Consider the following 71,234-nt stretch of genomic DNA (forward strand, 5'->3'; position numbering starts at 1 on the left):
GACCCGACTAATTAAACGACCCGACAATTACTGTCAGAATAAAATTTTGTGGAATATACCAACCAGCCGACTAAACAACAAAAAATGATCAACAATTATTATCAGATTAAAATTTTGTGAAAAATACCGACCAGCCGACTAATCAACAAAAAATACTCAAAAAAAAGTTGAGCCCCGACCATAGGCCGGGGTGATACCTAGTAAGTCTATATAAACAGGTGTAGTTGGGTATGGGGACTCAAATATGTAAACCCTTCTTTGTGTATCCAACAGCTCTAGGTGGTCTAGATTCATGAATTTTAATTATTTTTCTTAATATTAGCAAGTTGGCCTAGAAAGCTTGCATTAGTTCCGATGAACTACGGGTTTAAGTGATAAAACTAAATATTCTAAAAGATGTAATTCTTTTTTCCATCGCGATAAATTAAAAGACACCAGCTCTTGGATTTGGAAAAAGCTTTTACGTAGGAATAGAAGTAGTTAAACAACATTCTATCTGGGTTGTTAGATGTGGCATTAGAGTTATAATTTGGATTGATCGTAGGGTTTTTTTGGCTTAACACACCACCCACTCCTGTTGAGGGAGTTACTAATCATAGGGATTATTTGTACGTTAGTGATTTTTTGGTAGAGAATACGAGATAATGGAACGTTATTTTGATCTCGGTCATGGCACACGGCCAAGGAAATTTGTGATATGACTTCCATCCATAGGAGAAGACACTTTAATCTGGATCCAGATATGAAAGGGAATTCACTGTTAAAAGTGCTTATCACACCCTTGGTAATATCAGGCCTGCTAGTGCTAGTGGTGATTCTGTAAATTACGTTCCCATTGAGGTTTGGATCATACGTGGAAGCTAAACATTTCTCATAGAGTTAATCAAGGATAAATTTGCTAGGTTCAAGAATGATATAGGAATCCATTGCAGTGTTTATAACTCTGAGTAAAAGGTTATTGACCATCTTTTCATATCTTGTCCTCGTGCAGTGGCATGAAGAAATGTTGCCATGATATTCCATTTGCCGCAAGCATATATTCAAGGTACTGTTAATTTGTATACCCATATATAGGTTAACAGGGGTATTATAGACCTTTAGTTTCATTGGAAATTGAAATCCGTTGGTAAAATACTCCTACCGTCTCCAATATAAAGACGCAGAAGTAAAATTCTTTAGTCACTGTAGATAGGTATAAAAACAATTCCAATATGATTTCTTCCATATTTACCCTTATTAAAGAGCATGATGTTAATAAACTTAGTTAATGCTTTCAGTAATTTACAAGAACAACTCCACTTTTCAATATAGTGGGATAAAAATTCTTAATAAATTGAAATTTTCCATATTTCCTAGATAAATATATTGAAATTGATGAAAATAAATAAGAAAACATTAGGAAAATTTATAAAAATCAAAATTTTTCTTATTCTACGAGAATTCCACTTTTATACGGAAGACTGATGGAGTAGTAGTCAACTTAAATTTGTGTGTAATTAAGATAATGTTCCACTAATACCTTAACATTTTAATTAATGAGATAATAAAGGTAATCAAATTAATTACGATCTTCTCTCCTCCGTATCCTTCTCCCGTCCTTTGTTTTTTATCTTCTTCTTCTCCATTTCTATGATGCTGTAAATTGTAAACCCTAATCACACTATTTCAAAATAATTTGATAGATTGTGAGAAGCACCAAAACCCCACGGATACGCAATTTTATTTTTAATATGTGTAATTACCCTAATAGTTTGTGGTCCTCATTTTCCCCAAAATCGGTGAGATAAAGAAGGTGACGGTGACCGGGAAAATCATAGGACGCTGATACAAGATGATCAAGCATTCTTAGGGTAATCCAAAATCGATCTATGGTTTTTGAACAAATGATCTGAGTGGTTCTAGGTTCCAAATGACCTAAACAATCATGCGGTAAAATTTTTTGCGTGATTGTTAAGGTGGGATTTTGATTCTGAGAAAACTAATTTGATTTTTCTCGTCAATTGTATTGTCATACATGTTCTTGTCACGTGTGTTATTCTTCTTTATCTGTATAAAACTCTTATGTTATTTTCCTGTCTCCGTAAGAAAAACACAACATCAATACAATATCTTTTAGTTTCTTATTAGTCTTCACATGGTATCATTCTGTTACGATCCATTCCAAAATTAATCAACCAAAAAAAAATTCTGATATGTTTTCCTATTATCTTTTCAATATCAATCAGATCCTCAACACCAAATTTTCAATATCTTTCTTAATATTTTTACAAACCCTAATTTCATCTGGTGTTTCATCAATTGATTTGTGTTCTTGATTAATTTTTCATCAAAATTCATTTGCTATTCGTCTTCTATGCCTACACAAACCAGACAAATGTCAAATCAAACTCAGAATTTCCCTAATTCTTCCGCTACTACTGATTCTCTATATTTTACTTTACTTTTCAACAATATCTCAAATTTTGTTTCTCATAAATTAGATTCTACCAATTTTTTGCTTTGGAGAGATCAATTCGAGTCGATCTTGATATCGACTGTTTTGTATGGATATGTTAATGGAGAAGTACAAGAACCCCCTGCTACAATTATATCTTATGGAGCAATGATTAATCCTAACCATAGGTGGCCGTTATGGAGAAAGATTGATCGGTTCGTTGTAAGTTGTCTAAAAGCTACTCTCATTCCAACTATCTCAGGCGATGTTCTTGGTCTTTTATCTGCTAGCGAGATCTGGAATTTTCTTGAAACTAGTTTCATAAGCCAATGTGTAGCTAGGAAAAGTTTATTACGTAATCAGTTGAATAATCTTAAAATAGGTAATCAATATATTATTCTCTATCTTCAATCAGTTACGTCAATTGTTGATTCCCTAGCTGCTATAGGAGAAAGAGTAAGTGAGTCTGATCTTATGATGAGTATCTTGAATGGCCTAGGAAGGGATTATGACAATTTTTTCATATCTACCTACAATAGAGAAGTTCTTCATACCTTTCCTGAGACTAAGGATAGACTGTTGAATCATGAGTAACGGATTGAACAATATGATCCGTCAAGTCAATTTGATTTTCAAAATGCATCAGCTTTTTATGGTAGAAATGTTCAAAATGGTAAAGCTTTTGGTGGCAATAGGAATAAGAATAAAGGATTTAAGTCACAAAGTCAGTTCAATAATAATACTTCTCATAATGGTTCTGGTTCACATTCACATACTTCTGGTGATAACTCTGGAGATGGGAATAGAAGAAATACTATGGATTTTTCTCAGGTGGAATCCCAAATTTGTCACAAAAATGGTCACTTTGCAAGCAGATGTTTCTTTAGATATTCACCACCAAAGACAGTTGCTCCTACTGCTAATGTTGTTATTCAAGTTCAACGAGATATCTCAGTTGATCAACTCCAACAAGGCTTTTAGAGATTTCAAGTGAATGATGCTTCCATTTTTAGTGATCCAAGTACTTCTATGCATTGGTTATCTGATTCGGGGCTACAACGTATATGACTGGGGATTCTTCTAATCTACAACGTACTTCTTCATGCAACAACAAGGTGAGAGTGGTCGTAGGAAACAGTGAGTTATTACCCATATCTCTTTTACTGGTAGTACAAATTTACAAACCGCTGACACTAGGTTTACATTAAACAATGTTCTTTTAGTACCTGAACTGAAACATAATTTAATGTCAGTTGGTTAATTTACTAAATATAATTGGTGCTACTTTGTACTAGATCCTTTTGGCTATGAGATTAGAAATATGCATGACGATATTCTTTTGGTTCATGGTAATATAGTTAATAATCTATATCCTATTGCTCATTTACCAAATTCAATGTCTTCTACTTCTTTTGCTTTTACTACCTCTTTATATGCTTCAACAAATTCTTGGCATAGTCGTCTAGGTCATCCTTCCAAGAAAATTGTTAAATTTTTGCAGTCCACTAATCAAATTTCTCTTTCAAATGGTAGTTTTGATAAATAGTGTCATCCTTGCCAGTTAGGAAAAAGTTCTAAATTTCCTTTTTCTTCTTCGGAACCTCATGCTTTATCTCCTTTATCTCTCATTCATTGTGATGTTTGGGTCCCTTCACCAGTTGATTCCTTGGATGATTTTCGTTATTACCTCGTTTGTTGATGACTTCAGCATATTTCATTGGATTTATCCAATGAAACTAAAGTCAGATGAAATACAATGCTTCTCACATTTTAAAAATCTAACTGAAAATCAGTTTTCCATAAAATTTCTTCAATTTCAAACTGATGGTGCCTCTGAACAGGTTAAAGGACCATTCAAAAGTTTTATTTATTATGTTGGTATTTTTTTACGCATTTCCTGTCCCAAGACACCGAAACAAAATGGTTTAGCTGAGCGAAAGCATCGTCACATAACATAAATGGGTAATACTCTTTTGATAACAACTTCTTGTCCCAAGTCTTATTGGTGTGATACTTTTCTTACAGCTACCTATTTGGTTTATCTACTCTTATAGTGTTTGGTACTGTTTGTTTTCCATATTTTGGTCATTCTAGGCTTAATAAATTATCTCCCAAATCAGTAAAGTGCATTTTTCTTGGGTATGGTTCCTTATGTAAGGACCCTTAATCTCGTCAACACTATTAGACCAGTCAAGAGACGTGTTACCCGATAATAATCCGAATAGTTTAACAGGAACGTTAATTAATAGAAATTAATCTAAAAACGATCTACATACAAAACTGGTACTGTTAGATAGAACTCGAAAGTTATGCGAGATGGACTACTCGAACGTGTCATTCAGATATTAGACGAAGAAGATATCATCAAATTAGTAGAAAGGGTAAAATAGTTATTTCATCGATGTACTTATGCCTCCCTTGTCCAAGCAAGTGGTTGACCAAGATTTCTTACGTTTATCCAGTAGAGTTCTTTACTTTCTTCTTCTTTCCTCATTTCTCTTTTCTATTCTTTCTTTCTTTTTCTTCTTCTTTTCTCCGGCGATTCAGAGATGAAATCTCTGTCGAAGAACCTCACCGAAAATTAGTAAAACCAATTAATTGAGTGCGGTATTGATGAGTTAATAGTTTGGGTTTAGTTAGAAACTTCGATTGAGTTGAAGAGAGGCGATCTGTGAAGAAGTTAGGGTTCTGATAGATTGGTGAAGGATTGAGTTGAGTTAATAATTGAAGATCAGGATGTGAAGAATAAGGTTATAGTTGTATTTTGAAGATTGTCTATAAGAAGAAGAGTAGTTGAGGAATCTGGGATTAGGGTTCTGTTCTTGAGAATTTTGGATAAGGAGAAATTAGAAGATGAAATTAAGGTGTTAAGGGAAAGACTGGAGATTAGTTTGTCATGAATTAGGTTTAAGACTGAAGAATTACTTGAGTTTGTTGGTTAGGGCTCGGGAACTAGTGAATTGAGGTATTTCTGAAGTTAAGGTTGATAAATTGGATCTCATGAAGAACTGGGGTTTGATTTCCGTATCAAGAAGGTGATGGAATTATTATTGGTGCTGATTCAGTAGACCTATCATGAGGTAATTGTCTTCTCTAAGTTGATTCAGTAAAGTCTTTCATTTCCATTGGTTATGTATATGTGATTGTCAATGGAATTGTGTTTGCAAGGTGAGTATGAAGCGAGTTTTGGTTGTGATCTTAATATATTGACTTCATAATTTTTCGTCGGCTACAATCTCTTCGTCCTCTGTTTTTAATGTCTCATGTAAGTTCTCTGCTTCAGAAATTTGCAGCTCCAGGTGGCCACTCCACCACGGAAGCACCACCACCTAATTTGTGCGGGTAACTCTTACATACCTTGTAGCAGTACCACTGCACCAGTAACAATATTATGCTATAATCCTTTTATTTGTTTTGCCAAAATAAAAAATTATAGAATATAAGATTTAATTTCGAAAAATGTTACCAGTTCCAGGGCTAGTTTACATTTTAATTTTTCAGCAAAATATTTCATTTGCTTTCAAAAGATTCAAAGGAACCTACTGTGAAAATTTTAATGTTCAGAGGAAATCTGGCGACAAGATGAAACCAGCAGCAGCCGAAAAAAGAAACTACTACAGGGAAGCATAGAGAAGATTGTAGGAGTGAAATATCGCAGATTCATTATGTATGCGAAGTAAAGGTAATGAAATATGAGCGAAGATCATCGCATATAGTAAAATGGAGATGACGTATTTGTTGATGTCAGCATAATCACGAGTAAAGTGTGAAGATCTGTGCGAAGTGTAGAGTGTGCGATCATGAATGAACGTACATGAGCGATTGCAACGCACAGTGATTCCGAAAATAAAGGATCTATCAGCTGTTATCCACTATGTAAGTATCCTATATAAAGGGAAGGGCTGTCATGTAATGGGGATCACTTAACGTGTGTTAGACAAGAAATATTTAACCAAAGTCCAAATATTTACGTTTTGATATGAAACTCGGAAAGCTAGTTTCCAACTTTTGGAATAGTTTTTCCTTCCCAATCGGGAATCCGAGTCCCTTTCTTAATCCACTCCATTCCGAGCCCTATAAATAAACATAGTAAAGATTTAGATTGATGAATCAATTCAAAAGGAAAAAGATGAAGCAAACACAGAAGAGCGGACGTGATCATCAAGGGATGAAGTACGGAATGAATCTTATTGGGAAAAAGATGAAGCAAACACAGAAGAGCGGATGCGATCAGCAAGGGAGGAAGTACGTGATGGATCTTGAATTTTTTGAATTTTGCAAGAAGAAACTAGAACGTCCTATAGAGCGGTTATCATCAATGGATCTTGAATTTGGCAGAAACAAAGATGAGAAACTAATAACGCATAGCCAGAAACCCGAAAAACTCTTTGACGGAAAATACTTGTTGGTTTGTGAAATTGGCAGAGGCGCATTCGGGATTGTCTACTACTGTATAGATAAAAACACTAAACGAGCTTTTGCCTGTAAATATATTCCAAAAAAACCTAAACATCCAAGTGCTGTTCATGAGATATCAATCATGGCTAATATCCGTCATCCAAATGTTGTTACTCTAAAAGAGAGTCGTGTAGACGAGGAATCAACACAGATTGTAATGGAGCTGTGCGAAGGAGGTGATCTTTTGAATCGAATGGTCGAAAGAGGTCTTTCTACTCCATGGGTGGTCAAAAAAAGTCTTTTTAGTGAACCAATAGCTGCGCATGTTTTGAAATCCATTATGCAAGTGGTCAAGGAGTTTCACGAACACGGAATTATGCTTAGAGACTTAAATCCGAGAAATTTCGTATTCGTTGATAACAGAGACTCTTCTGCTCTTAAAGCCATTGATTTTGGACTTTCGATTGGTTTTAAACCGGGCCAGAGATTTTCATATAGACCTGCATGTACTCATTTTCTGGCCCCTGAGGTTTTGATACAGAATTACGGACCAGAAGCTGATATATGGAGTGCAGGAGTGATTATGTATATCATGTTAGGTGGGCGATATCCATTTTTTGCAAAAGATGAGAAGAGTCTTGAGGCCCAAATTAAATATGGGTTCGTAGATAGGATAACGAATCCATGGCCAAGGGTTTCCGACAGCGCCAAGAATCTTATTAGAAATATGTTAGAGGTTGATGCTAGTAAGCGTTTCACTGCTCAGCAAGTTCTTAATCATCCATGGTTACTGGTGAATGCGAAGAAAAATCCAACTAGCTGATTTAAGCTCTGTAGCCATGAAGGAACAGTGAAGTTAAAAGAACGGAATCAGATGCGTAATTTCATAGATTCGTAGTATCGCTTTTAATATGGACTAGTTTAGTTTGTTTTTTTTCTATTTTTTTTTTTGTTTGTAAAGAATTTGGTGTTGATGAATTTTGAACCCGGTTCACTAGTATCACCGGCCAATGATGTTTTCGTGAACTATGCTTTTAACTTTTGATGTTATCAAGCTCTCTAGCAAACCCCATGCATGTTGGTTTACCCAGTATCACCACCGTAATGTTAAAAGCATAGCTTCTTCTCGGACGCAACTTGCCAACTTTTCTTAGCTCTCGTGTCATTTGACTTACGAATAATCGTCTAGTGACCTCCACATCTACCTTATTGCAGTAATGGCATAGGCCCAACCAACATTGTATAGGCCGTGGAGAGAGTCGAGAGACTACGTGCCTTTTGTCCACATTAAAGCCTATAGGACAAGGTAACCCCCGCTTACTTGTCCTTGTGTGGTTGTGTGGCCATCATAAATTTAGTCAAAATTTTTAAGCTAGACCGATTCAAACTTAGGCTCACACTATCATTAATATAGTTAACCATATATTAATCCTCAGTTGTGCTCGTGTGGTAACAAGAAATTCTGATTTTAGAAGGGAGAAAAACTTCCATTCTTTTGCATCCATGTAACGCAGTGTCCTGATTGGAACTAAAGCCATCATTGACAACAAATACTCTACGTGTTTTTGATGGCCATTGAGATTAAGGTTTAAGCTTTGGTTAGTGTTGCATATCTGAATACAGTATTCTGTGATTCTATACTGCATTTATAAGCTTATTAATTTTCTTGCTTATAGTGTTCTAGCCAGAAGGAGGATGCATGACTTCTGCCCTATTGCAGTAATGGCGCCATAGGCCCAACCAACATCTAGACAAGTTGCTTATTCTCCACATTAAAGGACAAGGTTACCCCCTGTCCTTGCATAGATGTGTGTGTGGTAGTCATCAATTTTAGTCTGAGGTTAGATGTTCAAAGTTGGACTGACACTAAGGTAAGTAGTCAACCATATAATGTGATATCTGATCACATGATTTCGGTATAAGATTTCAGTTAATCATGTATTCATGTGTGAAAAGAGTATTCTGTGATTGTTTAGTACCAAATGGTACGTAATCCATGCATCAAGAATATGAATATCTAAATGCAAATTGCAACTGCTTACCAAACAAGCATACATTAAAATAACTAATTAAGTAGCATATTATTTGAAATCGAATCTTAATTGCTTCTTAGGAATAATAAGATGATTAACTAATACTAAACCAACAATCAGACCTTATCTTCTTGTTTTTAGTACTAGTATTTATTTTGCTTTGACCGTTCATGGTGGCTCGGAGTCTTTGGGCCTACCTGATCAAATCAAGGCGACAAAGTTTACTTGTCGTTGGGACGAAAAATTGGAGGAGAAAAGGAGATAGATGCTGCTTGTCTCCAACTTTAGGTTATGCACTACTTTGGATTCTGCATTATCGTTTGTGTTGTATCAGTTATCACTTATCACAAGTTTACCACCATCGCCGGATGAGCCATGTATGGATAAACGAGGTAGTTGCTCTCACTCGTAACCTAATTAGCAACCAAGAGCAGAACTGCTAGTTTTTGTAAGTCATTTTGAGTTTAATTTTTAACTTACAGGGTGTTTGGGTATAAATCTACTTTTCCAAAAATATGAGCCAAAAGCAGAAAAAAAATTGAAATTATCTTGCTTCACAATAAGTTAACTTTTTTTATTTTTTTACAGGTTTTAAATTTCTAAGAGAAGTATTTTATGTTTGTGTTCCACTATTTGTGTTGTTGTTCCAACAAAGTCTAGAGCAAAATAAATTTGGTGAAATACGAGTCAATATGACCTTTCAAGATATGTCAATTTTTTCCACACAAAATGCCCATTTTATTTGAGGACTATTTCAATTTTCTAGAATAAATTTTATTTAGTTTGATCCATTTTGACGGTTGACACAAATAATTGTGATTTGAGTTGAATGAATGTCGTGAGCCCGTGGGTAATATAGACTTGGTCCACATGAAGTGGGGCCACCCTCACATGAATATATTGACTTCATAATGTCGATTTATTACATAAGCGGTATTTAATAACAATTGCGTCATAATCACATGGTTCTTGATTAATAATTTATATGTCTATTTATTACTTGAAATGCAACATCCATAATCCATGAGGGGATAGGTCGATGTGCATTAATGTGTACCACAAGAGCTGAGTTTCAGTGTATTCTTTTTACACCATCCCATGTTATCCAAAGGTGGCGAAGAGTTACTAATTATATAAAATATGATAATATATGTGTAATTATGTATTTTTTTATAGCAGTCATCTAGCATTAAACTGACACATCTATTCTCGTAAGATATCTCAAGGAAGAAAGACAAATGTTATTCGACACGATTTTGCGAGATGGTATCCTGCAAAAGCAGCTTCTAAAACGTTGGATGAGTAAACAAACGGTTAGATTTGCATTCAGTTTAAGACCCACACCTTTCAGTTCGAGACCCACCATTTTCCCTAAAAGATCTGAGGTTTCTGGATCTGGATTTTAATTGTGGGACATATTGATCTAACGACTTAGAAACCGTTTTTGCGAGAAGGTACCGCTCAGGAAAAAATTCAGGATAGTTCTTCGGCAACTCTATCACTGGGATTGATAATGTGTAAAATCGATTTATACTCTCTTTCGGCCAGGATATACTTCAGGGTTATTCCTCGGTAGATATATAGTTTCGGTTGCAAATGAGGTGCACAAAATGATGATTTGGATGACGTACACAAATTAGAATATAGATAGTGGATCATGTTTGGTTTGACATAGGTGTCCAGTCCTGCACCTAAATGCACCTTCAGTTAAGCTCAAGTATCTAGTTCATGTCTGACTACATGTTCCAAAACATAGATTGGGAATAGTTTCTTAAACCACTAGAATGTTTCACTTAAAAAATATTAAACCTAATACCTAATTATACAACTTTTATGCTTAATTTTAACTTTAATAATCATTTTAATATTAAACTATTATTTTGTTAAGAAAGCTTCTTCTCTTTTCACGGGTGGCGATTATTAATTTGTTATGTGACTTTACACACAAACCTGCCTATTATTTTGAAACGGAGGGAGTAACGATTTTAGTTCTCTATTTTAGCAATTTGCTATTCCCGGCGCTAGTTAGTAATTCGGGTATAAGAAACGTTCGGAACGGGATACGTACAAGTATTATACGAATTTATAATATTCAAATTTGGCCAAAAAATTCGGTCAACGGTTCATGATTCGTCAGTAATACGAAACGACATACATAATTGTATAATTCGTTTTAGAGATATAAATTCAGCAAACAAAATTCGACATATATTAATTTGTTAATTTCTGTTATAGTATCTCTCTTTAGATACTATAATTTAATAATTGATATGAATTATACATGTGATATGTGCATTACAGTCAGCAAATAACATGTACCTTGGTGATATTGGAATTAAATTGGTGTATGTAAAATTTCAAAAGTCAAAAATATAATAAAGAATGATAAATTAGTGATGACGTGACAAAGTATTATACATGTTGTATGATTCGTTAATTCGTAAATATGCATATAATTCGTTTTAAGCTGGAAGTTCGCGAATCCAAGTCCAAATTCCAATTATACGACAGACACGTACAAATTTGGTCGATATGGACAGGTTTGCGAATTATACTCGAATAAAGATAGTATGCCTATAATCCATTTATTTCTTTTGCTGAATAAAACATATTCCCTCTGTCCAAGTTATATAGGTGAAAAATCCAAATATCTTAGATTAAGAAAAATACTAGGATTATAAAAAAATCACCTCTTTTCTTGTGTTTACTTTTTGTTATATTAATTCTCAATATCAGAGACATCAAATTAATTGTGATGACATCCACGTGTTATTAAGATGGATAAATTACTTTCCGCCTGCATAATTTGGACGGAGGGAGTGAAACATAAACACTCTGAAAGATTTCGAAGAAAAAAAAGACATGCATATCATTTACGGAATACAAATCAATAAAAACAATTTTTTTGTTCCGGAATACATTTATTAGTTGGACAATAGATATTCAAACGATTTCTAAATATACAAATGTTAGTATTTCCAAAACAAAATCTTTTTATTTCTAATTTATCGGATTAATTGTTTCTGTTTCTAGAATCCAAACATCCAAATTTATCGGGATATTCCTAGATCATCATCACATTCACATCATTCCCCCATTTGAGCCAAACAATTTGAAATTTTTTTTTTGGTCGGTAAAGAATTTGATGCTGACGAATTTCGAACTCATATCATCTGTCACCCGATACTACTATGATGGCACCTGCCGATTTGAGATATTTCGGAGCATTCTTTAGATTTTTACTATTAACAAACCACTCATACCATTAATTGAAAAGGGAATCTAATGTCTTATCCACTTCACACTTTTTCTTTCTTTCTTCTTCGTAAACCAAACCGTGTCAAACAAAAACAGAGAGAAACAAATAAATAAAAATCACATCTTTATATAAAAAAATCATAGAAAAATGCAAAACCAATAAACAAAAAACAGAGGAAAAGATAAGTTTAGTACAGCAGCACAAGAAGAAGAAGAAAACTCAGGGTTCACACCCACCATTCCATGTTCTTCCATGATTACCCTTTCTCTATATCTTGACTCTTGTGGGTATGCTGGTGTAAAGTGATACAATTAGGCACAAGTCAAGCCCAATACAGAGTATCCACCAGAGTACTTTTCTGTTTTTCAGTTTCCAAGAAAAAGCTTAACTTTCTAGAAGAACCCTTTCCCATTTCTATCAGAATTTGGCTGAAAATTTCAAGAAAAGAAGAGGTAAATCATTAAATTAACTTGCTTATTGAGTAAGTATTTGATTAATTTATTTATTGTTGGATTTGTGTTGATGTTGTTGTTGTTGTTTGTATTTGGTCAAAGAAAGAGTAATTTCAATAAAATACTTTTCTATGGATGACAACCAAACTTTGATGAAAAAAGGGTTTTGGTTTTACATCTGATCTGGTTTTGGTTTCTACTACTACTTCTTCACAAAGGGTTCTCAAAGAAAATTTCTCATTTTCTTTTTGTTTTCTGTAGAGAGAAAGAAGAAGAAGATTCAAGCAGAGGGCTCTGTTTTGAGCTGTTCTAATGGGGAATTGCTGGCCTATTAGAATCAAAGCTGTTAGTCCATCTCATGGAGGTATGCTTGTATGAAATTTTCAGTGGATCTTGCGTGATTTCTGATTGTTTGTTGTTTAATTTGAGTCTGGTATCTGGGATTTGGAAATTTAATTGATTTTTTTTTTTTTTTTGATTTAGGATTGAATTCAAAGTATGTAAGTAGAGATGGGAATGAACTGAGCAGCTCAAGTAGTAAAACATCATTTGCTTCGGTTCCGCCGACTCCGCGAAGCGAAGGCGAGATCTTACAATCATCTAATTTGAAAAATTTCAGTTTTAATGATCTGAAAACTGCTACAAGGAATTTCAGGCCTGATAGTGTGTTAGGTGAAGGTGGATTTGGGTCTGTTTTTAAAGGATGGATTGATGAGAATACATTTACAGCTACTAAGCCGGGGACTGGAATTGTTATTGCTGTTAAGAGGTTGAACCAAGAAGGGCTTCAAGGTCATAGAGAATGGCTGGTGAGTACTACTTAATCCGCTATTTTCGGAGTTGATAATTTGTTTATACTTGAATTGTTGTTAGATTGGTGTGTACAATTTGTTAGAATTATACATTGAGTAGGTATAATTAGACTGATCAAGTAAGCTGATTCGGGTTGTCTTCGGTTATTGCTTCTCAATTTGATCTCAGACATGTTATGATCTCTTATTTGGATATGTTGCAACTCTTAATACATTGGATTTTTGGATGTTGGATTTGCTTATTTAGTGAAATGATTTGATTCTGTAGGCAGAAGTGAACTACTTGGGGCAACTATACCACCCTAATCTTGTCAAGCTGATTGGATACTGTGCGGAAGATGAACACCGACTTTTAGTGTACGAGTTCATGCCTCGTGGAAGCTTAGAGAATCATCTATTCAGGAGTGAGTTCCCTGTGAATTGATTGTTGTGTTGTTTTATTGGTTCGTTCTGCGACCTTACCTTGTGATTAATGGATTTGAGATGTTGTTTGCGCAGGAGGATCCTACTTCCAACCACTTTCATGGAATCTGCGAATGAAGGTTGCTCTCGGAGCAGCAAAAGGCCTTGCGTTTCTTCACAGTGCAGAAACACAAGTCATCTATAGAGACTTTAAAACTTCAAATATCCTGCTTGATTCGGTATGTGAATCTTCCTTCACAATACAGCTTCAACCGCACATCTGCGGTGATTGTTTTAGAGTTTTGAGTCGTCTAACGATATACATTGTAATGTTAAACCTCACAGGCCTATAATGCAAAGCTGTCGGATTTTGGGTTGGCAAAAGATGGTCCTACTGGTGATAAGAGTCATGTGTCTACTAGGGTCATGGGCACCTACGGATATGCCGCTCCTGAGTATCTAGCCACGGGTACTTTCGACTTCCCTTTGTCCTTTAAAACGTAAAATTGGATGTTTCTGTTCGAGCCCAAAAAAGCAGGAAAGATGTTGTCCAGATTCCTAATTTGCAAAATGGAGTTAACGAATCAATTCACTTTTGCATTGTGCTGTGTTTAATTTGATTTATACGGAATGGAATGATATTTTCGTCAAATCAGCGTGTATAGTCTTTCTAATGCTCTTGTTTTCTCTCTATTTGTGAAGGTCATCTAACTGCAAGGAGTGACATATACAGCTTCGGGGTTGTTTTCTTAGAAATGTTGTCTGGTCGAAAAGCAATAGACAAGAACCGGCCAGCTGGAGAACACAATCTGGTTGAATGGGCAAAGCCTTACCTGTCCAGCAAACGTAGGATCCTACGTATTATAGATACCCGACTCGAGGGTCAATACACTCAGGCAGAAGCGTTAAAGGCAGCTAACCTTGCTATGCAATGTCTATCTGTGGATCCCAAGTACAGACCAAGCATGGAAGAAGTCGTAGCTTCACTAGAAGGTCTTCAAGATTCTAAAGGACATGCAAGAACCAATCACGGTGATCGAAACCCCAACCGTAATCACCATACCCATACAAATGGAGGTAGGCATCATCACAAAAGAAGCACAGAAGAAGCTGCTGCTACGCGGAAGGTGGAATCTTATCCAAGACCATCTCCAAACCCTCTCTATGCTCAGTGAGTGTGGAAGAGAATAGATGAAAGCCAGAGCTTTCATATAAAATGGGTTTGACAAGATAATCAAAATTGAAGCGGCATATAGACATGTACCGTCTCTATTCGATCCCTGTATAGTTCTATATTTTGGGCAACTGTATTCGACTTGACTTGATCTTAACGTCGATTGTTTCTTTTGGAAATTTTTGTAATATTGGATATATAGACATAAAAATGAAATCCCTTTAGGCATAACACCGAAGAAGCATCATGAGCACTGCAGAGTATCTGAGACATAGAAGTGTTAGTCCTGGAAACATTTTTTTCGCTCGGCTAAGAGCAACTGCAATGGTGCGATCAAAACCAAAGAGCAAAGACAAAAAAAAGACAACCAAATTTGAGTTTAGTGTGTGGTGTCACGTTACCATACTGGAGTATATTTAGTCGAGCGGTAGTATTGCCTTCCTCTGGTGTGGAGCGAAGTTATAAAGTTCGCGAAGATTTTTGCAAAAGATCACGTTATATACACGCCTAACAAAAGATCACATTATATGCACGTCTCATCAACTGGTCGTGGATATATATCCGCCCTTTAACAAGCGTAAAGTATACCATCGCCTATTAACAAACGAACATTTTAAGTTCCCTCGACCAAATTTGGTTTTGGTCCAGATTCGAGACCAAATATAGTCTAATATTTGGTTATAATATGAATTTTACGTGTGGTTTCTGGATCAAAAATTTGATTTCTGTCGTCCATTGTGATGCTCTAAGGGGTTATACTAATGTGGCAGCACTCCAGTTTTTAAGTGAAACGATTCAAAAAAAAAAAAAAGAAAAAAAAAAACTTTGGGTCTCATAGGCAAATTTTGGATTACGAGAAATATGTTGGTCTTGGGGCTATTTCTGGGTCATTTCCGGTAAGTAATGATCTTTAGAATTCCGGGAAAGTCACATTTCGGCTGAAAATCCACTTTGTTGTGGAGACATCCACAACAAAGAATAGAGGGTTTGCCAGAACTACTCTGAAAGCAGCATTTTATTTTATTCTCTCACAAAATTGGCTTTGCTCCGTCAGTAAGAGTAAGAGTAGATCGTTCTTGTACAATCCTCCATGGCTTCTACATCTACAGCTTCAAAAACTGTCTCTGCAACACCCGTAAGAAATCCTCATATTGATTCCCATGTTCTTCTTGGTATGTCGGAACTTGACCTTCAACAACTCGCTACAGATTTAGGTCAGGTAATTGATTTTCTTACTCCTTTTTAATTTTATCTTTTATTTTGGGGGATTTTTCTCATTAGTAAATTTGAATTCTTTCTAGTTAGCCCCGAAAAAGTTTGGATTTTTTAAATTTTATCTTGTGTTTTGGGGGAACTTTTCAGCAAAAGTTTAGAGGGGAACAACTGCAACAGCTTCAAGTATAAAATTAAGGAAATTCATGATTTTAATCATTGTAAGCTAACAAAAGAAAATTCAATTTTTTGGTGGTGGTGGGTGGTGGTGTTGGTGCTGGTGGTTCGCAAATTGCCAACTATCACCACCACCACCATTGATTTTATCTTATCCAATTGCTGTTTTATTGTTCAGTTGACAGCCCTTAGTGTAATTTGTGTTGGACAGTACCTCTGGCATTTAGGAATGATCTTCAAGAAGCTGGATGGAAGGTTGGGAGATCACCGCTTCATCAGGTTGTCAAGGCTGCTGATGGCACAATTAAGGTTAGAGAATGAATGGTACTTGTCAAAAATGGTAGTATGCTTGTGCAATTGGTGCACCAATCCACCGCAGATGCCAGGCGTTCACACACCAACTGTGAATCCGCGTCGGACTTGTGCTGGTTGCACCAAAACAATACTTAGGTACTGTTATGATATGTGGTTTTGTAGGTATTGATTAAGCTGCACGTTTAACAGGCTAATTGAAATTCAAGAAAGAAAATGGTGAATGTTGATTTAATTTGTTTATTGATTAATTTATGTTTCTTTGTTGTTGGATTTGCGGAGTTGTTGTTTGTACTAGTCACAGCATGTAAAATTTCTCAAGTCAATTTTGTATAAACGCCAACAAAACTTTGAAGAAGAATAAGTTGATGAAAAACGGGTTTTGGTTTTCCATCTACTACTATTAGTCTATTACTATTACTGCTGCTAAACAAAGGATTCTCAAGAAAATCTTTAATAATTTTTTCTTTTCCCCCTCTGTTGTGAGTTTTTCTTATGGAGAATTGTTGGCATACTGAAGATTCTGAAGAAGAAAACGGTGCTGGCAATTGTAAGACCAGTGGCGATCAGATTACCTGTGATGTTCAGACAGGAGTATCTCCTCCCAACAGTCCAAAGCAACTGCCAACATATGAATCAAAAGGATTGCCAAACCCTATCAAAGCTAAGCAAGTTGACCCAGGCAGTCAGTTTAAGGTCCTCAGTATTATATGTGTCTCTATGCTTCTGGTTCTTTCCATTTTCAAAGTAGAACTTGATAATAAGACTTTTAATTTGTTGCCTGCTTTCAGATAACTGGTTGCTTTTCCTGGAAAAAAGGGAAACGTCTACAGTCCACCAAATCAGGTAAAGAATAAAGGAACACAAATTAATTTCTGTTTTTTATTATATCCTTAACACCGGCGCAACACGGGGTTGAATCCCAGTAGATCCTTCCAATTACAATACCCCGTCACACAATTAAGCCTTGTGGATTGGCCTTTGTTATCTGATTTGAATTTTAGGGATTTACCAAGTATTCTTTGATTATGTGTGTAGGATTGAATTCAAAGTATGTAAGTAGAGATGGGAATGAACTGAGTAGTTCAAGTAGTAAGACATCATTTGCTTCGGTTCTCCTGACTCCAAGAAGTGAAGACGAGATCTTACCATCTTCTAAATTGAGAAGTTTCCGTTTTAGTGATCTGAAAACTGCTAAGAGGAATTTCAGGCCTGGTAGAATGTTAGGCAAAGGTGGATCAGGGTCTGTTTTTGAAGGATGGATTGATGAGAACACATTTACAGCTACAAAGTGGGGAACAGGGATTGCTGTTGCTGTCAAGACGTTGAACCAAGAACCGCTCCTGGGTCATAGAGAATGGCTGGTGAGTGCTACTTAATCCGCTGGTTACAGAATTTATGGTTTGAACTATTGTTAGACTGGCGTGTGCAATTTGTTACAATTATACATTGAGTAGGTATGGGGGTGCATTTTGAATTCCTCAGGGGTTAATAGACTGATCAAGTAAGCTAACTCTCATGGTTTTCGGTTATTGCTTCTCAATTTACTCAGAAATGTCGTAATCTCATATTTGTTTATGTTGCAATTCTTAATTGGATTTTTCGATGTTTAAATTTGCTTATTTAGTGAAACGCTTTTGTTTCTGTAGGCAAAGGTGAACTATTTGGGGCAACTGTACCACCCTAATCTTGTCAAGGTAAACCCTATTTGAGCACCGACTTTTGGTGACCGAGTTCATGCCCCATGGGAACTTAGGGTACCATTTACCCCGGAGTAAGTTGTTTCCGAATTGATTGTTGTGTTGTTTCATTGATTCATTTTTCGACCTTACCTTGTGACTGATAGACTTGAGATATTGTTTACGCAGGAGGATCCGGCGTCCAACCACTTTCATGGAATCAGCGAATGAAGGTTGCTCTTGGAGCAGCAAAAGGCCTTGCGTTTCTCAGTGGTGCAGAAACACAAGTCATCTATAGAGACTTTAAAACTTCAAATATCCTGCTTGATACTGTATGCAGCTCTTCCTTCACAATGTAGCTTCAACTCTCACACCCATGGTGATTACTTTAGTGTTTTAGAGTCGTCTAACGATATAAATATATATTGGAATGTCAAAACTCACAGGCTTATAACACAAAGCTTTCGGATTCTGGATTGGCAAAGGATGGTCTTACTTGGGCCTCGTTCGCCTATGAACTAGCTCCCGAGTATATAGCCACAGGTACTTTTAACTTTCCCTAGGCATTTTTTAGCTGAAAATTGGATTTTTATCACAAAACAAGCACTTAGGACATTTTCTAGATTCTGAATTTGCAAGATTTTAGAGTTCACAATCATTGAGCTGTGTTTAATTTAATGTGTCCGTTCTGATATTTTACGTAAAATCGGTAGTGTATTTTCTTTTTGAGGCGCTCTTATTCTCTCTATTTGTGAAGGTCGTCTAACTGCAAGGACCAACACATACAGCTTCGGGGTTGTTTTCTTAGAAATGTTGTCTGGTTGAAAAGCAGTAGACGAGAATCTGCCAGCAGGAGAACACAATCTGATTGAATGGGCAAAGCCTTACCTGTCCAACAAATGTTGGGTTTTACGTATCATAGATACTGGACTTGAGGGTCAATACACTGAACGTTGATTCTTATCCATGGTAATCTCCAAACCCTTTCTATGCTCATTGAGCGTGGAAGAGGAAATTTTTAAGCCAGAAACTTTCTTATAAAATGGTTTGACAAGATAATCAAAATTAAAGCAGCACATAGACATGTACCGTCTTTATTCGATACTGTAAAGTTCTATATTTTGTCCTGTAGTTGGATATTACAGACATAAATATGAAATCCATTTATGCACAACACTGAAGAAGCATCATGAGCACTGCAGAGTATCTGAGAAAAAGAGTTGTTGGACCTGGAAACATTTTGTCATGGGCCTGCCCTTGGCTCCCCCATTTTCCCACCAGGCTTATAATGTTTTGCCTACCCTCTAACTGCCAGAAACACAAGTCATCTATGAAGACTTTAAAACTTCAAAATATCCTGCTTCAGTTCTTACACCCATGGTGATTATTTGATTTGTCTTGCCATTTTTATTTTTGTATGTTAAAACTGACTTATAACGCAAAGGGGAAATTAAGGGAGACCAAAAAAAAAAAAATTCTCATTCTCAGGTCCACAATTAATTTTAGGTACCGGGATACTCATAATTATATGAAGTTATTAAAAATGTATGCATGACGGATTATGCATCCGCATGACGGGTTATGCATCAGGGGTATAATTGGCAACGCAACTTGGATATAACATATCTAAAAATCCGCGCCTTGGAATTTTACAAATTTTATATCGTTAGAAATCTTTTTAAGAGAGCTACGTAACGAGTACAAACAACAATATTAAATTTTTGTTTTTCACGAAAAAATCGGAGGTGATCATCATTTTAGGCAAAATTTCGAAAACTGACTACATAACCATTATGCAGCCACCAAAAAAGATGCATAACACATTCTGCAGACGCATAACGAATTATGCAACCATTTTCTCGACTGCATAACAAATTATGCATCTGCATAACAAAGTTATGCATCTATAACAAGTTATGTAGCCATTGTTTTGGTTGATTTTAGTGCGTACATAAAAAATTGATGCATAATGCATTATGCAAACATATTTTCGGATGCATAACAAGTTATGCATCTATTTTCTCGATGCATAAAAGATTGTGCAACAAATTTCTCGATGCATAATGCATTATGCAGCCATATTTTCGGATGCATAACAGGTTATGCATCAATTTTCACGACTGCATAACATGTTATGCAGATATTATTGTAGGTGCATGACAAGTTGTGCAGTCTTTATTTTTGTTGGTTTCAATAGTGACGAAAAAGTTGATGCATAACGTGCTCTGCACCCGTTTTCTGGACTGCATAACAAGTTATGCAACAAATTTTGTAGATGCGTAACAGGTTATGCATCCATTTTCATAGCTGCATAACAACTTAAAACAACACCCAACAGACTAAAAACCAAATTTGATCTTGATATGTTATGCAGTCATAACAACGTGTCATGCATAACTAGCCACCAATTTCACAGCTCCACGTCTATATCTCGACAAAAATCAGACTCTTCAATCTCGGACAACAAGCACACCCTCATATCCATTGTTGCAGACGTAGAATAAAACATCATAGATTCAAGTCAAATCCTGGCAGCAAACCAAGCTGTCGTTGATAATGCTTCTTCTGTCAAAACCTGATGTGCTAAACCCTGTAATGTCGCACCATAAACCGCCTCCAACAATCCTTGTTCGATACAAACAATAAACACCACCAATCTGCAGCCATTCATCTCATAAAACTGACGGCAGCTATACTCTTTCTTAGCTATTTTCAAGGACCCAAACTCTATCCGATGCTGAAACAAATTGGTACCCAAGTTAGCTCACCCTACTGGCTTCTAATTAAAGCCGCATCCGCTGCAAACAACCCTTGTACTCATCCCACAAACGCACAACAAACTAGCAAGGAAACGGTGCGGTCAAGCAGCTGCTGCTGGTTATGTTCTTGTTGTTTAGCCTTGACCAAATCTTCCACAGCACTAACCAAATTTGCGAATCACTCTGCACCTTTTTCTTCTTCTTTTCTCGCTGCCAGAACTGTACCAAACCCTCACCATGGACAACATGTATCCTTCGATATCTTGCTGGTTTCAAACCCACGGAAACAACACACAACACCCACACAAACATCTGCAGCAGCATTTTTTTCTTCTCCTCTTCTTACACGACCCAGATAATCAACAATGCCCATAGCAGCAACCATTGTAACAGCTGCGAACTAGGTGGTAATAAGATGGTGGTTCAGCATTTCTGTCGAACAGTTGATATACGCTACCTGATGGTGTTGTTGTATGTTGAGAAACCATCTCCTTCAGCTCTCTAATTCTTGCAATTTCACATTCAACACAGCCCAATAACTCCACTTCTTCTAGGAATTATTAACTAGACTCATTCATCATCATTTACTGTCACAATCAACCACAGCAACAACATCTCTTGGACAGAGAAAAGAGGGGATGTAAGAAATTCTTCTTTCCTGGCTCTCTTGAGTTAAAATACAACCCAAACTTCTACATCATCTCGAGCTCCCGATTCTTCGAACACAACCACCAAAACCCATTTAATCAATCAGTCCCAGATTCCCTTTTCTTTGTTGATTTCAGTTTTGCAACTTCACAAAATTCCTTATCTGATCTTCTAAAACTTACCTCAACTGTAGATGATTCGAATCACAAACGAACCCTTGAATACACCTAATCCAGTTGACAAACGGACCCAACTTGGTTGCTGCAATTTCTAATCTCAATCGAGATTTTGGACTCCGTCGATAGATAGGAAAGAAAGCTGTAGGGAGATACAAATCTGAGAAAAAGAAGAAGAAAAAAAAAAGACCGAAACATAATTTAAGAAATTATGGATTTGAGAATAATTTTCTTCCAGAAAATGGGTGCGCGCCTGTGTTTTTCTGAACGTGGATTTCATAGTAGAAAAGTCTGGGAGAATGGGTCTCCCTGTAATTTTCACTAACGCAAAATTTTTGGATTTTGGGTTAGGAAATGGTGGTCCTACTGGTGGTATGGGTCTCGTGTCTCCTAGGCCCAAGGGAATCTATGGCAGGCCAATGACGACAACAAACAAGTCATTTTCAGAGCCAACAATAGAGGTGGGAGCCTAAGACCACCAGAAGATGAGCATCATGGATCAGAAAGATACAATTATCCATTAACAGAAACATGGATGTTCCATTTGCTCAAGTCAGTAAATGTTGACACAGCTAATAAAAAAAAATCTTGTAAAAAAGAAAGAATTACTGTGATTTAGACTTGATTAAATGCTACTTCTCCATAATACTTATGTCGAAAACATAGATACGTTACCAAAGTCATTCTAGATTTTTAGTTAGTCATGTGCCCAATAATCAGAGATGTCTACAATCTCTGGTACTGTCTTTTTGGTTGCTCAAATTATCAGGTAGGTTATCTTGGTAACTGTTGATGGTGGTTTTTAGCTTAGGATTAAAATCGTAAAACCTTAGTCAAACAGTGACGTCACATTTGAGTAATAATGTCTCCACTAGCACATTTATTGAACCATTCAACATGTCTGCGTAAAATTACCGGGGTACCTGTTATATGTATATGCCATGCTCCAAGGAAGAGCCCTCGGTACTGACTGACATCATCTCTGCACATGCCAACTGCGCATGCTAGCCAAACGTGCCAACCACGCGTTCCACATATTTTAAACTAGGTTTTCGACACGCTAAACCCTAATAGCCACATCTCCGCGCCAAAGGCATGCCAACCATGCTAGCCGCACCACCGTGCCAATGGCATTCCATGCCAGCCGCACCACCGTGCCAATGGCATGCCATGCCAGCCACATCTCCGCGCCAAAGGCATGCCAACCATGCCAGCCGCACTACCGTGGCAATGACATGCCATGCCAGCCACATCTCCGCGCCAAAGGAATGCCAACCATGCCAGCCGCACCACCGTGCCAATGGCATGCCATGCCAGCCACATCTCCGCGCCAAAGGCATGCCAACCATGCCAGCCGCACCAACGTGCCAATGGCATGCCATGCCAGCCACATCTCTGCACCAAAGGCATGCTGATGAGTGCCAAATATTGTATATATTTATCCCTTTTTGTTGGCATTTAACTCATCTTTTGCGCATTAATTCTACATTTTATCCCATATTCTGTATTTTCATTGTTTTCAAGAATAAATATTTTTATTAATTAATTTTGCATTTTTAGGTAATAAATAAAGTTCGGATGAGACGTGGAGCGAAAAGAGCAGAAAAGTAGTGAAAAGCCGGGAGAAATTACGCAAGGAAACCGCAAAGAATGGTGCGCACAACCTCATTTTCTACACACAAAAGCGCCTCCGTTCTCAGCCATCAGATCAGTTCTCAGGAGCATCCGACGGTCGCTCCTTCATAGAGCATCAAAATCTGATGTTTCTGCCGAGCACCACAGCGCTGAAATTCCAAGCCTTCAGATTAGATGGTAGTTGAATCCAACGGTCGCTCCTATGCCTGTGCATCAACTCCCGATGATTCCGCCTTACACTACAGTACCTAACTCCATCTGGTGCCGTTAACTTCGTTGCACCTCAGAATCCGACGGTCGCTTCACACATCCTTCCATCTATCCGTTCGATTCCACTCAGATCCAATGATCCAACATCTAAGCTTCGCAAATATCGAACTTGAAGTCTCTGCTTCACACCCTAGCACCAAACCCTATACTACCACCCAAACACTCCCTCCTTCCCAAAACATCGAACTCATCTTCTCCACCCGACCATTTCCAGAACCACCATCGCCTGCAACTCCACTGCCACCACCTCCTCCTCTGTCTCCTCTGCCGCAACCATTCCCTCACCACCACCAGTTCCATCACTGACACCACCATCTCCAACACCCGACAACACCCTAGCCTAGCTATTTTCTTCATCTCACAACCTCTGAAACCCTAGGTTTTGGGGTGAGTAAAATAGCTAGAAATTAGGGGACAATAGGAGCAGGAAGAGCATCAGAGGGACATCAAGAAGCATGGGTCGAGCCAATTTTGGGAGATTGTAAGCAAATTTTATGTAATTTAAAATTGCCCTAATTTTCTGATTTGGGGAAAATGGGTGTAAACCCTAATTTGCTAATTTGGGTATAAAAGGGGATGTGTATGAGATGTTAAAACTTGTTCTTGGACTAGCCAAGTTTCCACCCAATTTGGGTTAGGTTAATTCCAATGTCAAATTGCACTGTTAATGTCTAAATGTGTGATATTCCTGTAATGCTTGTGTTCTTGTTATAATTGTATTTGCATCCTGTTAGTGTGTTAGATGTTTGTGTTCACATGTTAATTTCAGTTCAATGTTTGTTTGTGTGTGTTCATGTTAGACTTTCTATTCATTGTTACTCACTGTTATGATGTTTGTCATGTTCTAAACCACCATGCTAGGGACTTGATGAATCTCTAATGTCTTATTGTGTAGTACACTGAATATATTGCTCTAGAAGGCTAAACAAGTTTAGGAAAAACTTGAACTTAGCTCATCATCACCTCACTTTCACAATGTATGCCAAGTATGCTTTGTAGTTAGGTTCATGAGCTGCTGATAAGCTGCAACTCAAGCTGAATTCATAATCCCTTGACTAGTTGTGCTGTAGAAAGACAATTAGTGCTTTGGAAATAATATCATAGTTGTGTTTAACTTTCTATAGGAGAATACACAGTAAAAATTAGAGTGAATTCAACCCCTAGTTCCCATCCATAATCTACTTCATTCTCAACCACAATTCATTCTTCAACTGTTTAGTTTAGCTTTGTTCTTGCTTTGTTTTGCTTTTACCTTGATTGTTCCCCCCTGCCCTGCAACTCTGTTGCACCCCTGCTTTGCTTTTTGTTCACTGCTTGAGCAGCTGCAGCTGCTGCTGCAGCTCTGTTGTTACTGCACTGCTGTGCATTTTCTGTGCTGCTGCCACTTCTTCTGGTGTGCTGCTGCTGGTGCCTGTTACTCTACCAGGTTGCTGCTGCTGGTGCCTGCTGCACTGCTTCTTGCCTCTCTGCAGCTGCCGCTGCCAATCCACTTCTCTGGGCTGTTGCATTGCTGCTGATTGCTTTGCTCTCCACAGCTCACTTCCAAAAGCCCAGAGCACAATCTGAGCCCAACTGTAAGACCAAAATCAAAGCCCAGTTCAGTAAGGCCCCAAGTCAAATTCATAGTCAAGGCCAAAGCCTAGTTCTCTGTTAAGCCCAACTCTCAAATACCGAGCCCAATTACTGTAAAAGGCCATTTCACTGTTCAGGTGAGATTGAGCCCAAAGCTTAAACAAAGAACCAAAGCCCATTTGCACTTTAAATATAACTGAGCCCAGGCTCAGTTCATTTTATGTTTAACAAACCCACTAAGCCCAATCCATTCAAAGGGCATTCAAACCCAATAGTACATTAAGCCCAACACTTCCAAAGGGCTTCTAAGCCCAAAGCAAATCTAGGAACCCAATTAGCTAAAACACTTCCGAAACACACCCGATCTCTGTGGATCGACCCGTACTTGCACGAGCTACAACCGACGACCGTGCACTTGCGGTATTACTGTAGGCCCGTTTCCATTGCATCATTTTTATACACATTTCCTGGCCTGCCACATGCCAACCACGCCAGTCGCACCACTGTGCCAATGGCATGCCATTCCAACCATATATCCGCGCCAAAGGCATGCCGACCATGCCAGCCGCACCATCATGCCAATGGCATGCCATGCCAGCCACACCTCCGCACCAAAGCCATGTTGGCCATGCCTCCATGCCGCTGGCTGCCAAACGAAGGGTTGCAACAATCAACGACACCCTTCCTTTTGAGATGCAAATCTCAGCCGTACAAGTTCGCCACCAAACGCGTGGCAACTTTTGGCCCAATGCCAAGCCCTAATTTGGACGCGCCTAAACTATGCCAAAACCCTAATTTTGGCCGCGCCTAAAACTATGCCAAAATCCTAACTTGGATGCGCCTAAGCCACGCCGACCATGCCTCAATGCCGCTGGCTGCCAAACAAAGGGTTGCAACAATCAACGACCACCCTTCCTTCTGAGATACAAATCTCGGTCGTAAAAGTTCGGCACCAATTGTGTGGCAACTTTTGGCCCAATGCCAAACCCTAATTTTGGCCACGCCTAGAATATGCCAAAACCCTAATTTTTGTCGCGCCTAAAACTATGCCAAAATCCTAGCTTGACCGCGCCTAAGCCATGCCGGCCATGCCTCCATGCCGCTGGCTGCCAAACGAAGGATTGCAACAATCAACGGCCACCCTTTCTTCTGAGATGCAAATATCAGCCGTACAAGTTCGCTACCAAACGCGTGGAAACTTTTGGCCCAATGCCAAACCCTAATTTTGGCCGCGCTTAGACAATGCCAAAACCCTGATTTTGTCCGCGCCTAAAACTATGTCAAAATCTTAGCTTGGTCGCGCCTAAGCCATGCCAGCCATGCCTCCATTCCGCTGGCTGCAAAACGAGGGGTTGTAACAATCAACGGCCACCCTTCCTTCTGAGATACAAATCTCACCCGTACAAGTTCGCCACCAAATGCGTGGAAACCTTTGGCCCAATGCCAACCCTTAATTTTGGCCGCACCTAAACTATGCCAAAACCCTTATTTTTGTCTGCCTTAATACTATGTCAAAATCCTAGCTTGGCCGCGCCTAAACCACGCCAAAGCCATGCAGGTCGTGCCTCCATTCTGCTGGCTGCCGAACGAAAAGTTGTAACAATAAACGGCCACCCTTCCTTCTGAGATGCAAATTTCTGTTCAACAGTACCTCTAGCATTCAGGAATGATCTTCAAGAAGCTGGATGGAAGGTCCGGAGATCACCGCTTTATCACGTTGTCAGGGCTGCTGATGGTGCAATTAAAGTTAGAGAATGAATGGTACCTGTCAAAAATGTTGGAATACTTGTGCATTTGGTGCACCTATTCACCGTATATGCTAGGCATTCTCCCTAACGGTGAATAGGATGGAGTGTTGTTGCATTTTTTTTTCCGGTCGACTATTTGACATAATGTACAATTGTGATATGGTACTGATTAAGCTGCGTGATAACAGGCTGATTAAAACGGTTGGTATATCGGCTGAAGATGATAAAGGTACTATCCGCTTTACTGTTTGCGTCTCATTTCAGGTATGACTGATTCTTTAATACAGTAACACCCCCTTATAGATCTTTGGAGCATTTTTCAATACTTGGATGTTTGCTGAACTGTCTCAGGTAGGATGTCCATTGCGTTGCGCGTTTTGTGCTAATTTTGAATAATCTTCAGAGGCATGAAATTGTTGAGAAGGTCATCTTTATAGAATGTGTGTCTTGTTTCTGAAAGCAATCTATCAATAAATTCTTGTACGGGTCTGTAATATAGTTTTGTTTCGTTTGTTCCATTCATGATGTAGGTGTTAGCGATAGAATATTTATTCAAGAATAAAGTTTCCAATGTTGTGTTTATGGGAATGCACCAATGTTGAACTTAAAGGCTGTTTTAAGGTGCGTACTTAACTCTTCCATGCATGTCATGTATGGGATGTGGGATCTGAATTTGTCCACGTTAAATTTTCGCTAGTTGAATTTGCAGGATATACAAATTGGCCAATGAATGATTACAGTTTCAACTGTGGGAGTGCCAAACACTATTAAAAAGTTGGCATCTCACGGACTCCAATCCACGTTGCTGTCAGGTACTCTACCTTATATTTTCTCTGAAGTAGCTAACTTGTGAGTTGTCATTAGCCAAACTATATCAGATGTGGTACTCGCAAGCTAATAGGAGTGGAATCATTAAACCAATGAATAACATGTTCTGACCTGTCCATACTTTATTCGCAACCCTTGTGAAAGTTGATTTAATTGGTCTCCGTACGATAAAATCTATGCTTCATTCACTTTGAGTGTTTGCAGGAGACCTTGGTTAACTCTAATGTTTTCTTTTACTTCAATATTTAAATGTCAGAGTACTAAGTTTTACTTTACATCTATTTGTCAACTGACTGTTTATGTTTCTCCCTTGACATTAGCCTACATGCCCCCAAATAAAGTACTTGAAAATTGTGCCTGGTGCAAGTGCCAGAGTGTTGGATGCACTTATGGAAGATTGCAAGGACTGCTTTGATGAAATTAGTCGCGGAGTATCGTACAAGTATACGTTTCTTGGTAAAAGCAGAATTCGACTTGTTAAACAGTTATATGTTGAAACTCAGTTTTCATGAATTCTTTTTGCAGCTGGAGTCAACGACCCGGTAGAGCATGCAGTAACACTGGCAGAACTACTCCGTGTTTGGGAAAGTGGTTACCATGTCAATTTGATACCTTTTAATCCAATAGAAGATGCAGAGTTTCACCGTCCATGCAAAAAAAAACTGTATGCTTCTCTTCTTATTTATCTGAGATTATCACATTTTTTATATAATTCATAGAAGAAAAAGAAAACCAACAAACTAAAGACAGATTAAAAGATAAGTTAGCTTTTTTCTCAATTCTATTAAACTTTAGCTCAAAAATTCAAAAAAGAAAAAGGTGAATGTTAATTTAATTTGCTTATGGACTTGTGTTTTTGTTGTTTATACTAGTCAACGAAAGTAAATTTATAAAGTCAATTAAATTAATATTATATGGATGACAACTAAACTTTGACGAAGAAGAAGTTGATGAAAAGGGACTATGGTTTTACATCTAAACTTGTTTGGATTACTACTAATACTACTTCTTAACCACGTTTTCTCGAAATATCTCTCCTTTCCTTTTTTTTTTCTTTTTTTTTTTTGTAGAGAGAAGGAAGTTGATTCAAACGGAGAACTCTGTTTTTTCTCTTTTTTGAGTTTTTCTAATGGGAAAGTGTTGGCATACTGAAGATTCTGAAAAAGAAAACGGTTCTAGCAATTGTAAGACCAGTGGCGATCAGATTACCTGTGATGCTCCGATAGGAGTATCTTCTTGCAACAGTCCAAAGCAATCGCCAAGAAATGAATCAAAAGGATTGCCTAACCCTATCAGTCCTAAGCAAGTTAACCCAGGCAGTCACTCTGAGGTCATCAGTATCATACTTGTCTCTATGCTTCTGGTTCTTTGCATTTCCAGAGTAGAACTTGATAGTAACACTATTTTTAATATGTTGTCTGCTTTCAGATAAGCAGTTTCTTTTCATGGAAAAAAGGGAAACGTCTACAGTCCACCGAATCAAGTAAGCGAATAAAGAAACCAAAATCATTTTGATATTTCTGATTTTTATTTTATTTTTACATCAGACGCGGTTGAATCTCAACGGATCCTGCCCATTACAATACGTTAAGTCTTGCTAATTGGTGTAGTTTATCTGCTTGAAGTCCGGTATGTGGAAGTCGGTAATTTACTGTAAGAATTTTTATTCGTATGTGTGTAGGATTGAATTCAAGTAGTAAGACATCATTTGCTTCGGTTCTGCCAACTCCACGAAGTGAAGGCGAGATCTTACAATCTTCTAATTTGTGAAGTTTCAGCTTTAGTGATCTGAAAACTGCTACAAGGAATTTAAGGCCTGATAATGTGTTAGGTGAAGGTGGATTTGGGTCTGTTTTTAAAGGATGGATTGATGAGAGTACATTTACAGCTACTAAGCCGGGGACCGGAATTGTTATTCTTTTGGGCATTTTTGTAACAAGACATGAAAATGAAATCCTTTTATGCATACGTTTTGTTGACCCTGAAGAACCATCATGAGCACTGCAGAGTATCGGAGACAAAGAAGTGTTGGACCTGGAAACATTGTTAGCTATGTCAAGGTTTTACTAATGTTGCACTCTTTACAGTTATATGATTTTTCTTTTCATTTGTTTCCTTCCTTCCATAATGGTGTTGCTTCAGTTATCTACCATGTTAAAATGCTTTGATATGTATCGAAAGTAAGGTCTACTAAGAGGTGTTTTTTTTTTTTTACTTTTTACCAAGTAAGTTAACCTTAAAAGGCAAACACTATATGGGGGAAGTGTTTGTTATTTTGCCGACTCGGCATCTTGATCCGACTCGGTGCCAAGTCAGATGTCAGACCGTGGATGACTTGCTACCTGATGCAGACCTAATCGCTAACTCGAACCCATTTGAGCCGGAAATAAAATGCTGGGATCAAATCACTAATTCACATATTTTTGAGTTATTTGAGTAGGACCTAACTCAAAAAACCAACACATTGAGTCAGGTGGTTTTAGTCGGATTTAGACGAATCACATCAAAAAACAAAACATTATATTCTTTTGAGTTACTCTTATGAAGCAAATTTTGGGTGACAATGCTAAATTTTATGTCACAGATAAGTCCGGGTTAGTGTAGCAAATGTTTGGTCGGATTTTAATCAATTCATACTGCATTTTTAAACAATGTATATTTTAAAGTAATGATGTAAACTTTGGATTGCCACTCATAGAAGGGTGAAACTTGTGCTATATTAGGTATTTCTTCCGTCATTATCTCGAGCGTGCACTCGGCTTAGCACATTGTCGTGAAAATCTTCGATACTTCTAAATGAGTGGATGATTGAATTACAGTGTAATTGTCACGCGTTTGCTCCTATCTCGATTAAGAATGTGTGCTCTCCGGTTGCCGTAGCTGGTGCTGGTCCTTGGGGTGATCGGGGTAAAGCTGCTTGTTGTCCTACTAACAAATGATTTAACTTCCCTTGGTCTATCATTCTCAGCATTATCTTTTGTACATTTCAACAATTGTGTGTAGTGTGCCCATGGAAACGATGATAGGCACAAAATTCTTGGCTTCGCCTTCCTGATACTGGTTTCACTCCCAGGTTAGGTGGTGTCGGAATTTCCTCCATTAGTATTATCGCCTCCCAAATTTTATCGATTGTGGTGTTTAGATGCGGCATTTTGATTTCTTCCCACACTGTCTTCTGTCCTCCGGACCACTGATTCTTATTTCCCCTTTGATTACCATATCTTTCTCTTTGGTTGTCGAATCTCCTGATGTTGTTATTATCTGCATGGTTATTATATTGTTTCTCTTTATACTCTCAGTTGAACATATCTTGATCTCAGCTGCTCATTGCCACTTGCTTCTGGCTGTTCTCGGTAATTATTTTTTCTTGAGTTTCTTGGGAGGTGCTTGCAATCACATTTGTTGTTCTTGGTAATAATCTCCCATTTCCTTCCTTTGCGTTGGTAACAACAACTGGGTATGATTCCATCTCCTTCCGCTTTTCTTCAAGAGCGATATAATCCTCCTAATACTCTCGCAGCTCTTTCATCTCTATTGTATCTTTAAGCCTGAATATATGTGTGTACAATAAATCTGTTGGAAATGAAGTGTTAATAAAAGCTAGGATCAAATTTATATCTTCTATCTACTCTTCCCGACATTTCACTGCACATTGTTCTGCATTGTAATGTTAAGTCATGTAGACTTTCATTTATCCTCCGTCTCAAGATGAATACCTTCTCAATTCCTGGTCGTAGCATGTTGCTGATGTATGCTCCTAGGAATATGCTTTGCAGTTGATTGAATGATGAGATAGTTCCTACAGGTAAACCATCAAACCGTTTTAAGGCTTCTCCTGCTAGGCTAGCTGGGAAGTACTTACATAATACCGCATTGTTGTGTTCTCATTGCGGCAGAGATAAGTTATATGTTTTGATATGTTGGACGGCACATGTGGTTCCATCGAAGATGCTTATGAATGTTGGTAGAGTGCACTTTTTTGGTACCCCTGCATATTGTATCCCTTGCACAAATGGTGATCTCCTTGCTTCTTGTATCGCTTCTGCAAGTTGTCTTCTTCCTCCATTCTTTCGCGTGTTCATCATCGCACTCATTTCCTCTAATTCTCTTAGTATTGTTTGGTTGATGTTTTGGTCTTCAACCTGTTGCATTGGCCTTTTTAGTTTCGCCTCCCTGGCTGTGTGCTCCTGTCTACTCCGACGTAATGCTTCCTGAAAATCTCGCTCTTCTGCGTCATCTCTTCTTTGCCTCCGCCTTTCGTCCCTTGTATCATTCCCTTCGGAATCTTGTGCATTATCAATATTCTCTTCTGTGCGATAATGTTGATTTCGATATGGTTTGCTCCTTCTGTTTTCTTAGTTGCCCTATAATGCGATCATTTTCGCCATGATGTTCATTTCGGTTTTCTCTGTGTTGTTGTTCTATGCGATAGTTATCGCGTTGTTTTGGTATGTCATCTCCCTCGTTGGGGTGTTCGACATGATTGTTGTTCCATCGATGCTCTATGGGATTGTCTCTCCGATGTGATCTGCTTCGCCGCGATGTACTTATGCTTGTTCTTGATACTGATGCTACACGCGTGGTCCTTGATGTCGTGCGTGATCTTTCCGTATTGGGCCTGTGGTTCTCGTCTCTTAGTTCATCATTTTGTCGCGTTAATTCCGGTGGTGCTGCTTATTCCCTTTGTCTGTCCTCGAGCAACCTTCGCCTTAGTTCTCCAACAGTCATATTTTTGTCATCTTCTTGGAGTGGTCCTTGATCTGAAATCCTTTCTCCGTTTTCTTCCACCGTGTCTGTATCTGTTGTGTGCACATTTACTTCATCGTAGACGTTCCTGTGGGCGTTATCATCCTCCTTTGCGCGTTGGATTTGTGACTGGATTTGCTGAATTTGGTTAGCCCTTTCGCCCATGGTTGAGGTTTCACCTTTTTCTCCTCTTCTTCTTGCGATCCGTCTGCTTCTTCTTGCTGCTATGACATGTTCCGCTCTTGACGCCACTCTTAACATCTTTGTACATGAAACCCTATTTCTTTTGACAAAGTATGAAAAGTTTTTTTGAAATCTAAAAGAACAACTATTGAAAACTTTTTTAGATAAGACTGAAACTTTTCTTTTTAGATCAAGAAATCGGATAATCATCCAAAACTATCGAAACAAATGACAAATGTTCAGTGTTTAAAACAAAACAAACCATTTTGAAAAACTTCACAGGTGAGGGACGCTCCTCTTACTCATCCGAGCTGATTTCTAGCACCAAAATGTAATAGCAGGAAATCCTACTAACTACACCCAAGTGATATTATCAGTTAAGACATGATGGAAGAATCTGTAAGTTGATATTAATAAAAACATGAACAAATACAAATGCAATACGAGAGAGTCTTGACTTGGAGAACAAATAATTTTCTTTCTCTCAAAATCCTCTCACCAACTCTCAAAAAGGTCTCTCTTACAATCGCGCCTGCATTATCCTCGCGTTGGACTTCACATGTTAAGTGTGATTCTTCGTGACGTCACTGCGCTCGTCAGTAGTGACGATGTTATTTTCGCCTTTAAGTAATGATCTTCTCGCGTTCTTTTTTTTTTTGAAAGCTTGCGTTCTTATTGGTTAAGTCGTATGTATCCACAATTTCGGTCGTCGAATATTCTGTAGTTATTTCCAAAAACTTGAAGAAAATATTTAACAAAGGGATTTCCAGAAAGTGATTGTATCAAAAAAAAAATTCGAAAGGACTCCGCTTGGAAATTGGCTTTGTTGAAGGATTTTAACTGAATAGCTCGGGACAACAAATCTCCCACTCTGACCTAGAATTGCAATGACCGGAAAAACTTGTGTCAATCTGCAGCGTGGCCCAGAAGATCTAAAATTTTCCGGAAAGTCACGTTTCGGCCAAAATCTACATTTGGGGGTGCAAACATCCACGATAAAGAGATATTTATTGAGGGTTTATCAGAACCAACTTCTCAGAAAGAGGCTTTTTCTTCTCTCTCTGGAGCTCCAATGGCTTTGTTTCAACAAATGTATTCTGCTCCATCAATAGCAGTAAGAGTCGTTCGTTCTCGTTCAATTTCCATGGCTGCTACTTCTACAGCTCGGAAAACTGTCTCTGCCATATCTACTACTACACCCGTGAGAACTCCTCATATTGATTCTCATGTTCTTCTTGGCATGTCTGAACTTGACCTTCAACAACTAGCTACAGACTTGGGTCAGGTAATCAATTTCTTATTCCATTTACAAATTCAACTGAAACCCACAAAGATAATTTGAATTTTTTTCTAGTTTGCATAGAAAAAGTTTGGATTTTGAATTTTATCCTGTGATTTGGGGTAATTTCAGCAAAAGTACAGGGGGAAACAACTACATCAGCTTATATACAAGTCCAAAGTTAAAGAAATTCAGGATTTTAATCATTGTAAGTAATCAAAGAAAATTCAATTTTTTTGGCGGTGGGTGGTGGTGTTGGTGCTGGTGGTTAGGGTGCAGGGCCAACTATCACCACCACCCCCACCACCATTGATTTTATCTTATCCAATTGCTGTTTAGTTGTTCTGTTGATAGCCCTTAGTGTAAGTTGTGTTGGACAGTACCTCTGGCATTTAGGAATGATCTTCAAGAGGCTGGATGGAAAGTTGGGAGATCACCGCTTCATCAGGTTGTCAAGGCTGCTGATGGCACAGTTAAGGTTAGAGAATGAATGATACTTCTCAAAATGTTAGAGAAATTTTTCGATGGGGGCGTTTTTTTGAAGGGGGCATGGGGGACCAATGATGTGTTGACACATATCTTTGATTCCCATGAATTATGTTTCCAAAAATGCAAAAGAAATGTATTTTTGGAAACATAATTCATGGGAATCAAAGATATGTGTGTCAACATATCATTGGTCCCCCATGCCCCCTTCAAAAAAACGCCCCCATCAAAAATTTTCTCTATGGCGTATATGCCAGGCATGCTCCCCAATGGTGAATAGAGCATCTGTGTGGGATTGCACTACGTGCACCGAAATAATACCTAAGTAGGTTCGAAACAATACCTAAGTAGGTTCGGTTGGAGTATTATTGGTTATTGGTGGACTATTTGACATAAATTATTGTTGTGATATGTGGTTTTGCAGGTACTGATTAAGCTGCATGATAATAGGCTGATTGAAACTGTTGGTATACCGGTTGAAGATGCTAAAGGTACCATCCGCCTTACTGCTTGCGTCTCATCTCAGGTATGGCTGATTCTCCAATAGAGTAACACCCCTTTGTGGATAGTATGTTGTGTCTTTGTAGTTTGTATCATTACTTTTATCTGGCTGATTCACAAATAGAGTAACACCCCATTGTGGATAGTGTGGCGTTTCTTTGTAATTGTAGCATTATCTTTACCTGGATGTTTGCTGAATTGTCTCAGGTAGGATGTCCATTGCGTTGTGCATTTTGTGCTACTGGCAAAGGAGGGTATTTGAGGAACCTTCAGAGGCATGAAATTGTTGAGCAGGTCATCTTTATAGAACGCGTGTCTTGTTTCTGAAAGCAATCTATTAACAAATTCTTCTATGGGTCTGTAATACAGTTTTGTTTCGTTTTTTCCATTCATGATGTAGGTGTTAGCCATAGAAGATTTATTCAAGAATAGAGTTTCCAATGTTGTGTTTATGGGAATGGGTGAACCTATGTTGAACTTAAAGGCGGTTTTAGAAGCACACCGTTCCTTAAATAAGGTGCGTACTTAACTCTTCCATTTGGGGTATGGGATCTGGATTTGTTCATGTTAAATATTCGTAATATGATTTGCAGGATATACAAATTGGCCAACGAATGATTACAATTTCAACCGTGGGAGTGCCAAACACTATTAAAAAGTTGGCATCTCACAAACTCCAATCCACCTTGGCTGTCAGGTATTCTACCTTTAATTTCTCAGAAGTAGCTAACTTGTGAATATCATTATCCAAATGTGGTACTTGCAAGCTAATAGGAGTGGCATCATTGAACCAGTCAATACCGTGTTCTGATCCGTCCATACTTTATTTGCAACCCTTGTGAAAGTTATTTTCTTTGGGCCTTGTACAATAAAGCTAAACTACATTCACTTTGAATGTTTTCTCTTACTTCAATTTTTAAATGTCAGAGTACTAAGTTTTACTTTACCTCTACAGTATTTACCGACTGATTGTTTTGTTTTTCTCCCTTGACATTAGCCTACATGCCCCAAATCAAAGACTTCGAGAAACAATTGTGCCTAGTGCAAAAGCCTATCCTCTGGATGCACTTATGAAGGATTGCAAGGACTATTTTGATGAAACTAGTCGCAGAGTATCATTCGAATATACGCTTCTTGGTAAAACCAGAATTCAACTTGTAAACAGTTTTATTTCTAAACAAAAATAGAAGTGTATTCCTTATGTAATGTTGATGCTCAGTTTTCATGTATTCTTTTTGCAGCTGGAGTCAACGACGCGGTAGAACATGCGGTAGAACTTGCAGAACTACTCCGTGCTTGGGGAAGTGGTTACCACGTCAATTTGATACCTTTTAATCCAATAGAAGATACCGAGTTTCGCCGTCCATACAAGAAAACAGTATGCTTCTCTTCCTTTATATTTGAATTTTGCCATTTCCTGAAAAAAAAAGAGTGGTCCTGTTTGGATTTAGTGTTCTAAGATTCTATAACAAATCATTTGGTTTGCTTTAGGGATTTCAATCTGTTTTTGGTTGTTTCTGTAGATACTTGCATTTGCAGCAGCGCTAGAATCCCGTAAAGTAACAACAAGCATAAGGCAGACTCGAGGCCTTGATGCCAATGCAGCTTGTGGGCAGCTCAGAAATTCATTCCAGAAAAGTCCTCTCATTGCAGCAGCCGACATGCCTATCATTGAGCCTGACATGGTCGCCGCCGTTGGTTGATGACTCATATGTTCTGCGATGTTTTAGTGTCTTCGGTACCTCCCCTCTCAGTCCTTTTCACATTCCAAGTCAAATGCATGCTGCCACCAGCATCCCCCAATCAGGTGCTTTCCAGTGCCCACATTAATTTGTACTCGAATCCTACAGCAGGCAATTTCCAGAAGTGCAAGTGTCCTTTTTGTTATGATGCGTATCTTTGGGAGTTGGGATCATATCAGATCAAAAGGTGTGGGGCTAGTTTGTAAATTTTGTTGGTTAAGCAGCAAGTAGGATTTTTATGTTACAAAATTTTGATGAGAAGATCTAATTTTCAATGAGAATTCTTATTAGCTATTTTAGATGTTTTACATTTGTGAAAGCCCTGCATATCCAAGGGAATCTGCAGTCTGGAAAGTTGGAACAGTGTATATGGAAGCTTGTATGAGACTACAACACAAACACGGTGATGAAAAGCAGGGCTGAATTGGGGGCCCTGAAATAGTAATTGGGGACCCCTAGTTACAGGACAAAAAAAGGTCTTGAAATAGTAATTGGGAGTTATCCCTTATCCCACTTTTTAAGAAATGGCTAAACTACCCCTGGATTATTAGTGTTAATTGAGTGTTGATTAGTTGTTAATTAATTTGGGTAGATTAAAATCAGATTTAAGGATAAAAATTTGATAAAACAAAAATTGTGTTTTTGTATTGTGGAGAAGAAGAAGTTGAGTTTTGGGGGGAAACTTAGGGTTATTTGAAATGAGTGATTCTAGTGGAGGAAATGATGTTGGTGAAGCTTCAAACAACATACATGATTGTGTTGATGGTGAGATTGTCTCAACTAATCCTATGGATTGGATGTTTGATGAAGAGATGTTAATAGAGGAAGTTTTGATAATTGTTGCAAATGAAGATCCTTTTGCTCAAAATGAAGGAACCAATACTCAAAATGAAGAATCCAAAGCTCTAAACAATCAGGTAAACTTCCTATACTCTTCAAATCGCATGAATGGTGCTCCAAGTGGTCGATTCATGGTCACTGTGCAACAGCTCACTGTGAGGTCGTTAGGTCGTGAGTATAATTAACTAACGACCCTGTAGAGTCGTCAATGAATTAACACCAAAATAAACGACTCCATTGTTCAGTTATGAAAAATCGTCAATGAGGTTCCTAAAAGATGACGACCTCATGTTTTAGATCATATAGAGTCGTTAACTCTATATATTCAGAACCGAACGACTAAAAAACCTTTTACTCTCTGTAGCTATCACTCTAAGGGTCGTCAGTTAAGCATTACTATATACGGACGACCCTTTCATATTAAATGAGAGTCATTTTTTTATACATCTCTAATATTGACGACTCAAACTGTTTTTTTTTTTTTTAATAATTTCTGATTTCATAGAACCATTTCATTGAATTGTAAAAGTCATACATCTTTCATAGGGTTAAATACAATACATGATAACGATTCACTTCTACACTCAATCATAAAGCATGTAATTATACATGGTTCCATTGAAGATAAAGTAGCAATCATGTAACTCAAACTTTTTCCCACGAAGCACCTCGTAGTATCCATATGCCTTCTTCATCTGAAAACGCAAACGCAAACAAGCTTAGTTAGTATCGATCATAGCTTTGGACAAGTTTTACCTCTTGTTTAAATACTTACTCTTATAGCACTCAGCATATCCGGAAAGGCTTCCCTTACGGCCGTAAATTCTCTTTTCAAAACATCACACTCGAATTTTATCTCCTTGAAGCTTTCCTTGACTTGTTTCAAAGACCTTGAGTTGCGATTTCCGTCCAATGCCACAAAAACGATGAATACGCGGTTCCACCAAGCATCCGATGTTTCATCAATGTCTTTGTCTAGACTTTCAAAGTAGTTTGTGACTGTCAACCAAGCTCTCGCAATGGCGAAATTCTCTTCGAAAGTGTAGAGAGTAGTCATGGTGTTTGCTCTTGTTTTGAGAAAGAGAAGAGAAGGTTGATAATTAGGGTTTTGATAAGGAAGAGGTGAGATATGGGTCTCTATTTATAAAATTGAGCGATCCAACTGCCTCAACCACATTTGGTTGAGTTAAATTCTCCAATAAATGCAAATACTATCATGAGTCGTTACTAAAATTCGTTTACAACTAAACGACTCTTAGACTCAGTATATTTCGTCGTTAGGTTGGACATATATAACCGAATCTAGAAGAAAACCGAGCAGAATGGTGTATATACATTTATCAGGAGTCGTTAGTGTACAAGGAGTGTCCTCAACCTTTGTTAAAGTGTCGACAATTGTCATTTTAGTAGATTGACGACTCTAATGTAAGATGAATCAAAGTCGTTAATCTGCAAAAGATTTGTTGACGACTTTATGTGGTGTCGTTGATCTGCATATAATATCTTGACGACCTTATAATTTAATGGTTTTGTGCTTTGTTTTTTAGTTGGTAGTTCGACAATGCTCCCAGCCAGAACCCGTATCTACATTGGGTCCAGATACCTCCTAACACTATATGACTGATTTGGTACGTTTACCTTAACCGAGTCGATATATTTATATATTCAAATAATTTTATTAGTGATCTCATAGTTATCTAATTTAATTGTTTGCTCAATGTAGACATGGGAAACCAAGGATGACATCAAGGAATGACTCATCCCTAGGGAAAAAGAGAAGATGTGTGTGGTTGTTCAAAGTAGACACGTCGATGGTAACAAGATGGAAATGGTATGCGAGAGAGCGGGTAACAAGGGAGAAAGTCACAAAGGCAAGAATTACAAGTATGAGAAGAAGACGACTAGGGTCTATAGAACAAATTCGAAGAAGTGTGAATGCCCATTCAGGATTGTTTTCAAAAGACGCCATGAAGCGGATCTATTCCGATTGTATAGTATTCCGGAAGGTCGTCACAACCATCCTCCACCCATAAGTTTATATGGATACCCTGCATATGCCCGGTTGAAACCACATCAGATGGATAAAGTTAGGCATATGAAGGATTTAGACCACTTAAGATCCTAAATGCAATAAGGGCGGAAGATAAGGATAACTTGTCCACCATTTCCACAATCAACGCCGCCAAAGCAACGATTAAGAGAACTGAATGGGATGGTAGGTTCATTATGCAACAATCAGAGTGGTTAGCAGAAACTCTTAACTACTCCATGCAAACTAAGGTGGGTCCGGATGAGAAACTGACTCATATTTTTCTTGCACATCCAAGGATGATGGATTTGGCTCAGTGTTTTTACCAGGTTCTATTCATAGATTGCACCTACAAGACAAACAAGTATAACATGCCGATGTTGAACGTGGTAAGCTATACTTCGGATAAAAATTCATTCACCGTTGCATGGTGCTTTATGGAAAAAGAAGAAATAGAGGACTATGTTTGGGCGTTGGAACAAGTGAGGTTGATTTACCGTGGAGAAGAGACACCACAGGTTATATTTACGGATAGAGATTTTGCAATTATGAGTGCCGTTCGTCAAGTCTTTCCACTTGCTCAACAATTTCTTTATACGTGGCACATCCAACCCAATCTTTTTTATAATTGCAAGAATCAAATCCAAAAGATCCATACTAAGAAGGGTAATCAACGTTCTAAGGAAGAAGATGAGCGTTTAAGTAAACTTTCCAAAAAAGAGCGAGCGGAAGAGAAAAAGAAAGAAAATGAAAAATACGATAAAGATGGGGATGTATGGAAAGTTTTTTTCAAAGATTGGGACTATTTGGCTCATTCGAAAACAGAGGTTAAGTATTATGCCAACTTGCAGAAGTTTATTGATGGTTGGAGAACGGATCATAAGAAGGTTGTTGAGTATTGCCTGAATACATGGTTGAATCCTTGGAATGAGAAGTTTGTTTATGCATGGACCAATAGATACAAGCACTTCAAAAATGAGTCTACAAGTCTTGCAGAGCAGTCTCACGGGAGTTTGAAAAAAAAATGGATCAAAATAGGGGTGGGGTAGTTACCGTACAAGAAGCTATTAACGAGCACGCAGAGAATGACCTAAGAAAAATAGTCACTCATATGGAGTTGAGTCAAGATCGTTTTTTGATGCAACACGTAAGGGACAAAGATTTGTAACGGTTGGTAGAACACCAAGTATCATGGTGGGAAATTAACTATATGATGGATGTGCTTATAGATTTTAGAGCTAAAGCGGAGGCAGGAAAGGTGATGAATACGAAGTGTAATTGTACAACCGATATTTGGCTCGGCCTCCCTTGTAAACATAAAATCTATGGGTACAAAGGTTTCATTCCTCTTCAAGATATCGATCCATTCTGGCAGCAACTTTCATTCATCCCAAAGCCCACGGGTTTAGCCGATGAAGAATTTGGAGACTTGGAGATTGGCAAGTACATTAACGAAAAATACCGAAAAATGAATTGTGCAGGAAGACGCATTTTGGTTGATAACTTGTGGTCGTCCGCCCGTACGAGCTTGGGGTTTGAAGAAGAGCCAATCAAACAAAAACCACCCGGAAGACCAACAACTAAAATGTCATTTAGAGAAACTGTTAACAATGACAAGGGTTGCGATAGAGACGTATCACGTCATGAGCATGTCCAGGTGGAATATGAGGAGTACGAAAAGTATTTAATTCCTAAGAAACGAGGTCGGCCAAAAATGCAAGAAAATGAGGATATGGATATTATTGAGCATGCGGTCGGTACCCAGCAAAGCCAAACTAGTTGTATGGTGACGATAAGAGGAATAAAGGGTAATCCTAAGACACCTAGGGATTCGCAAGGAAGACCACATCGTGTTTCTTACACTTTGTACAAAGAGTATACCGACCAACTTCCTTATGTCATCTTAGATCACCTTATACCCACCGACGACGTTGATGGGAATGGGAATTGTGGTTGCCATGTGGCAACCGAACAATTAGGGCATTTCGAGCAAGCCGACGAACTCAACCTCACCCAAATCGAATATGCAAGAATAAGAATGGCGGATAAACTTGTGGAGGAAAAGCAACTCTATTTAACCATGATCATGCAAGGGGATTCAAAAGAGAAAGAATTGAAGTTCAAAGAGTTAATATCTAACGTGAAATGGCGGAAGGGGTCGAAGACGGCCGGTTATAAGTTTTGGATGAAAATTCCTTTTGGCGGTCAACTTTTAGCGGACACATTCACTTGTGTTGTGATTGTATTCAACAAAGTCTTTCCGGGTGGCTCTTGTATGTACGTACCCTCAAGAACTAGGTGCGAGGCGGCGATAAAGAAAAGAAGAATTGTAATGGCACATGTCAACGATAACCATTACATAGGTTTGAAGATTTCCGAAGAATGTCCTCTACCACGGGTGGCCTATGGTTATTGGGGAGACTACACCAAGGAATGGACACACCATTACGAGTATGGAATGAACATGTGGAATGCTTTGGAAGGAACACCAAGTACAATGCCTGAACACGTTGACATGTGCGACTAAATGTTGAAGGATTTGTTTTGTTTTTGGAGCTTACTATTGTGAAGCATACTTTTTGGATGTTTATATTATCACTAATACTATGGTCGTTTACATTTAAGCAATTTTGGATAACGACTATTGTCTTATAAACTTGAGTCGTTAGGTAAGTATTCATTATATATAAACGACCCCTGTAGTCCAAATGTGATGGTCTCCTACATGTTTTGGAAATTAACGATCGTTACCGGGCCCATTAAAAAATGAACGACTCTTATCATAGATTGTCGAAGTCGTTAACTGATTATCAATAAACTAACGACTCCTGGATGTTGGTATGACGGAGATTTATTTGAAATAGGGTCGTTAGTTTACATAAACTCAACCCTAACGACTCCATAAATATACCTTCAACGCCTCTTTGTGGAGATACTATTTCCCAAAAAAATAGTCGTTGGGCTATTTTCTATATAAAGAATCAACCATTAACTGTTTAATAGAACTTAAAACAATCAAAGCATATCATTTTCTCAATGGAAAGTTCGTCATCAACTACCAATTCAATTGAAAGCATACATAGAAGATGCAAGCGACCAACCAAATAAATATTGGCAATGGAAGAAGAGATACGCAAAAGAAACATGCGACCTACTAAAAAACCATACACTTTTACTCCATATCCTTCGAAGGAAGAAGAAGAGATGCGCGAGGCTGAAAAACGAGGAAAATAACAAGCACATCTCCGGGAAGTATTCAAGAAAGTCGAGGAAGAGACCGAATGGGTTAAAAACTATTACATCGTGAAAGATCTTCCCGAAGAACATCAAGATGAGAGTATATTTTGGACTCAAGTTGGTTGGAGTCCTTTCGTCAATTACCACAAGAAACTACGCTATGATTATCTACCGTCTCATATTAGTGATAGGACGATTCACGTTATGAGATTGTGCACCAAGTACAACGAGAGGAGAGCAGTTTTATCACATCGAAGCCGCAATGGTAGTTTCCTCTCGCACAAAGAAAAGAGAATAACATGTAATGTAGATCAACTGTAATGCAACATAAAAATTTATTCCTATGCTACTATTTCCAAGTTTCTAGTAAGTGTCGTTAGCCTTTATATAGGTATTACAATGAATTCAAAAAATAAGTACTTACCACAAGCTTAAGAATGGAAGAGTCATCTCTAGTGTCGGCCGTAGAAGCAGAGGAAGATGCTTTGTTGCTCCTCCTACACGTAGTCTGATCAATCCTTATCACCCGACCGTGGGAGAAGCCTTCATATCATGGCATGTAATCATCGCTTACCTCGTGACCTTCATTAACATGCTCCCACCAGGAGATATCTACTCTACTAGTAGCCAAATGACTATTATTCCAATGCCCAGTCTTAGGCTCAGGTTCGTAAACAACAGCCAACGCCTTTCTGTCCGCCTTCCATTTCTTTAACTTATATTTGAACGGTGGTACATAATCCTCATCAGGTGAATCTTGAATATACCCAAGCTGACGCATTACTCTATTCGGATTGTTCATTGAGTATTCGTAAGGGTAAAACAGAGGGCCATGGTAATATGCAAGATCTAGGGGTCCTCCAACTCTATCTTCCTTATAGGGATCAAAGTTTACCTCTTTTCCTGTCATGTTGTCCAATTTTTGGCGCATGGCTAACAACTTCAACTTCTGAGTTTCCTCCTTATCCTTACTTCCACTGTACTTGTATCGAGTTCCTCTTGGTTTAGTGTTGTTCCATGTTGGCTCCAATTGGATGTCTCAATCGAAGAAAGGACATACAACAAGTATGTGGCTGCCGTCGCACGAACTTCCTTCTCAGATAATAGTTCATTGTCTACGTCTTTCTCAAGTGACCCCGCATACATCTTCCTAATTTCCTTAAGTGTAAACTCTTTCTTTGATTACTTCTTTCCCTTCACAAAAAGGCCATACGTCGTCTTTTCATCCCATCCAAACAACTTCTCCGTCAATTCATATATATTTTTCCAATCTAGGTTTTTCTTGAACTTGTCACCCGTGGATTTCCCCTCAACCTGCAATCCTAGAATCTGTTCTGCGTCTTCGGGTATCAACGCCGTCTCTCCAAAAGGGAATTGGAAAGCATCGACTTCGCCGTAAAACCTCTCAGTAAAACATGATACTGCATCCTTGTCATATGAAATCACGTAGTTTTGAACGGCAGCATACAAACCTGAGTTTTCAACAATGTCTCGCACTCTTGCACATTCACCTTCCAGGGGCCATTTTTTCATTTTTGCATAATAAGATTGGTGTCTCAAAAGACGCGTGGAATTCTTATGATCCTACGAAAGAAAAACAAATAGAATTAAAACATAAGAAATTAAATATCAACAAATCATATGAAAAGCAAAGTTGAGATCATAACAATTGTCTCATTGATGGTACATGCCCACGAGATATCATATCCAAATAGAACTTTGCCGCCATCTTTAGGTTCACCTCTGGCTTTCACACCGGGTAGACGAGTAAGCTTCAAACGCGTGGGTGGAACGTGTCGCGCACTCGGTGCATTTGGAACTTTCTTCTTGGGTTGTGTCTATGACTGTGGATGTGTTTGTGTCGCATCCTCCTCATCCTCCTGAATATCCTCCTCCTACTCATCATCATCATCATCACCACTACTTTCTTTCCTTACCATTTTCATCATTACCATCATCCTCATCCCCCTCTTCATCACCGCTAGCACCACCATTTCCATCCTCATCCTTATCCTCATCATTACCTTCATCCTCCTCCTCCTCCTGAATCTCCTCCTCCTCATTTCCATGATTACCACCATCACCACCATTACCATCATCATCATCATCATCATCATCATCATCATCATCATAAGCAACATATTCACCTCCTAAAGCAATTTCGTCATGTTCTGCGACTTCTTCGTCTATGCTTCCAGTTTCAAATATAACAGGAGAGGATGAAGAGGATAATTCAGACGAATCGTCACATGGGTCTCTGGGTTCGCGGATAAGTAAGGCTACCTCACTCGGTGTTTTTCCTCGTAATAGACCGACATTTAGGTATTTTGTGTTGCGGGGAGGTCTGGATGGAGGAGTTACCAGTGCAAGCTTATCTTTTTTATTCTTGCTACTCTAGGTCAAATACAACAAAACAAGAAATATCAAAGGGTCGTCAGAATTTTTTTTAAAAATAACGACTGTTTCATTATTTGGGACAGAGATCTGTTTAGGCATATATCAAAGGGTCGTCAGAATTTTTTAAAAAAATAAACGACCCTTTCATTATTTGGGACAGAGATGTGTTTAGGCATACCATAGGGTCGTCAGAATTTTTTTTTAAAATAAACGACCCTTTCATTATTTGGGACAGAGATGTGTTTAGGCATATCATAGAGTCGTTAATGAATAAAAAGGGTCGTCTATAAAAACTAGAACACAACCTAACTAGAGTCGTTTTCACATATTACTAATGGTTAACGATTTTTTATTAACTTAACATGCAGATCAAAAATCGTTAAGAAAAAAAAAATTTGTTAACGATTCTAACCTCTAAAAAAAATTACAGCAAGGATCGTTTTCTCCACCACCCTAATGGTTAACGATTTTTGATGTAATTTACATGCATCCGCAAAATCGTTAAGAAATAAAACCTAGTGATTAACGACTCAACTTCTGAGAATCCTATTTTCCCGATTCAAACCCTAATTTTTCAGTAGAACATCAAATTAAACACAAAACCAAGTTACAGTTGAGGGTTTTAGTGAACATACCTTCTGATCGGAGCCATTTCCTTCACCGGCTGATTTGATTTTTTGCTCAGTCTCTGATGCTCCTTCGTTGCATTAACTGCATCTACCAGATAAGGTATTTGATTTGCCTTTCTAACTGTGTGCTTTGTACGAGCCATGTTTGTAGAAGAAGTTAATCGTTAATCGTCGATTAAATTAATCGACGATTATGCGAAGAATCGGTTGAGAAAAAAAAATCTCGTCTGAGTCGTTAATGGAGAAGATGGAGGTGCAGAGAGAGGGGAGGGCAGGAGAAGAAGAAGAGTTTTGTTTTGAGTTGTGAATGGGGGCCTCACTCGATTAGTATTAGGATTTTAGGTTTACTTATTAGAGAAGGATAAAATAGGTATTTCACCCTCATTTTTGAAACCCCATATATTTTTGGGTGTGGGTATAAAATGTGTCATGGCTCCCAATTAGTTTTCATGCCTCCCAATTCAGCCCTGATGAAAAGCCATTAAAAAACTAAGGTGGTCAGTAAATACATGTGTTCCAGTATAGCTTGTGAGTCTTCAAGTTGAAGTCACTTGATCATTAATCTTGGTTTAACTAAAGCACAGTCTGCACCCAATTTGTTTTAAAATATTCAAGTTGAAATCTTTAACAAAAGAAAAGAATAAGTTAATAACCTTATCATATTCAGTACCAAAACGAACGAAAGGCACAAGTTCTATCTACCTTTTCCTGTCAGGCTTCTTATTCACATTCTAGACTTTTCTTTTCTAACAAGAAAGAGATACGAAATTAGTGTGCGTAGTTTCATCTTCTATAAAAACCTAATTCGCATAGCCTCTGCTACCATAATCCAAATTTGAAAACAAATCTGAGATTATATACATTCTGTTTGCTTGTCCAACCCAATTTAATAGTCTTCTTTTCCTAACATCACTATCCACTGTTATCATGGCATTCCAAGAGTTAGTCGTAAGCGGTTCAACTGAATTACTGAAAAATTTGACTTATGTTGTTTCCCAACAGATTAGTGAGGTTTGGAGTGTCCATGATGATCTGAAAAAACTTAAAGGAACCTTGGAGATGATAGCATCCGTAACAACCGATGCAGAAGAGCAGCAAGAGAAATCTGAAGTTGTTAAACTTCTGTTGAAATGGCTCGTGAATGTTGTCTATGATGCTGATGATGTTCTGGACGAGTTTTCTTACAAATCCATGCGTGAATTTGAAATGAGAGGCAATAGAAATAAGGTACAACTTTTTTTTTCATCCTCCAATTCACTTCTGTTCCGTTGCAAGATGGCTCGTCGAATCAAACATATTAACCAAAGTCTAGATGAAAGTTTTAAGAGCATGGGAAGATTTCATTTCCAAATTTCTACTCCTGAAAGTAATACTTATGATCACAATACAGTGCAACAAAACCGACTAATTTCATCCGTTGTAGATGAATCAAGTGTCCTAGGAAGACAGAATGATAAGTCAAACATAATAAAGATGTTAACTACACCTTAAATATCAACAACAACATCCTCCTCATCCTCCATAAATCCTAGACAACAAGAAAAATGTTGTGTCATATCCATAATGGGTATGGGTGGCTTAGGAAAAACTGCACTTGCTCTGTGTACACATATATCTCACTATCAGACACGTGTATATAAAGAGGTACGTGGAAAGCATGCAGGCCAAAAACATCAAAACATGATGGGTCACGAAACACCAAATAAACCCCGAGGAGGATCAAAAACATCAGGAAGGGAAGGAGAGAGAGAGAGAGAGAAATAGCAAAGGTAAGTTAATCCCTGAGAGGAGAGAAACATGTAAACCCCAAAAATCATTCAACTATTCGTGTAACCGTGAAGAACATAGTAGAACAACAAATCCTGTGGATGTAGGCCTTAGTGATGAACCACGTAAACCTTGGTCTTATTTACATTTCAGCACTTTACATTCATTTAGCTCCGCACGCGTTTGCTTATATGTTTTGTTTTCCTTAATACTTATATCCCATGCACAAACGCCACGCCTGGAGTGGTTGGAGGAGGCCATGATAAACCCGAAGGTTTTGAGCCAATGAATCAACACCAGGGTACCATCATCATAATCTCCCTAGATGTTAAAGATTGATTGTGAGCGTTCGGACACCACGTGGTTCATGTGCTCACAATTTGGCGCTAGAAACAGGGACTTCGTCCCGGTAAAAGATTTATCTTGTCCTGTGATTTCATTTTAATTTGGCATATGATTGCTCTGATTTTATCAGCTCGGACCGTATAGATCATTCGTCAACTGTATTATGTTCAAAAACCCACCTTTGGTCTTCGATAAGAGTTATTGTTCTAAGCGGGTTATTGTTCTAATCCATCAGATTTACAATTTTCGTATTTTTTATACTAAGGATCGCTTTTAATAAAACTCTAACCCGTAGTTTATAGCCTGCGGGTATTAATTCCCTCTTGAAAAATTGTATTTCGCCAACTAACCCGCTTCACGCGGATATTCCCGTTTCTGTTGTTTGAAATAACTTATGCAGAGAGAACGTGTTGCGAGTAAAGAAGGCAAGTTTACGCGAGATTTCAGTATCAACAAAAGGGCACGTGATGGAAAAGACGCAGGAAGCAGGAAAATCCAAAGCTTTGTCAAAAGAAACGCCCAGGACAACCCCGATCATCACCCGAAGCAAGCAGAAAGGAGATAAAGCTAAAGTGACCAATCGAAGGCAAGATACTGCAGAAATCACTTCACCCATGAACGCTAATTCAGTGGCAGCGGCGGCTCTCAGAGCAGCAACGATAAAGTACGGGGAGGCTGCGGTAGTTCCGAAGGCTGCGGAGGCTAGCAATACCTTCGCCATGAGTCAACTTAATCAACCAAGAGAAAGGGTGGATGAATCCAGAACATTCCAACCCGCGCACCTGCTAACCTTTGGAATGCCACTAACAAATAATCAGAATCAAACCATACCGGCGGCTCTGGCACCGCAGAGGGGCGCTCACTCCAATTTGGAAACACCAGCAACCGAAGCTGAACCCCTGCCACCTTTAGTACAGACCATGGAGGAGGGCGGCACCACGGCTGTAGCGGCACGCGCTGGGACTCCCAATCAGGGGTCCAACCAATCACACCGACTAATGGCTGAGCTAGAGGAACTGAGGAAGAACCAGCAGGTTTACGCAGAAGCTGTAGCTCTGTTGTCCAGAGAAAATCAAGATTTAAAGGAGCGGATTGCTCTAAGCATGAAGACCAGCCAACAACTTGATGAAGCAAGCTCCAAAGCACCAGAGCCAAACCAAGACTGTAGAGTCGTCCTAGCGGCCAATGAAGACGTGACAAGGAGACGTAGCGTATCCGACCCGGATTATGACGATGGAGAGTCAGACGGTGATGAGCTGAAGAATTTAGAGCACCAACGCGCAATGGAGGAACTACGAGATGAGATGATGGCAGAGATCAGGCAATTAAAAAATAAACAAGGTGGGGGAAGGTTAGAGGAGGTCATGAGAGAAGCTAACTCCACGCCCCTAACGCATCGCTTGGCCAACACCCCTATTCCACTGAAATGCCCTGTCCCGAGTTTCGAATGCTATGATGGATCCAGCGACCCTGCTGCACATGTTCGGTACTACAACCGTGTCTTAGCTAGATGGGGTCAGAACGACGCCGTACTCTGTAGATACTTCCCGTCAAGCTTGAAGGGATCGGCGTTATCATGGTTTGATAATCTGCCACCAAACTCCATCCACTCATATGACCAACTCGCAGAGAAATTCTTAAGAACATACATGTACAACAAGACTGTAAACACCGGGATGGATAAGCTCTTTTCACTAGCAATTGTCTACAAGGAAACCACGAGGGAGTACACAAACAGATGGCATAAGATCTGCCAAGCCATAGGGAGCGTGGACCCAGTGGTAAGCATCAACTGCTATAAATGGGGCTTAGACCGAATGAGTCCCCTATTTGTTGAAATTCACGGGAGCGTGCCCAAGACAGAAGGAGATCTCCGAATAATTATCGAGAAACACGCTCGACTTGAAGAAATTCAACGGGAAAACCCGAGGGCATATCCGCAGAGGTCTCACCGCACCAATTCAGCGGAACAAACCAATGGGGCCAAAAGGGGTTGCTCGGATGAGAGACCTCACGAAGATAGGAAGGAACGGAGGGTTGAACGAAGTACAGGCGACCGAAAATTCGAAAATCAAGTTTACACGAAACTCAACGCTAGCTATGCTCGTATCCTACGAGAAATCAAAGGGAGGGAAAACTTAGAGTGGCCATGGTCTAAGGGAAAGCATCCCCTGAGATCCGAGAAGTCTAAAGATTACTGTGAGTATCACTGTTTCAACGGACACCAGACCGAAAAATGCAAGAACCTTAAAATAATGATCCAAAAATTAATTGATGCGGGAGAACTCAAACATTACATACGAAAGGAGATTACCGAGGACAGATCCAAACGAACCAAACTAGTCCAACTTCCGGAAGAAAACCGAACAATCAACACCATCTCGTGTTCCGAAGCCACATGACCCTCACTCACAGCGCAGATTGGAAAAAGGTTACGGAAGCAATTCGAATACCGCTGCAAGTTATATAAGGTCGATGGGATAACGGTGGACGAACACGAAGAATGGATGGAATCTCCTATCATCTTCGATGCCGAGGATATCGAAGAAGATATGGAAGACCATAACGATCCCTTGGTCCTAACATTACCAGTAGCTGGATGTAACCTCAAAAAGATCCTCATAGACGGGGGAAGCTCTGTAAATGTCCTATTCTATGATGCATTCAAACGGATGAAGCTCCAGGATGAACAGTTGATGACCTCTTATCACACCATCTACGGATTCAATGGAGCAGCCACGAATCCCTTGGGAGACATCGTGTTACAGGTCAACGCAGGGCCCATGAAACTGGATACCCGATTCAGTGTGGTGGACACCCCTTCCCCCTACAACGCCATTATTGGACGACAATGGGTACACAAGCTCAAAGGAGTTGCGGCAACATACCAACAATATCTCAGATTTCCAACACCTGAGGGAGTAATGGAAATCAAGGGAGATCGGATCACTACGCGAGAGTTCCAGGACATCAGGATCATATCAACAACGAGCAAGAAGAGCAGCGAAAAATCCGAAGAGTAAAAAATCAAGAAACCGCGAAAGAGAAGGCCATAGACCTGTTCCTCAAGGAAACTACAGGGAAGGGCTTGACGAAAGATGATAATGTCCTAAGCACAGAAACAAGTACTTCAACAACCAGAGAAGAACAGAAACACGCTAAATAGCAATTAAAGAACGTCCCAGTCCTCGGAAACCCGAAGCCAGTGTTCACACCAGTGGAGACCGTAAAGGAAATCAACATAGGAATGGAAGAAAACCCGAAGATGATCAAAATCGGGACCATAATGGACGAAGGAAGGGAACATTCCTTAACCAAATTACTTGAGGAATACGCGGATGTGTTCGCCTGGAATCTAGGAGATATGCCGGGGATTGACCCAAAAGTAATCCAACATGAACTACGCATCAAACCGGGCACACCCCCGTTCAGGCAGAAAATACGAAAAGTGGCTCCAGAATATCATGAGGCGGTAGAAACAGAACTCCGGAAGCTACTAGATGCAGGATTTATCAAGGAAGTCAAATACCCTACCTGGATCTCCAACATGGTCATTGTTCCTAAGAAAAATGGAGGGGTTAGAATATGCATCGACTTTACTAATCTCAACAAGGCATGTCCAAAGGACAGCTATCCCCTGCCGAGCATAGATCAACTGGTTGAAGCAGTTGAAGGGTACGAAGAGCTGTCATTCATGGACGGATATTCTGGTTACAACCAAGTAGCCCTGGCAGAAGAAGATCAGCCACACACAGCGTTCTATACCCCACATGGCCTTTATTTCTATACCAGAATGCCTTTCGGGCTCCGAAACGCAGGGGCAACATACCAAAGGATGGTCGATGCTATCTTCAAGCCATGGATTGGAGGAACCCTAGAAGTCTACGTGGACGACATGCTCGTCAAAAGCAAGCTGCGTAAAAATCACCACCAGGACCTGAGGAATATCTTCGAAGCAATGAGACAGCATCACATGAAAGTGAATCCGGAAAAATGTACTTTTGGTGTCACCTCGGGGAAGTTCCTCGGGTATCTGGTGACGAAAAGGGGCATCGAGGTAGACCCAGCTAAGATTCAAGCCATAGTAGAGATGCCGTCACCAAAGAATCTGAAGGAAGTGCAGAAGCTCAATGGGTCCATAGCAGCGTTGGGCAGATTTATTGCACGGTCCTCGGACAAATGCAAACATTTCTTCAATATTCTTAAAAAAGGGAGAAGGTTCGAATGGACCGCTGAATGCGAGGAAGCATTCCAAAAAATCAAAGAACATCTAGCTTCAATCCCAATCCTGCAGAAACCAGACCCTGATGAAGTTTTGGCACTGTACATAGCAGCAACAGAGGACGCAGTCAGCGCGGTATTAGTCAAGACCAATACAAAGGTAGAACAGCCTATCTATTACGTTAGCAAGACACTCAATTCCGCGGAAAGAAATTATACTAAGATTGAACAACTCATCCTCGCACTGGTATGGGCTACCCAAAAACTGAGAACCTACTTCCTAACTCACCTTGTCGGGGTACCATGCAAAGCACCATTGGAAGCAGTCCTCAAAAGCACGGGAAAAGTGGGCCGAATAGCCAAATGGAACACCCATCTGGACCAATTCAACATCATTCATGAAATTCAACATTCTCAGAAGTCCCAAGTGCTGGCAGATTTCTTAGCAGACCTCCCCCTAGACAACGACGAAGAGATTAAGGGAATACCAGAAGCCGAGGAAGAAATCAAGGATCCAATGGATATCCTCGAACCTGCGAGTCATAGACAATGGGAAGTCTTTGTCGACGGATCTAAAAATAAGGAAGGAGCAGGAATAGGTATTGTCATTATCACCCCAACTGGAGAAAGGATTATACAGGCACTTAGATTGGAATTCAAAGAGCATACCAATAACATTGTTGAATACGAAGCTGTCGTACATGCCCTACGTATAATAATAGAGATGGGGGTAACCGATGTAAGGCTGACAAGTGATTCGCAGCTTGTCATACGGCAAATTGGGCTCGAGTATAATGTATACGATGACACTCTTTCAGCTTACATGGCCTTGGTCCAAACATTGGCATCACAAATCCCGAACATTAAGTTCCGGCACTTATGCAGAAGAGACCTCAGGCACGCGGATGCCCTAGCATATATATCATCCATGCTGAGGGATAAAAATGCCGAAGGTATTAAAATAGCGAGGGTATATGAGCCTTCGATTGCATCTCAATTCTCCTTCACTACCAATCAAGATGTGATGGAAGAAAATATCGAAGACCAGGTAGGAGAAGACATCCATAATGACTTTGATGAAGAAGACATCCTGTCAAGAGCAAATCAAGACGAAGACTTCAGCAACGAAGATGACTGGAGGGTGACAATACAGGCCTTTCTCGAAAAAGGAAGCTTACCTGCGGATCGGAAACTAGCTAGGAAGATGCTCTCCAAAGTGGGAGGATATGATCTTCGGGAGGGGGTCCTGTATAGAAAATCCTTCCTTGGACCATTACTATGCTGCTTGTCCCGGAAAGAGGGGCATCGAATTCTAAATGATATCCACTATGGTGACGCGGGGAATCATAGCGGCATGAGATCACTGGCTGACAAGGCAAAAACGCAAGGATATTACTGGCCGACCATGATACAAGATGCTGCGAGGATGTCCCGACGATGTGAAGAATGTCAGCGCTTCACGAAAAAAATCCACGCGCCGGCAACAAGGTTAAACTCTGTCGATAGCCCGTGGCCATTTGCAAAATGGGGCGTAGACATCGTCGGGCCTTTCATCGAAGGATCAGGGAAGAGACGATTTTTGATAGTAGCCACGGACTACTTCAGTAAATGGGTGGAGGCTAAGGCCTTGGCCAGGATCAGAGACGCGGATGTGTTCACTTTCATATTCCAGAACATCATTTGCAGATTTGGTATACCTGCGGAAATTGTATCTGATAACGGTAAGCAATTACAGGGAAAAAATATAGACATGCTCTTCGACACCTTCAAAATAAGAAAGAACAAGTCCACCCCCTTATACCCTCAAAGCAACGGACAAGCGGAAGCTACCAACAAGACCCTCGCCCTTATACTCAAAAAACAATTAGACGAGCATAAGGGAAGATGGTGCGAACAACTGCACAATGTCTTATGGGCATACAGGACAACACGAAGATCCTCTACCGGGGAATCCCCGTTTCTTCTAACTTATGGAGCTGAAGCAGTCATACCTACGGAAATCCTCATGCCAACCACGAAGACCAAAGCTTGAGAGAAAAACCTCACAACAGATATGATGTTAGAAAGGTTGGACGGCTTGGAAGGAAGAAGGGAAGTAGCATTGCAAAAGATGGAAAATTATCAACGAAGACTATCAAGGGAGTACAACAAAAAGGTAAAGCTACGGAATTTTGTAGAGGGACAGTATGTGTTGAGAACAATCCCACGGTATCAGCAAGAAAAGAAATGGGGAAAGTTAGCACCTACATGGGGAGGACCTTTTATGATCCACGACATTGCGGGAAACGGTTCCTACTACCTTCGTAATCTAAAAGGCGAGGTCCTCCGGCATCCTTGGAATGCTAAATGGCTCAAACCATACTTCCCATAGAAGCAACGCAGATTTGAATCTGCTTGGAGTGTACCAGAAGAAGAAGGGAGCCTGACCGCTCCACATGTTTTTATCTCTGGAAGAGGAATTGCAGACCTCAACTTATCAATCAAACAAGCTTTCAAATTATCAAGTCAGTGGAATCTACCTACAATATTGGGGAAAGTAGTTAATCTACAATCTCTCAGGGCTCCCCCATCAGTGTCCATAAGTGTAGGACCAGGGGGAAGGCACCCAGCAGAAAGAGATACCCAACCAATCTTAAGGCAACGGGTCGACGGAATGGGTGCGTAAATATTTTAATCCCATATCCTAGAACGTTTCCCCGGCCCCCACCGTCTGGGAATCCTCTGGCCCAGGATTCGCCAGCGGGGTGACAGGTCTCAAGACGATCACGAAGGTACCTTCCTTCAGTATCGCACTCAAAAACACTTAAAAACTTTTGTTTTGATTTTTCACAAATACTTAAAATAAAAACAAAACAACATTGTAGGTATATCAGGAAGAGGATTCATTTCATAAAGCGTGATTACAAGAAGTGAAAGGCCAAAGTCAAGGATACACAATCAAAAAATATTCCTTTTACAGGATCATCAGCAAAAAATATCCTTGTTACATGATTACAAAAAGTATAATGATGCCACGGATCCTACAAAACGCTGCGATCTCTACCTAAGTGGCGGCCCCATCGGCAGGATTATTCCGAAGACTTGATGGGACGCTCCCACCAGAAGAAGGGCCCGAGGAGCTGGGAAAGGCAGAAGGAACGGGACGACGAGGATAGTTCTTCACGAGACCATGTTCATTCCTTAGGCCAAGTTCTATCCTCTCCAGCATCTTGTTCGTCTCCTCAGCCAATTGACAACGAGCCTTGTGTTTAATAATTTTTGTCCGCTGTTGGGCTTGGGATAATAACGAAGATAGCCGATTCACTTCTCCAGAAGCAGCACCAACGGCCTCCTCGCGGGTTGCTGCTAAATTCTTGAAGTGATTGGTCTGTTCTTCCTGTTGCGCTAAGGACGATTGAGCCTTTTCAAGTTTTTCATTTGTGACGCGAAGGCGTCCCTCGAGCTCTGAAAAAGACAACACCACGGAGTTAGCGTAGAAAAAAGACAAGGTCACACTCGATGAAATGGGATTATACCTTCGACACAAGCCGAAGCCTCTTCATACTCATTAACAACCGCATCTCGCGCTTCATCAAGATGATCATATTCCGCGGATAATTTCTTATAGTCTAGTTGAAGGTTGGTGAGAGTAAATTGACAGGCATCTAATTCTACCTGCCTCATCGAGTCCATATGACGAAGGTGGTCGACCTCTTTATTTATCTCTGAGACCCCTTTGCTGAGTCTGTACATGCACACTTCGAGATTCCTCTCAGACTCAGCATGACGAGCTACGTCGGAACGAGACGCGGAAAGAGCATTGCTGAGAGCGTAGACTTCAGCACGAGCATCATCTCTTTCTCTGACAAGACAGAGCATATTATCCTGGACCCCTGATAGAGGAATGGATCGAGCCGTCTGTAATTCTTCTTCCAACCGCTGAATCCTAGATTCCAACAAGGAAGTGCGCTCACGGGCTTCCCGCAGACTATCACGGGTCCACAGCAGTGTGCCATTAAATAAAGCACGATCATGGTTGTACAGATTTTGCATGTCGACCATCTGAACATGCCGCGTGCGCCATACCTCAGCCCGAGCATCCCATTTCTTAGCTTCACTCTTAATTTTCTCAACCAAATCTCTAATACGAGATTTTTGCCGAACTCTTTCGTTTCGAAGCCATATCAGCTCGGGGACGCCACCCACTGGAGATAGGGTGGGGAGACTCAGACAGAACAACTAAGAGATAAAAGAATGACGACATACGGCGAGGGAAAAGAACCAAACCTGTGAAAGTGGAAACTTGGCTACGAGTTTTCTCTAACTCCGCGCGCACTGCAACAAGTTCTGACCGAAGATCAGCCTCTGCTTCACCCAGCTTTTCTTTCTCCTTAAGGCTTTTCTTCAGCTCTTCAATTTCCACCTCAGCCGCAGATAATTCCTTTTCTCGATGACGAAGCTTAGCCTCGAGCTTCAGAGATTTCGCTTTGAAGAACTGATACAGCACGTGGTTACAATGCTCGCTCCTCATCATCTACACATCAAGATGACAAACATTATTTCACCGAAGCGTCTGATCGTCACGTAGAAGTGTGTACGAAAATTTACCTCAAGCACACGCTGCTGCGGAAAGCCATATTGATACCCGTCGGCGATAGCCATCATATCGGCAACGGAAGTAGGAGGCTCCGGCACGAGGGTAGCTTCGGGAACAGTCAACCTTTTTCCCCAGGCTTCAGACACCTGCGCCTTTGAAGACATCTCCATCATGCGACGGGTATACGCGGTGGATTCCTTTTCCCCAGCGACCACAGGAGCGGGATGCGAGACAAACAGAAGATTCTTTTCCTTAAACCAATCCATGATGGCGTCCTCACCCTCAGACGTCGGCGACTGGGGAAGACTATCGGCGGGCGCGTCAACGACAGATTTTCCTTTCTATGACTCGACCCCCTCAGCATGCTCCTCCGCGCCTACATGCACAGCAGGCCCCTCCGCACCAACATCTTCTACAGTAGCATCCCCATTACCATCACCACCAAGAACATCCCAATCATCATTGGGGGAAAGTAAAGAGAAGTCCTCAGGAAAATCGAGGGCTTCGTCAAAGAACTCCCCCGTGGAATACATCCGATCAAAAGAAAATTCTTGAGAAGTGGGAAGGGTATCCGCGACATCACCAGCAGGGACGGAAACATCCCCGATGACAACGTCATCAGCCATCACAACTTTATTCCTTCCTTCATCACCAGCGTGACCAGCGAAGACCTCTTCTCCGACATTGATAGGGGAGGTACCAGTACGTTCCTCCCCATCTGTAATCTCTTCCTCAGCAAACTCTTCGTTCACTGGACTAGTAACCTCTTCTTGAGCCTCAACCTCGCCCATCACCGTAGTAGAAGACTGCTTCGGCCTAATCTTTTTCTTCTTCAATACCTGAAACCAACACCACAAAAAGAATTATTTTTCCCGTCTGATGGAAGTTCTAAAAAAGAAGCGCAGCTAGAATCTGCGTACCTGAGCAGCTGAGATATTCTTCGGTGGGAGTATAGCACCGGAACCATCCTCCTCGTCTCCCTCTATGACGTCCAGGGCATAAGGAAAATTCATGCCCGCGAAGTTCAGACGCCAGGGGCAGAAATCTCCATAGCGAACAGGAGGAGATTCGCGCGGCTTACTATTCTCGGTAGGCTGCCAACCGCGGGGACCGGGAATCCAACCGTAATCCCACGGACCAACTATCTCGATAACGGTGGCGTGCCACTCGTAATCATGATCGCGCTTGATCCTCTCTCGCGCGGGGAAGAGTTTCCGACGACTGGACGCCTCCGTGCCAGGAACATACTTCAGCTTGGCATCGCTGACCTCATTTAACAGACGAATCTCGCCTCGAGGAGCAGGGAGATTCCGAAGGCTGACACTCCACGGCTTGCGATTCCTACTATTGACGTAATCCCCAAAGGAGTTATTGAAATTCTCAGGAGTATACCATTCCTTCTCCATGGGATTGGGAACGTAACAAGTCATCGACGTTTCCCCCTTACTCCGCAGATAGCATTCCTTCAGGGCGCGGAGATAATTCCCCGATAGTTGGGATACGGAACGGCTATGAGTATTGGTGGAAGAACCCTCACGACTAGCGAGCACGTCGTAGTAGAAGGAATCACCGGATTTGTACAACGGCAGCATCAGACCAGCCTCGAATGCCCCAACCGTCGTTAACAGATGAAACTCATCGAATTCGTACTTGGAGATAAGCTCATACGTAATATCATCCTCAGGGGCATAGAAACGAACCCCGAAGGCTTGAAGCTCATGCTTTTCCTTGAATATTTCAAGATCGATATGCTTGAAGGTTACTTTTTTCCTGTTAACAGAGACACTGCGTATCAAGGGAGCAGCCTCATCCTCCTCGGCGGGGCCGGATGAACTAACGAACGCTTCCGAAGCTTTTCTCTTCACGGGGGGATTCTTTGAAGATTCAACCCTAGGAGCTACGCTCTTCGTATTCTTCCCTTTAAAAGTTGGAGAAAACCGTAGATGATGCTCGGGCACTAACGAACGTAGAGGAGGAATGTGAAAAGCAACAGCGCGGGGCGGAGCCTGCGTACTCATAGTATCATCACGAGGACGAGCCACTGAGCGATCAAAGACTCTTCGAGAACCAGACGGAATTATCGGGGGAATATCTTCCCTAGAGGACGAGGCTTTCGCTCCAGAAGAAACTCGACTCCGACGAACATCATCTTGAGAATCTCGACGCGGAGGAGATCTCGATAACCCAGAATCAGGAGTCTGATAAGTAGGCCGCGGACGGTCAGACATGGCTGCGGAAAGAATAAAATCAAGAACAAGTTATCACCAAAATCAAAAAACACATCCATAGCAATACAACCACGATAACGTAGCAACCCTAAAAGTAGTATACATGCTCAATATTTCACCCTCGAAGTAATGGCTTCCTTAATTTAAGACGAAGAACAGGGGCAAACTAGTATGCAAGCATCAGAAGAAGTTCTTCATCACAAACAAGGAACAACAGTAGCAGAAAATTCACAAGTCAACACAGCATAAAACGGTGGAAATAAAGAAAAGGAAAACTTACCGGCAAAAACAGCAGTAGAAGAAACAAACAGGAGAAGCGGGCGTGGTTAATGCTAAGGTGGAGAGAATTTAAGATCACAGATGCAATGAAGACTGACAAAAAATTCAAAATCACAAGTGCAGTGAAGACTGACAGAGAATTTAAGGTCACAGGTTCAATGAAGACATACAGAAAATTTAAAGGAAGAATGAAAACTGAGAGAGTGTTTAGGAAGAATGAAATTAAATTTTCTTTCTATCCTTAAAATACCCGAAAGAAAGAGAAGGAAATTAAGGGAGGAATGGGAAAACGTTCCCGTTACATAAGCAGTTAATGCACGAATAAAAGACGTGCCCAAGTATCTAGGAGAAGTTATTAGGAGTGAGAAGAATATGCGACGATAGTTTTTCTTCAAGGCACCCATTAGTCATTCAAGCCCGAAGAAAAGGGGCAAATTGTGTACACATATATCTCACTATCAGACACGTGTATATAAAGAGGTACGTGGAAAGCATGCAGGCCAAAAACATCAAAACATGATGGGTCACGAAACACCAAATAAACCCCGAGGAGTTACTTTATCTCATCCCCAAAAGAGAAGCCAAGATCAACGGTGGAGAGAAAGTTAGCTGTCACGGACTGACAGGGGCAGAAGACACTTGTCTGACACGAGCAGACCCCTCAACTACCCACATTAAACACTCCGAGCAGTGTACGTGTCGACCAACCTGTGGAACGAGCGAGGATGCCTCTGCGGGATCAAGGGGGAAACGCAGACCTCCGCGCGATGGACGCAAGGACACAAGAAGATAAGGTTCCAACGGTCTTCAGAGATGGGTCCCATGTTCTAACCTTATAAATACCCAATCTCCACCAAGAGGAAGGAGGATCAAAAACATCAGGAAGGGAAGGAGAGAGAGAGAGAAATAGCAAAGGTAAGTTAATCCCTGAGAGGAGAGAAACATGTAAACCCAAAAAATCATTCAACTATTCGTGTAACCGTGAAGAACATAGTAGAACAACAAATCCCGTGGATGTAGGCCTTAGTGCTGAACCACGCAAACCTTGGTCTTATTTACATTTCAGCACTTTACATTCATTTAGCTCCGCACGTGTTTGCTTATATGTTTTGTTTTCCTTAATACTTATATCCCATGCACAAACGCCACGCCTGGAGTGGTTGGAGGAGGCCATGATAAACCCGAAGGTTTTGAGCCAATGAATCAACACCAGGGTACCATCATCATAATCTCCCTAGATGTTAAAGATTGATTGTGAGCGTTCGGACACCACGTGGTTCATGTGCTCACATGCTCAATTGGTCTGCAAAGATGACTCGATAGAGAGAAACTTTCAGATCAGAGCTTGGGTATGTGTGTCTGACGATTTTGATATCAGAAAGTTGTTGACTAACATACTTGAGTCGGTTACAAACAGCAAGTGTGATCATTATTCAAACATTGCTGTCTTGAGTAATAAACTTGAAAGAGAGTTAAGCAATAAGAAGTATTTATTAGTACTAGATGATATTTGGAGTGAAGATCCAGAAGAATGGGATACTCTTAAAAGTTTGCTAAATTCAGGTGCTCAAGGGAGTAGAGTCTTAGTTACTACACGTAGCCACACAGTTGCTTCTATTGTCAAAGGTGATTTCCCACCCTACATGTTGGGAAATCTACCTGATAGTGTTTGTTGGTCTATCATCAAGACCAAAGCATTTTCTCCGGGGGGGAGCATTAGAGACTCCAAATATGACATGTATAGGAGAGATAATTGCAAGAAATTGTAGTGGTTTCCCACTTGCTGCGAAAGTTCTTGGCAATGTTATGCGCTTACATAAAACTGAGACTGATTGGCTTTCAATCAGAGACCATCATAGTTTAAAGATGGTTGATGTGAAAATGAAAATAACATCTGTACTGAAATTAAGCTATGATAAATTACCCTCACATGTGAAACTTTGTTTTTCTTATTGCCCTATATTTCCCAAGGATTGGGTAATTAATGGGGAAATTCTGATTCGGTTGTAGATGGCCGAAGGGTTCCTTGATTCATATCATGTAGGAAATCAAATATCACTGGAAGATGTTGGTGATGATTATTTTCATAGCTTACTGGCTAATTCGTTTTTTCAAGATGTGAAAAAGAATAGGTTAGGTGACATCGAAACATGCAAGATGCATGACTTGGTACATGATCTTGCACTTAGTGTCAGCAGCATTCATGATTTAAAGGTTGTGAGTTCTGGTGAAATGGAATCTTTTTCTGGATTTCGTTGGTTGAAGATAGTTTTAGACAAGCAAGATTCAAAATTAGTATCAAACATGTTAGGAAAAACAAAAACATTGAGGTCCTTTTTTTCCCTTGATCAAGATAATTTGGGAGAACATTTATCTTTGTAGGGGCAAAATATCGTACCTCTTATTTCTATGCGAAGTTGTCACTTCATTACCATGGAAGCCGATCGCACAAAGGATACCAAAGATGACATCACAAAGTCACACTAAAAGCATGAAGAGTCGTGCGGCGATGAAGAGTACGTGCAAAATTATCAATGTGAGCATGCGAAAACATCGCACGTTAGATCCGAAAATAAGGGCTTTATTAGCTGTACTCCACTACATATTAGCTGTCATCCACTATGTAAACACCTATATAAAGAAAAAGGTAGGAGAGAGAAAGGGGGGACACACATTTTGTAGAGAAACTTTATTTTCTTTATCATCTTCTTCCACGAAAACTAGATCTAGAGAGCTCCAAATACTCATTAATGGAGATTCTAAATGTAATATTCATGTAATTACAACAATCACTAGTGAAAAATCATGGATGTAGACCACAATGATCGAACCATGTAAAAATTCTTGTGTCCATTTTACTATTTAAACACTTTAATCTTTATTTTAATTATGAGATATACTTAGATCTATGGAAAACATGAAGGGGTGTTAGTTGTGGGATTTTCTGCAACTACAATCTTGTTGCAAAAATCAGCGGGGTAATTTGTTTTTTTGGTCGGTATAGTAGTTTTTGTTGGCCATAATTCAAAATTCAGTCCCCGATACTTTTGCAAAAGCATTTGAGGTACCTTGATCTGTCTCATTGTGTGTTTGATGAAGGTCAGGATGTGTCCATCAACCAACTTTACAATTTGCAGAATTAGTGCTTTATAGTTGCCGAGAAGTTAGAATATTTCTTCTACGCATTGGGTCTCTGAAGATGTTAAGGCACCTTGATCTCCCGTATTCGGATGTTGAAAAGCTACCTGATTATGTAGTTGAGCTTATGCATTTGCAGACATTAACAGGGGTGTATTGGATCAGGATTTATCTAGATAAAATTAGATACTAATTTTACCCGAATTTGGTGGATTTATAATGTTTCTTATAGAATTTTTAAGATTCTTATAAGAATATGATTCTGGATTATAATAAATTGTCTTACGAGTAGTTAAATTTTTAAAAATTGAAGTATATTACGAATTAGTAATATATTTGAAAAAATCAAGGTCGCCATGATTCCCTTAAAAAAAAATCCAAAAGTTGAGGTGGTGGGTGGAGGTTGTGGTGGTTGGTGTGTGTGATGTGGTGGTGGTTGATGGTTAGTGGTGGCGGCGATGGTCAGTGGTGGTGGTGGGCGTGGGCGCTGGTGGTTGGTGTGTGGAGGTGATGGTTGGTGGTGGCGGCGATGGTCGACGGTGGTGGTTGTGCTGGTGTTGGTTGGTGGCGTGTGGTGGTGGTGGTGGTTTGTAATGATGGTGGTGGAAAAACATAGAATGTTGTGATAAAAAAAAAGTCCATTAGAATCCATGAAATTCTTATGGTTTGGGTTAAGATTGATATGAGATAATAACATACATATTTTGCCTACAAATATCCATAAGAATCCATATATATCTTGTCCTTTAACTATCCTAAGAAATCTTAAATAAATTGAATACCTAAGATATTTGTGAAATCTAAAACAATCCTAATTGAATACCATGGATATTTAATGATTCCTTAAATATCCTGATTGAATACATAGGAGTTTTTAGGATTGTTAAATATCCATATAAATCCTAATCCAATACACCCTGTAAATCTAAAAAGTTTTGAAAGATTAGCAGCCTTACCTGTAAATATTGGGGCTTTAAAAGATTTAAGACAGTTGGAACTCCAACACTGTAATAATCTAGAAGTTTTACCGAGTCCGACTTTGTGCACCCCCAGTAAACCAGGGGTGCACGTTCCTCCCATCCAGTTTGGTTGTAATGTTAACCCTAGTTATTATCCTGTGTATGATTTTTTTAATTTAAAATTGAAATGTAATCCTACTTCTCTCATCTCTCTATAATCTTTATATATATACTCCCTCCGTTCTAGTTTAGATGATGTTTTAGTAGTTTTCATGCAGATTAAGAAATGGAGAAAGATATAAAAAATTTATATTCATACCCTTGAAAAAAGTCTCCAAACATTAATTGTTATTAATGTATTTAAAAATAAATTTATAGTTCCAAGACAAAATGTTAGGATATTGTTGATAGTTTTATAGAAAAAATATGAAAACTATCAAGTATTGTGAAACAAAAAAATAACCCTAAACACTCATCTAAAATGAAACGCAGGGAGTATCCAATAGCATGTCTTCTTCGTTATAAGCCTGCGTACACTGTTACAACATGATGTATAGCTTCATGATTCTCTAATCACAAATCCCATAAGAATGACCAGAAGGGGTCAATTAAGAAATGTATCTAACAACTGACATGCATGGACTTGGCGGTAAAGAAGATGTTAACGTATTTGTCGATCAAAACAGACTCACTATCGAAGGGGAAGGTGGAAAAGAGATTGATGATGGAAAAGGTGTTATAACAAGAGAAATTTACGATTTCGATTTCACTTTGAGAATTCTTTACAGATTTATTTATTGTCCTACGAAAACAGAGACATGGAAGGAACAAGGTCCTTTGTAAAGGATTGAGTGATAGGTCATGGCTTATTAGTAATACGTCTAATTATCAAGTCTATAACCTCAGAAAACAACAACATGAACTACATAAGAGAAGACAGTATGGTTTTAAAGAAATCATCTTTCGCTAATAAGGTGAATCGACCAAGAGGAAGATCGATGTTTAGTAAAACAAAAAGCCGAAAAGAATAGTGATAGTTGTGATTAGATTTCTACTTGGTGGCATAAAAAGATCAAACCGGATCTCGTATATCATCTCACCTCTTTTATCCTCTAATGGTCTTTAATAGACCAAAGTGATAGAAAGGAAATAAAAAACTTGAGTTTTTGTGCACTATTTTATGTTTCTTCCGTGTTTACGATTTCCAATGCGAGCATTTACTTTTAATCCGTAAAAGTGTAAAAAGAATGGATAACTAGAGTCAAAAGTAAGGTTGCACAACGGGTAGGGTGGGTAGGATATGGTCTATTTCGCCATCCTACCCATTTAATGACGGTTAAGAATTTTTTTACCCGTCACTCTACCCGTCATTAAACGGGTAAGATTCTATCCTACCCATTTAATGGCGGGTCGGGTAGGGTAGGATAACGGGTATAACCGTTGTTTTTTTTTTGGGTCTGCCTTGACTGTATACAAAAATGCTTCAGAAAAAAAAGATCTTGCAACAGCACAATCTAGCTAAATATGTACACATAATATTGTCCCAACTGCGCAGATTCTATTAGTGTAGCTAAATACTTCTTACACCTGGTCAAATGATATTTCAAATTTGATGTTTCATACTCCTTACCACCAGCCTTATACTTACCACCTTCACAATGGTTACACTTCCCCCATCTAATACCATCATCATCAACACTCTTTGTGAAATGCTCCCACACACAAGATGTACACTTCCGCTTCCTACTTTCTCTGACCTCAGGTTGAGAAGATGGTAGAGGTGGAGATCGTGGAGATGCAACAGTACTGACCCTTCGTTGCACAGATTGAGATGCAGCTTGAGAGGGAATAGGAGGTCTTGTTGACATCTCTTCTGTAATCTCAACCATGTTTACCTTGAATAAGAAGCGAGATTTAAAAGATGAGAAAGCCTGGAAATAGAGAAGCAGACGTAAGTAAAAGATGCAGCAGCATTTTAAAACTCTAGAGAAACCCAGCAGACAAACACATATAACTAACAGGATAGCAGAAGTGGGTTATACATTAGCTTTCGGAGCAAGAGTAGACACTAAACTAGTAGTAGCATACTAGCATTTCAAACTTTACTCTAGCAGTTAATTCTGCAACAGAACAAAGTAGTAAGAGAACACACTAACAAATCTAGGTTTGTACTAATCAACGAAAGTAGTAACAGAGAATTTTAGTGTGTACTAATCCAATCAATAGTTGTAGTAACGATAGCAGCAATTTAAAAGTGGACATATAATAAACCCCAATAGTTTCAGGACCTTATTCTCTTGCAACCCAAAGGTACAATGAGCAAAAGACAATAAAAACGGTCCAACTACTACTTAACGTGTTACCTCAAAAAGCAGAGAAGCTCTAATACATGACATTTAATGTAAGCACAGTGAATCCCATTATAACCTAGAAACTCTACAAGGTTAAACATAGTAAAACTAGTATGATAAGAATCACCAATTGAGTGAAAGAAGACAAACCCTCTCCAAGTACTATTAGACCAGTTGCCACAACAAGCACATAAATTTGAAAGGTTTTTATGCTTCTAAAAAAAGACGAAATCACCACATTTTATACACAGCACCGAACTGACATAATATGTGGAATAGAAACAAACACTACAAGATCCTAGTTACTGAATCATAGCATACAATGAATCTATTAACAGAAAGAAGAAAAATGATTTACATTCCAAAAGAAAACGAAGCAACCATCATGTGAAAACTAATATCATAAGAACCTTCTGACATATTACCTTCACAGCATACGATGAATCTGCAACTTACAAGAACAAGCATCACTTGTTCACTAAATTCTTAATGACAAATGGTCCAACCTCACAGATGTGAGCCTGTAAGCAAAGCAAACAGCAACAAAAACTCAATGTTTGGATCTACAAATTAAGCAATCTGAATATAGAAGAACAGAAAAAATATGGAAAGATGATAACTGACCTCCTTGATTTTTTCAAACTAATTCAAATCTGAGCAACCTATCAGATATCTATCATTTCTAGATATTTATTGATTTTTTCAAACTAATTATTCATCCTTAGTTATTATGCATTGTGTAATACACACTTAACACAAACCTTAATGACCAGATACAGATCAGAGGATTTTGTTTTCAAACTTAACACAAATCTTAATGACCTTTAACAGTTTTACTCAAAGGATTCATAAGTAATTACTAGAAAGAGTAAGATACAATATCATCAGTAGACATCCTATATCATCAGTAGTAGTCTAATTAGTTAAAAAGTAACCCCTCAATTTCAGAGTCGTAAGCTTACTCATAGTTGGGGATTACATGATAGCCGTTTTTGGTAACATTAGAAGATCACTAACTAAATTAAAATCAACTTTTAGTAAACCCCAAAATCAATTCAGAAAAACCTAGAAATTACTTCAAATAACTTCACAATTAACTTCGAATCAGAAAGAAACCAACCTTTGATGAATTTGGAATTGTACTTCAACTCGAGATCGTATCCTGCAACATGCATGAAATAGTAAAAACTCTAAGATTTTTTAAATCAATTGAACGCAAAAGAATAAAATGAAACAGAATCAACTTTGCAGTTGGATCTTACCTTGAACCAACCGATTGAAGGGTTTTAAACGAGACCCTGAAAGATGAACATGAGATCGAGTAAGGTAGAGGAGAAATGGTTGAAGGAGAAAAGTTTTCTCAGAAAACTGGGAAGAAAGGGGCTGGGATTTTTTGTTTCCATTTGAGAAAAGAGATAGGGAGAGGAAAAAGAAGTTTCTATTTTACCCCTGATGTGTTTTAAAATAACGAAAAAAATCGGCAGGAGGAAAAGTCTATAAAAGGATTAACTTGTCTTTTCAATATTATACGGGTAGGCGGGTAGGATCGGATAATTTCGAGCTTTACTTGTTATCCTATCCGTTTAACGGCGGATAAAAAATTTCTAACCGTCACCCTACCCGCCAAATAATGGGTAGAATAGGATACGGTGCACCCCTGGTTAATAGTGGTGCACAAAGTCAGACTCAGTTTTACCTATAGATGTTGGAACATTGACACGGTTAAGGTGCCTAGATTTTTCATATACTAAGATAAAAGTATTGCCTGAGTCGTGCCTTAAAAATCTTTGCAATTTGGAGATAATGGCATTTGGAGACTGCAAACTCCCCGAAGAAATAAATAACTGGCCAAAATTGAAAATTCTCAAAATTGGTTTTTCGGAGGTGGAATATCAAGAGGTACAAGCCTCTAAGTGTAAATTGTTTCTGCGTAAAATCCGCAATAACTAACCCTACATAATTAATTTGAACTACGACTTTATATCCATTGAGTCTGCATTTTTATTTGGTATTCCTGCTAGTACTTATTCCAGTTTGATGACTTTTATCTTTCTGATGTGGGAGTAGGAAAATTAAATTATGCGCACGAGAAATGATCATTAATCTAACCGGTACTCTTCCAAATTTTTGATGGCGATCTTTGGCCATTCTGAATTCTTGTGCAAGAAGATTAATTCCATGTAGCATATTCATAAGACTGTAGACGATATCTTTTTCCAACTGTGTTCCATTGTTGATGCCCCAATTGCAGTCGACCTTGGAGTTACTACACTTTTAGTATCATGTATAGTTGTTTAATTATCGCATGCATGCCACCGTATGATAGCAGTGTGCCGATCGTATGACCTTATAACCATGGATCTGACAATAGAAGGTGATTTTCCATAAACTATTAGAATAGTTAAAAGGCCCTTGGCATATGTCCATTAGAGTAGCACACACCTGGGACTGAAAAATTTCAAGTGAGGCTCTCTCATTAATTCCATATACTGATTGCCTAAACGGAAAATTAGGCGCAGACCTCAAAAAAATAACATTTTTATTGTCAGACCCACAATTAATTTTTAGTTCCATGACACGCATAATTATATGAAATTACTAAAAATGTCTGCATGACGGATTATGCATCCGCATGACGGGTTATGCATCGGGGGTATAATTGGCAACGCAACTTGGATATAACATATCTAAAAATCCGCGCCTTGGAATTTTGCAAATTTTATATCGTTGGAAATCTTTTTAAGAGAACTGCGCAACGAGTACAAACAACAACATCAAATTTTTGTTTTTCACGAAAATATCGGAGGTGATCTTCATTTTAGGCAAAATTTCGAAAACTGACTACAGAACCATTATGCAACCACCAAAAACGATGCATAACACATTATGCAGACGCATAACGAATTATGCAACCATTTTCTCGATTGCATAACAAATTATGTATCTATAAAAAGTTATGTAACCACTGTTTTGGTTGATTTTAGTGCGTCCATAAAAAATTGATGGATAATGCAGTATGCATCCATATTTACGGATGCATATCAGGTTATGCATCTATTTTCTCGATGTATAAAAGATTGTGCAACAATTTTCTCGATGCATAATGCATTATGCAGTCATATTTGCGGATGCATAACAGGTTATGCATCCATTTTCACGACCGCATAACATGTTATGTAGATATTATTGTAGGTGCATGACAAGTTATGCAATCTTATTTTTTGTTGGTTTCAATACTAAGAAAAAAGTAGCTGCATAACGTGTTATGCAACCGTTTTCTGGACTGCATAACAAGTTATGCAAAAAAAAAAGGCGCAGAACGTGTTATGCAACCAATTTCGAAAATGCATAATAAGTTATGCAACAAATTTTGTAGACGCATAACCTGTTATGCATCACTATTCACACCTCCATTTTTTTTAAATACACGTCACACACACACCAAACCTATCTGCACTTCCATCTTGTCGTCTTGCACCAGGCATGTGCTTGCTTCCATCTCAACTCTACTTATGCAACACAACCCTTCTCAGTGCATCAGCTGCCACTGCCATACACCACCAGAGCTGCAATTATCTTTCTTCTTTGAGTTCACGACCATTCCATTAAACCTCATCTCATAACTTGAGCTTTATTCTCGACACCACCATTTCAGCTTATAACCAGTACTACCAATTCTTCTTCCAGTCAACAGCTCATAATAGCAACACCAACTCCCATTGCAACTCAACTCACACACTGTCATAACCAAACTCAGTCTAGCACCTTTCCGCAGCTTCCTTGCAACCAGTCCCAGTCCAGTACCACCACTTGCATCGCATCTACAATACCACTTTCCGTCAGCTCAACCACCACCACCTCAGTTGCAACCTCTAACATCATCACTTGTACTTCTATCAAGCATACAATCACTGGAACCATTTCGAGACTACATCTTCAGCTTCGACCTTCTTAACATCTCAGCACCATTGCTTGCAGCTATTGTTCTCTGTTTCTCACAATCCAGTACCATCAATTCCATTGCTTCAACTACTAACAACAGCAGAAATCCATTTCAGTCTCGAGATCAACTCAACAGCAGTAACTTCTTGAAAATAGCAACCAAAAGTCTTCTCCTCTTATCATGACTGAGCATCAGTGGCTTCATTCCTTAACCGGCAACAACATTGACTTCCTTGTCTGAACTTTAACTAATTCAGTCACTTCCTCGAACACCTGATGTGCAAAGTTGGTGGTATGCTGAGATCTGAATTCTGAGTCGTTCTTCATCTTCATCTTCGATTTATTGAAACCCTTTCTGTGAAATTCAATTTCCTAAAAAAATAAAATTAAACCTGTTTGTACCGTGTATTTTATACAAGGAGAGCCCGTAATCAAGCACGTCCAGCCGGTCCGCAAAATAAGATTCTAGAAGTTTCCAGAAGGATTGTTGCCAAAGTTGCTTGCACATCAAGTTTGTACCAGTATTAGGGTTACATAAACACTATAAATACATCTATCCTAAACCCTAAGGGATATGGAATTTGAGGTTAGCTAACCTGTGGAAAAACCCTTGTATTATCATCAATAAAAAATCTCTCCATTCCTCCGTCGATGTAGGCAACACTTGCCGAACCACGTTAAATCTTTGTCTTCTTTGTTTATCTTCATGGTTTTAGCCCTAATTTCATATCATCATCATCATCAAATCATCGTGTTTAGTGCCTAGAAGTAATTTTAGGTACAAACATTGGCGCCAACTAAGGGGATTCGTGAAAATAATCGTGTTTTACTGTTGAGATAAGTCCCGAAGAAATATGCACGAATTCCACGCAAAAATCAGCAACAAAAAAAGGGTTCTTCCGTAACCGTTGCAGAAGAAGCAGTACTGTTGCGAAACAGTTGAACCAGCTGTTGCAGAAGTGTTGCGAAAGAAGCAGTATTGGTGCGAAATCCAGAGATACTGTAACAGAAATAAACGTTGCAGAAAAGCGTGGCAAGAAGCTGAAATATCATCCAGCCTCCCATACACCAGCGATCCAATACTTTTCAGATGCTGACTAAGCAGTGTACATTCAGCGCCACGTGCGTCCATCTCAGCAAGAACGGTCCAACCATCATCTGACACGTCAGCTGAAACAATCCAGTCAGCAATTCCACGCCAGCAACAGCAGTCCAGTCAGCATGACACCGATGCCACGCCATCAGATGTCCAGTCAACGACAACTCGGCTGTAATTGAGTTACGCCACGTCAGCATCTGGTGTTCCCACGTCAGCAACATCGTCCCAGTTAGCAGTGCCATGTCATCTTTTTGATCCAGTCAGCACTGCCACGGATGCG

The 71,234-nt window shown here is 39.4% G+C and overlaps 5 protein-coding genes, 1 long non-coding RNA gene and 2 pseudogenes across 11 annotated transcripts; 7 read left to right on the forward strand and 1 right to left on the reverse strand.

Annotated features, from left to right (window-relative positions):
• The first annotated feature begins 4,892 nt into the window (after positions 1-4,892).
• LOC113345071 (calcium-dependent protein kinase 32-like) lies at positions 4,893-7,835 on the forward strand. 4 transcript variants are annotated; one of them, XM_026588939.1, is made up of 3 exons: positions 4,893-5,514; positions 5,603-5,776; positions 5,999-7,835. In XM_026588939.1, the coding sequence occupies exon 3, from the start codon at positions 6,540-6,542 to the stop codon at positions 7,653-7,655; it is 1,116 nt and encodes a 371-aa protein (XP_026444724.1). In that variant the 5' UTR covers positions 4,893-5,514; positions 5,603-5,776; positions 5,999-6,539; the 3' UTR covers positions 7,656-7,835. The 4 variants fall into 4 exon arrangements, with proteins under 4 accessions (XP_026444724.1, XP_026444722.1, XP_026444723.1 ...); XM_026588937.1 differs by having other exon boundaries at positions 5,718-5,776; XM_026588938.1 differs by having other exon boundaries at positions 4,893-5,776.
• Positions 7,836-12,250: 4,415 nt separating this feature from the next.
• LOC113344950 (receptor-like cytoplasmic kinase 176) lies at positions 12,251-15,195 on the forward strand. Of its 3 annotated transcripts, none has more exons than XM_026588820.1 (7): positions 12,251-12,605; positions 12,838-12,940; positions 13,060-13,385; positions 13,657-13,792; positions 13,887-14,029; positions 14,136-14,259; positions 14,493-15,195. In XM_026588820.1, the coding sequence occupies exons 2-7, from the start codon at positions 12,889-12,891 to the stop codon at positions 14,963-14,965; spliced, it is 1,254 nt and encodes a 417-aa protein (XP_026444605.1). In that variant the 5' UTR covers positions 12,251-12,605; positions 12,838-12,888; the 3' UTR covers positions 14,966-15,195. The 3 variants fall into 3 exon arrangements, with proteins under 3 accessions (XP_026444605.1, XP_026444604.1, XP_026444606.1); XM_026588819.1 differs by having other exon boundaries at positions 12,251-12,576; XM_026588821.1 differs by lacking the exon at positions 12,251-12,605 and adding an exon at positions 12,744-12,762.
• Positions 15,196-15,696: 501 nt separating this feature from the next.
• Positions 15,697-19,515, forward strand: LOC113344846 (annotated as a pseudogene).
• A 2,711-nt stretch (positions 19,516-22,226) lies between these two features.
• On the forward strand, positions 22,227-29,132 carry LOC113344931 (annotated as a pseudogene).
• A 143-nt stretch (positions 29,133-29,275) lies between these two features.
• Positions 29,276-30,001, forward strand: LOC113344991. The gene is made up of 3 exons (XR_003357973.1): positions 29,276-29,310; positions 29,409-29,463; positions 29,662-30,001. It is a non-coding gene; the product is annotated as an uncharacterized LOC113344991 (long non-coding RNA).
• A 3,865-nt stretch (positions 30,002-33,866) lies between these two features.
• Positions 33,867-37,231, forward strand: LOC113344845 (probable dual-specificity RNA methyltransferase RlmN). Its single transcript, XM_026588743.1, has 10 exons — positions 33,867-34,194; positions 34,321-34,396; positions 34,569-34,666; positions 35,099-35,200; positions 35,383-35,469; positions 35,576-35,692; positions 35,769-35,872; positions 36,173-36,312; positions 36,417-36,553; positions 36,699-37,231. Exons 1-10 carry the CDS (start codon positions 33,982-33,984, stop codon positions 36,876-36,878), a joined length of 1,254 nt encoding a protein of 417 aa, XP_026444528.1. The 5' UTR covers positions 33,867-33,981; the 3' UTR covers positions 36,879-37,231.
• Positions 37,232-44,943: 7,712 nt separating this feature from the next.
• On the reverse strand, positions 44,944-46,192 carry LOC113344932 (nucleolar transcription factor 1-like). The gene is made up of 3 exons (XM_026588804.1): positions 46,056-46,192; positions 45,163-45,412; positions 44,944-45,078 (listed from the first exon to the last, which is right to left on the reverse strand). Exons 1-3 carry the CDS (start codon positions 46,190-46,192, stop codon positions 44,944-44,946), a joined length of 522 nt encoding a protein of 173 aa, XP_026444589.1.
• A 14,553-nt stretch (positions 46,193-60,745) lies between these two features.
• Positions 60,746-61,847, forward strand: LOC113344933 (putative disease resistance protein RGA4). The gene is made up of 3 exons (XM_026588805.1): positions 60,746-61,028; positions 61,132-61,361; positions 61,476-61,847. Exons 1-3 carry the CDS (start codon positions 60,746-60,748, stop codon positions 61,845-61,847), a joined length of 885 nt encoding a protein of 294 aa, XP_026444590.1.
• Positions 61,848-71,234: the final 9,387 nt, after the last annotated feature.

The sequence above is a fragment of the Papaver somniferum genome, unplaced genomic scaffold, assembly GCF_003573695.1.
Source record: "Papaver somniferum cultivar HN1 unplaced genomic scaffold, ASM357369v1 unplaced-scaffold_80, whole genome shotgun sequence".
Taxonomy (NCBI): domain Eukaryota; kingdom Viridiplantae; phylum Streptophyta; class Magnoliopsida; order Ranunculales; family Papaveraceae; genus Papaver; species Papaver somniferum.

Coding starts and splice junctions, on each gene's coding strand:
- LOC113344933 (XM_026588805.1), top strand. CDS start 60,746: ATGTGCTCACATGCTCAATTGGTCTGCAAAGATGACTCGATAGAGAGA. Junction 61,029..61,131: donor TAAAAGTTTGCTAAATTCAG/GTGCTCAAGGGA, acceptor TCTACCTGATAG/TGTTTGTTGGTCTATCATCA. Junction 61,362..61,475: donor TGAAAATGAAAATAACATCT/GTACTGAAATTA, acceptor ATTCGGTTGTAG/ATGGCCGAAGGGTTCCTTGA.
- LOC113344845 (XM_026588743.1), top strand. CDS start 33,982: ATGGCTTTGTTTCAACAAATGTATTCTGCTCCATCAATAGCAGTAAGA. Junction 34,667..35,098: donor CTGCTGATGGCACAGTTAAG/GTTAGAGAATGA, acceptor GTGGTTTTGCAG/GTACTGATTAAGCTGCATGA. Junction 35,873..36,172: donor CAATCCACCTTGGCTGTCAG/GTATTCTACCTT, acceptor CCTTGACATTAG/CCTACATGCCCCAAATCAAA.
- LOC113344932 (XM_026588804.1), bottom strand. CDS start 46,192: ATGGCTCGTACAAAGCACACAGTTAGAAAGGCAAATCAAATACCTTAT. Junction 45,413..46,055: donor GAAATGGCTCCGATCAGAAG/GTATGTTCACTA, acceptor GACCTAGAGTAG/CAAGAATAAAAAAGATAAGC. Junction 45,079..45,162: donor TTGCTTTAGGAGGTGAATAT/GTTGCTTATGAT, acceptor GGAAATGAGGAG/GAGGAGATTCAGGAGGAGGA.
- LOC113345071 (XM_026588938.1), top strand. CDS start 6,540: ATGAATCAATTCAAAAGGAAAAAGATGAAGCAAACACAGAAGAGCGGA.
- LOC113344950 (XM_026588820.1), top strand. CDS start 12,889: ATGGGGAATTGCTGGCCTATTAGAATCAAAGCTGTTAGTCCATCTCAT. Junction 13,386..13,656: donor AAGGTCATAGAGAATGGCTG/GTGAGTACTACT, acceptor TTGATTCTGTAG/GCAGAAGTGAACTACTTGGG. Junction 13,793..13,886: donor AGAGAATCATCTATTCAGGA/GTGAGTTCCCTG, acceptor TTGTTTGCGCAG/GAGGATCCTACTTCCAACCA.